This window comes from Lepidochelys kempii, chromosome 11 (assembly GCF_965140265.1).
Source record: "Lepidochelys kempii isolate rLepKem1 chromosome 11, rLepKem1.hap2, whole genome shotgun sequence".
Classification (NCBI taxonomy): Eukaryota; Metazoa; Chordata; order Testudines; family Cheloniidae; genus Lepidochelys; species Lepidochelys kempii.
The window spans coordinates 26,838,698-26,910,786 of record NC_133266.1 but is presented as its reverse complement, the minus strand read 5'-3'; the positions used below and the strand labels follow the sequence as shown (position 1 = coordinate 26,910,786).

The 72,089-nt window shown below is 39.7% G+C and overlaps 1 long non-coding RNA gene across 1 annotated transcript; it reads left to right on the top strand.

Moving 5' to 3' along the window:
• Positions 1-24,137: 24,137 nt before the first annotated feature.
• On the top strand, positions 24,138-68,636 carry LOC140895287 (uncharacterized). The gene is made up of 3 exons (XR_012154160.1): positions 24,138-24,299; positions 43,134-43,414; positions 68,536-68,636. It is a non-coding gene; the product is annotated as an uncharacterized lncRNA (long non-coding RNA).
• The last annotated feature ends 3,453 nt before the right edge of the window (positions 68,637-72,089 follow it).

The window sequence follows — 72,089 nt, the reverse complement described above, 5'->3', positions numbered from 1 at the left end:
CCACCCGTTTCCATATCTGTAAAAGGGAGATAATAATACTCAACTGCCTCTGAGGTATGCTGTGAGACTTAATTGCCTAATGTTTGCAAAGTGTTTCGATAGCCTTAATTGGAAGATGCTACAGTTCCTAAGTGTAATGTATTATTATTTATTAGCGTATCTGTTCTAATCCATAATTAAGTCTTTATATATAAATTGGTTGGACCCAGAACACACACCCAGGTGCAAGGTGATACGAGCTCTCCTTATGTCAACATTAGAGCTGTGTGGAGAAAGGTAATTCCATTTTGTGGAGGATTTCAATATTTTGAAATGTGGTGGTGTTTTGATTTGGAATGAAACCCAAAGAATGTGAAATTCCCTGAGAAAGGAATGACACACTGGTTGTGGAGTAGTCTCTGTGTTGGGCTGCCTCACAGCAGGGGACCCCTGAAGCCTGGGCTGCTGAAGAGCAAGGAGCTAAGGAACCTGGGAGCTGAGACTCCTCGGGCTTTCCAGATCCCTGTCAGCCCACCAGGCAGGTTGCTGAGGAGCTGGGAGCCTATAAGCCTGGACTCTCCAGCAGCCTGCCATGAAATCCGTTAGGAAACTGCCAAAAAGTGAATCATATCCACAAAACACTCAGAGTTCAGTGAATCAGCTTTCAATCACGGATATTTCCAACTAGCTTTAGTCAACATAGTACACATATAAATATTTTATTCCATATCCCAGTATTTAGGACAAATCCTGCAGCTCTTATTCAGATATATGGAATTTTTGCTTGAGTAATTTGGTCAGTTGGCATTGTCCATGGCAGACAGTGATTATTTGTATACTTGTGAATCTCAAATGCTAACTATATGAACGCCTATGTATCTATGCTTCTAGTATGAATCTACACAGGAATGAAAAAACAGAGGTGCCCAAAATGTTAGCAATGAAACCTAAAGCAACACAAAACACATCTGGTTTCAGATTTCATTGGAAATATTAGGACCAATTTAAATTCAGAAATTAGTTAAAATTTTGTGGGTTATCGCTCTATCAAGGTGTTGCCAAGTTTTAGCTGCTATTTTTAGCCATTGTTTATGTAGAGTTTTTTTTATGTCAGCCAGTCAAATCAACAGAGTTTCCAAGTTAAATTATAAACTCTATTCCCAGAGCTGCAGTGAGATCCTAGCTGATGGTGGCAATACACAAACAAGAAAACATGCAACAAAAAGAGCCTGGTTAATTTCGGCTGAAACGAAGTCTGGGGTACATGAAAATAGTCAGTTTAGGTTCCAAAATCCAGAAGTTTAATTCTGATCTGACCCAAATATTCTGGTAAAATCAGAGCCAAGGATGCTGATTTCTACTTGCTATCAGGTCAAACCTATCAAGTTTCACATGGCTTCCTCTCAACATCATAATTCAACACTTCCATATGTAACAAACCACATTAGCTTGAAACTCAGCTCAGACTGATCAAAACCTTGGTAAAGTTGGCCCACGTTTTCATTTTATAAGACAATGTGAAACTGCACAAAGCTCATATCATGAGCAGATGAAAGTTTTGCAGAGCTTAACTGAAAAAATACAGATGCAGAAAAATAAATGTCAAAAATTCTAAGATAGTCTAACAAATAATGGAAAAGCAAAATTACAACTATGAAAATTACTTGGCAGAGTTCCTTTAAAATAAATTAAGTGTGTGTCTACATGGGGACATCCGGGAAAATTAATCCAAATCCACTACAAGTGTGAATTTGAAGTAGATTAGTTAAACTGCATTAAATCCTTATGTAGCTGCAGTTAGTCAGGGCTTGTCTACACTTGAAATCCTACAGTGGCACAACTGTAGCTCTGGAGCTGCACCACTATAGCACTTCAATATAGACCTATACCGACAGGAGAGTTTCTCCCATCAGTGCAGGCAATCCACCATCCCATGTAGGTGGTAGCTAGGTCAACAGAAGAATTCTTCATCAACCTAGCACTGTCTACAACAGGGGTTAGGTTGGCTCAGCTATGCCACTTAGTGGTATGGATTTTTCATACCCGAATGACATAGCTGGGTCAACCTAACTTTTTAGCATAGACCAGGCCTCTGAATTAAAGTAGCCTTAATATAGTTTAGTTTAATTCACTTTAGAACTGAACAAAGGTAAACCAAATTAAGATGATTTTAATTCTGAATGAAGAAGTTTATGTGAGTGAAATGTAGTTTAACACATTTCAACTTTGCACCTTCAGTTAATTCATATTAACTTTCTTGGAGGTCCCCATGCAGACAAATTTAAGGCACAATTGATGCTATAGATGACAACAATCTCATCTTTACAGATTTGTAAGTGATCTTTATTCTGTCCTCCAAAGTACTCTGTGGGGTACTTTCCTTTAGAAAAGCACTAAAATACTTCAGTCTTTATAACCTCCTGAGTTGACATCTACTATAGAAATGTGGTAAATGTTTTTCATACAATAATCTTTTTTACTACTTATCAGCTTATAAAACTGTGTGTTTTCCTGAATGAGTGTTAAACTTTAATCCCTCAAATAAATGCAGATGTTATTATGGTCATTTAACTTGGCATACAGTTACCTCCTGTGGTATGGTATGCAGATGTCTGTGTGTTTGGAGGAACAATGTCCACATTGTGATAATAAAATTCCAAGGAGACCAATCATGCATTTAACTCAGTTTTACGACATACCTGTAGCTCAAAAGAAACAAAATGCTATTATAGGGGAGAATCAGCTATAATTCATGCAGATTTTATAGGACAGGAGTTACAGATGTGCTGCATTTAGGATATCTTTCTTTCTATTGCACACGACTTTTTTTTCTTTAGAGTGGAAAAATTGTAATGAATTGACTGAAAACATGCAAAAGCATTCAACCACTGAAGCTAAACTTTTTCACACTGGTGCTAAACTGCTATAATCTCATCTTCCAGGTGCTCTTGTGCTTAGCTAAAAAAAATAGAATTTGAGTAATTAACAATGCTATTTTCCTGTAGGCTGCTAACAAAAAAAATGAAGAATAAAAGGTAATTAATGTGTATTTATGAAAGCTGCCTGCTTCTAAAATGTGTCTGCATGTAATATGCAAAGACCTACCCATAACAATAAGATTCTGGGCATGTTACTAAAATTTTATTTCAAGTAAACAAAAGCAAGTCTGACTTTTCAAGTGCCATTTTTATCGGTAATAACTTGTAAAAGTTGGACCATAGCTCACAAAGTTTCATGCCATTTTGCTTGTGGTCTTTCCTAATAAGACCCATACCTCAGAAGTTTCTTACTGTGGATAAGTCTGGAGCTAAAGTACATGTTCTGCATTAGAGCAAATACCGTGCATATTTGTGCTGAGAGGATTAACATTCCTGCCAACTGTAAATTGTGCTTTGTTTTAGTTTTAAAGATTATTTTTTGCTTTAGGGACTAACAGTGAGCCACATTATACAGAAGAACATCACAGACTCTTACAACTTCAGGCCAAATTCATCTCTAGCACTGGATGCCACTCTGCTGATGCCAAAAGAGTTACGTGAGCACTGAATTTGGGTCCTTTGTCTCTAATACTGCTGTTTGCATTACCCATTGAGCTACACTGATTTACACCAGCTGAGACTTGGGCTCTCCTTCTATCCTACCTAAAAATAAAAGTTAGGATGACATGCCTTCCAGTTCAAGGGAGACACCTAATCCATAAGGTAAATCCAGCCTCCAACTCCAAGACTATACAGGGACCCCATTAGCAAAGCCAGTGTGGTCACACTGTGGAAGGGAGCTGGATTGGAGGGAGCTAAGGGAGCTCACTACCTGCACAGCATGGAGTCCAGCCCTATAGGGACTTCTTACATGGAAGCACATAGCAGCATATAGCAGAAGGCCAGAGGAAAGAATGGAGATTCTGCTGTGTGGATTTTCTTGACCCCTTTACCAGACATTCCTATGATATAGGCATGTTGGGAGTCCAGAGATCTACTACAGCTGTTGGGTTGAAGAAGCCTTCATGAAATGTCTCTACAGCTATTCCACAGACTTCCTAGAATTCCTTCCTGCCCAGCCCTCAGAGAAGATACCCTGAGCCTTGGCCAGCTACTTGTGCTGGGCAATGGGGAAATGGATTTTGTCCTCAGCCCTGCTGGGACTCAGAGCTGCTCACAATGTACTATCTGGAGACTGCTGCTGCAAGTAAAATATTATATCAGTAATTTACAGGAGGGCAGCTGAGCATTGATAAGGAGGAGCCCAGAGCAGTGAACTCTTAAGAGTCTGACAAAAAAAAATTGGTAAGTGCCTATAAAACCGCAGGGAGGGGTACATGAGAAACTGCTTTATTGTACATGTTTGTATGTTTCTGTTATGTACCTAATATGGGTATTTAAAGCCATTTACCAAAGTGTCTTTTAAACCGCTGTGTATTTTAATCTGCACCAAGCTTTCATTGCCAATGGTAGGTATCCTGTGTTGTACTTCCAGGTTCTGCTTTGAGTCTGCCTGTTCTTCTGAACTATAAAAGCTCTTCTCCACAGTCCAGTAATAGGTGCATTTTGACAGTTTCAGCTTTAATGTGCCCAGGATAAAGTCTGAAAGGTTAAGTGCTATTTGAGTGTGCACTTTTATGGTGGCAAATGTGTACTCCAGGCAAAAGTATGTTGGTGTCCACTATAGGAAGAGAAGAAATAGAAGGATCACATTGCTAGAAGAAAGAGTGGTAACAGAACCAGAGGTGACAGCTTGGGACATGAGACTTTAAGGATCCCTTAGAAAACAAATACCAGTTAGAGTAAGAAAAGGTTGTGGGAGCCAAGAGGACAAAACTGGGTGATGGATTGGAGCGCAATTCGCAAATGTCGTTGAACAGAAATGTGTTGTTTGCAGTGCTGCTGTAGCTGTGTTTGTTCCAGGATACTAGAGAGACAAGGTGGGTGAGAATGTCTTTTATTGAACCTACTTCTTTTGGTGAGAGAGACAAGCTTTTGAACTTACACAGAGCTCTACTTGAGGGCTGAAAAGCACATATTCTCAATTCTCTTTGCCAAATTCTTCCCTCAGATAAGGATGTGCAGTTATTGGTGAAGTTAATTTGAAGATGGGTGTTTGTATCAAAAGCCAGAATTTGGCCCAAATACTATTAAAAAGAGACATATATGAAGAGTAACTCCACTTAAATCAGCTTTGCCCTTAGTCTGATTGATTTTGTTTTACATTCACCAACCTCTGATTTCAGTGGTGTTACTACAGATCTCCCTAGCTACCTACAGGTCCCTTTTTAATTAGTTAACTCTCTCTATATATATAGTTTACTAGGAAGTCTTGAAAATGAAGGGATTTGTGAAATGTAAAACAAAATGGAAAAGGTTGAAAAATTGAAGAGGATGCAGCAAAAAGCTACAAAATTGATTCATTCCTCTTCCAGTAAGAGAGCTGAAAAGCTCTGTCTGTTCATTTTATGACAAAGATCAAAAGGTGACTTGATCACTGCATATAGTATCTCCACAGGTAGAAAATACTAGGTACTAAAGGGTTCTTTAATCTAGCAGAGAAAGACATAACAAGAACCAAATTCAAAACTGGGAATGAGGCAGAAATTTTTAACAGTGAATGTGATTAACTATTAGAACAAATTACCAAGGAAAGTGATGGAATTTTCACCTTCTAATGTCTCCAAATCAAGACCGAATGCCTCTCTGGAAAATATACTTTAGTCAAGCACTAGTTATTGGGTTCAGTACAGGGATAACTGGTAAAAATCTATGACCTGTATTATACAACAGGTCAGATAGTGTAATGGTCCCTTCTAGCCTTAAAATCTGTGAAAATAAATCAGACTAAGGACCAAACTGAGTTCAGTGGAGATACTCTGGATTCATACTGGTGAAAATGAGCACAGTGCCTGAGTCCAATGGGGAATAATTATAGATTTTTACCACATTTCCCTATACTTAGCTCAAGTGGGTATTTGCTAGTTTTAAAAAGTAGGAGCCAGATTTCATTGAGCTCAGAGGGCAGAACATCCCCTAGATACCCCTTACAGAAATCCCTACAAAATGTTCCCTTAAAGAAATACTGGAACTCTGCAAAGTTCACAGGTGGGACTTTTGTGTTTTCCCAAGCTCATGGATCCCACTAATGAATCTCATGCCAGCAATGGGATCTAGGCCTGCTTTGCAGCCTATTGAAGTAGTAGAGAAACTCCTATTGACTTCCATGGATCAGGCACTAAATAGCTCATTGAAAAGTTTAAAAAATTCCAAGGAAAAACTGTAGTATGCAGAGGGATTTGGATTATCCAAAGCTAAATGTGTGTTCTGGACATGAGAGCAGGAACCATGCCTCTTTGCCTTACTCCATCTCTCAGTCAAGTATGTGCAAGGGTGAGGGTGGGATGACTTGGCTACAGAAGAAAATCATCTAATAAAATTATGGCAACAGATTATATTTGGAAACTATGCAAATTGCAATCCCAGAGTGTTAAATTGTTATAGATTAGATCTGAATTAGGTGAATGTGAAGTGGGTGTTACAAACATAACATAACATATATTTACAGTAAATATAAGACTGGAGGAACCAACGTCCCTACTTTATTTAGAAATGAACATATGGCACCTGACAGAGGGGCCAATGCTGTCTCCAGACTTCGCCCCAATTCAATACTCCAGCGGCACATAGATGCTATAAAAATTCCATAACAGTCTGGGAAAAAGTTTACCTACTGCACTGTGTAGAGCTAGTGCACCGGCCCTACTGTAGTGGGCATCTCAAAGGTGGGAGGTGGCATCTCCATAGTACCATAGTACCACAGGGATACCGGTGGACAGTGCAGTCCATAGGCAGCCATAGAGAAGCTGCCATAGAATCATAGAATCATAGAATATCAGGGTTGGAAGGGACCCCTGAAGGTCATCTAGTCCAACCCCCTGCTCGAAGCAGGACCAATTCCCAGTTAAATCATCCCAGCCAGGGCTTTGTCAAGCCTGACCTTAAAAACCTCTAAGGAAGGAGATTCTACCACCTCCCTAGGTAACGCATTCCAGTGTTTCACCACCCTCTTAGTGAAAAAGTTTTTCCTAATATCCAATCTAAGTTGCCCCACTGCAACTTGAGACCATTACTCCTCATTCTGTCATCTGCTACCATTGAGAACAGTCTAGAGCCATCCTCTTTGGAACCCCCTTTCAGGTAGTTGAAAGCAGCTATCAAATCCCCCCTCATTCTTCTCTTCTGCAGGCTAAACAACCCCAGCTCCCTCAGCCTCTCCTCATAAGTCATGTGTTCTAGACCCCTAATCATTTTTGTTGCCCTTCGCTGGACTCTCTCCAATTTATCCACATCCTTCTTGTAGTGTGGGGCCCAAAACTGGACACAGTACTCCAGATGAGGCCTCACCAATGTCGAATAGAGGGGAACGATCACGTCCCTCGATCTGCTCGCTATGCCCCTACTTATACATCCCAAAATGCCATTGGCCTTCTTGGCAACAAGGGCACACTGCTGACTCATATCCAGCTTCTCGTCCACTGTCACCCCTAGGTCCTTTTCCGCAGAACTGCTGCCTAGCCATTCGGTCCCTAGTCTGTAGCGGTGCATTGGATTCTTCCATCCTAAGTGCAGGACCCTGCACTTATCCTTATTGAACCTCATCAGATTAAAGCAGAGCACTCCAAGGATTTCTCTAACTTACCTGAGGGGTTGTTTTGGCTCCTGCAGCAACCCAGAATCCTGCCCGTGCAAGGTAGCTCAGATCCACCTTTGTCCCCTCGCCTTTTTGTGTTGCACCTCTCAGGAAGTGCAGCAAGGAATCTGCTCCAGCCTATGACAGCTTTGTATTATAATTCCATTTTAGAATTTCCAAGTGTTCAGGACTGAATTCTGCCCCCTGGTATCCTATGTGGGCTGCAACCCAGTAAGATCAGTGGGGCTTAACGGTTGAAACTGAGGATGGTATTTTTGGTATTAGAATTGTTTTTATTTCACATTGGTGTTAGGTTAGACTGTGAAATCTAAAATACCGATCTAGGAGAATTGCAAATATGTTGCTTAATAGTAGTGGTTGTTGTTGAACAAAATGGTATCAGAAACTTCAGGAATACTTAAAAATTGCCTCCTTCGAGAAGGGATTACCTATTGCAGGTGATCTTTAGTGCAAGTTCTACAATAGATATTTTGTTCTAGATTATTTGACTAATTAATAGCTTGGGACTCAGATTTATAACAGATAATTTAAAGAAGCACTTATTTTTGAAGTAGCTACTTTTGAAGTTGCCACTTAATTTAGCATAACCAAAAGTCATAGCACACATGAAAAATCTCAGACAATGACTCTATCCCTTTAACATCATTCTTCTTACATCTGGGAGACAAAAGGAAAGAAAGTTGCTAATACTGCATTCAACAAGTATAAATGCATCTGTCTCTGGAAGTGGCATTTAGCATTATGAAAGAAGAGTTATATTCTCAACAACAACAAGAAAAAAATCATCCATTAAGATATCTTTCATAAAGATTTCCAGCAACTGACGTCAATCATTCCTCTGAGGCATTGATTAAAGTAATTAGAAAAAGTACCGTGATACACTGAAAAATATTGAGAATCTTCAGACACTGTGCATTTTTGAACCTCTTTGTCTGCTTTTCAATCAGACTTAACCTTCACATTCAAATGTCAAAAAATCTGTCATCATTTTACTGACTTTTCAGAGAACACAATAATAGGTAATGCCATCTACTTAGTGTACAATTTTATATTCATTTTGGAAGATATTGCAGTTCTCCAATCTTGGTTCGGTTTCAATACTTCAATCACAGATGGAATTAGGACAACTTTTTCCTTTCACAAAGGTTCATGTAAAGTGACAGATTACCTGCATTTTGAAGGCTTAGTAATGTGATATATTAGTCTTACTTCTTCAATCCTATTCATAATAAATTAGAAACAGGGGACAACTAAACTGAACTCTGTCCATATGATCCTACTTTAAAATGAAGTGATCATCTGAAAATTTTATACTTTTTAAAAAATTACGTATTTGACTGGCTTTTTAACAAAAGTGCACAAGGACAGAAAAGGTGGAGAAGTATCGTTTACAACACTGAATGCACATGGAAACATAAAAGAATCAGACTAAATAAATTGTGTACTTTCAGATTATCTCTAATTGCATAGAGACACCAGCCATATGTACCCAAAGTGAAGATCATATTTGATCAGTGGGTTTTTTTCTGTTCTGATGTTATAGGCCAAACTCAGAGTTACAAGTGGCATAATTAACTAAGGAAATATCCTTTACTTCAAACCATATTGTTTGATTATTAATTCATTCAGAAGGTAAAATTAACAGGACAGAACTGTTAAATGATGAGGGCAGGAAATACACTACCCCTCTTTACCCAGGGAACAAGAAAAATATCCAGTTCATTAGGCAAATCCCAAATCTGAAGCAAGGAAACTTAATGTATACATTACAATATCTTAAAATATTGTAAAAGACACACTATATTAGACTGAATAACTCTCCAGGGCACTTAGTGCCATGTTCTTTAAAGAGAAAAGTTCAGAAACTGCTTTAAGTTCTGACAATGCCAAAAACTCTCCTAACCTACTTAAAATATCTTAAAACCAAGTTACAAACTATGCCTTTTTAAGGCACAATTACAGCTAGAGCTGGGGCTCTTTGCAGCTGGAATTCAGCCAGAATTTGTCCTGGAACCCCCAGAGGAGTATATGCAGCTCAGACAGTCTTTCAGCAAATGCAGCATGTGCCCTCTTCCATCACCAGCTGCAACCTTTCCTGCCCCTATTAAATGTCTGAGTTCCCTGTTGCTTGTGCTCATCTCACGTGGAGGTGTGAAAGAAATCTCATGATGGCTACCCCCATCTGTACCAAGCTTCCAACAATTAAGCACTACAGGAACTGTAGATAAAACCTCTGACTAAATCTAACTGAGCCATAATAACCAATAAAATGTGACATATCCCAGTAGGCTTCATATCACAGGGCTGGATTCTACCCCCTTTAGTCAAAGTGGCCTCAATTCAGCAAAAGACACATTCTTAAATCACACTCAAGGCAATGGAACTTAAGTGCTTTGCTGAGCAGGGATGCACTTAAGGCAAGTGATTAAAGTTTGGCATTTACTTAAATGATTTGCTGAAGTGGGGCCTGAATGCAGAATGGCACTTGTCTCCAGAAGTAGTTGAAATCAGTGGAGCCATAGATACTAAAGTGATAAGCACAGTACAAGAACCTATATAGAATAAAATAGCACTAAGTTACCATTCAATGTGAGTAGAAGTGGAAGAATTAGATCCTTAAAGATGGCAGGTTTCAGAGTAGCAGCCGTGTTAGTCTGTATCCGCAAAAAGAAAAGGAGTACTTGTGGCACCTTAGAGACTAACAAATTTATTTGAGCATAAGCTTTCGGGAGCTACAGCTCACTTCATCAGATGCATGCAGTGGAAAATACAGTGGGGAGATTTATATACACAGAGACCATGAAACAATGGGTGTTACCATACACACTGTAACAAGAGTGATCAGGTAAGGTGAGCTATTACCAGCAGGAGAGCGGGTGGGGAGAGGGAACCTTTTGTAGTGATAATCAAGGTGGGCCATTTCCAGCAGTTGACAAGAACGTCTGAGGAACAGTGGGGGTAGGGGAGGGGAATAAACATGGGGAAATAGTTTTACTTTGTGTAATGACCCATCCGCTCCCAGTCTTTATTCAAGCCTAAGTTAACTGTATCCAGTTTGCAAATTAATTCCAATTCAGCAGTCTCTCATTGGAGTCTGTTTTTGAAATTTTTTTGTTGAAGAATTGCCACTTTTAGGTCTGTAATCGAGTGACCAAAGAGATTGAAGTGTTCTCCGACTGGTTTTTGAATGTTATAATTCTTGACGTCTGATTTGTGTCCATTTATTTTTTTACGTAGAGACTGTCCAGTTTGGCGGTGCCCAGTAGCTCACTCACAACGGATCTTTTTCAGAGAATATAAATGGCAGAGTTTACTCAGTGAGACTCCTAGTAAACATCAATAAACATATATTTCAGTGGGAGTTCAGATGCCAAATCAGCATGAATTTGGCAGACTATCTTCCTAGAATATTAAGTATTTTTTACTTTAAAACAAATTTTAGCTACAAAGAAAAGAATAGCCAAGAAGCCCAATTTCAAATGCTATCATTTTTGGAGCTGCAGTTTTAGATATTGCAGGAAATAGACTCCATGTGGTTTTTCCTGCTGAGCGAGAGAGAAAATCTCCTTTCATGTTGAGTCAAGAGAAATGTTGTTGTTGGGTTTGTTTTTTTTTTGCTTTAGTTTACAATGATATCCAGAAATATAAATGTGTATTTAACTATTAATATGTGACTATAGACTGAGCCTGTGCACATTCTTGATTGATACTTGATTGTTGCTTACTGGTTATTTTCTCTTCATGTCTACCAAAAATAAAACAGGATAATAAATAAATTTATAATCTTACTTGGAATCATAAATAATCTCACCAGAGGTCTACAGCTTCAGGAAAGTAGGTTTCTCAGTTCAAATGTCATTGCCACAAAAGGACAAAATACTTATATTAATGCAAAATATTGGTTCAAGCTTATCAGAAACCACAAGAAAGTTTCTAGCTGGAAACTGCCCAAAAAGCAGTAACAGCAGCAATATGTAGAGTCAAGCTGGGAAAATATCTGAAGGTCACATAGGAATAAATGTGGCTACAAGGTCAGTGGGTTTGTAGTGGGGCGCCCACCTCCCGGGTTTTCCAATACGACTCCTGAAGAACAGGGGTTAAAAGCAACCCTGGAGTGGGCTGAGGCTGTGAAAGGCTAGGGTGATTGGGGAAGCAGCCACAGCTGGGGCCACACCCCAATCAGGCCACAGCTGGCCCTACAAAAGGGCTGTGAGCCAGGAGCTGAGAGAGTCTTATTCTAGCCCTAGAGTGAGAAGGGCTAGCTACCTGGGAGCAAGGTTACCTGAGGTGGAGCAGTGCTGGGGAAGGGCAAAGGGAGCTGGGGAGCTCCAGCCTGGTAAACCCCCAGGCTACAGGCCTTGGTAAAGGCCCAGAAAGGTATTGGGGCTGCAGAGGGGCAGCCTGGGAATAGGCAGAGGCACCTGGTTCTACCCCTTGGCAGTGATGAGTGGCCACTACAGACTTCAGTCTGCCCCAGTGAGCGGGGGCTAGATGATGACTGAGGCAAGGTGGGGTTAGAGGGTTGGGGTTCCCCTGGGAGGGGAGACCCAGAGTGGGGCTACTGCTGGGGCAGAGCCCTGAGGAAAAGGGCACCAGGGTCTGTGAGGGACATGGGGCCAGCAGCAGGTGAGATACTGGCCTGCAGATGGCGCTCTGAAGGCTGGAAAGAGCTAATTCCCAAGAAGACCAGGAGGAGGCACTGCACCAGTGCCGCCTCACCTCGCTACAGGGTCAAAGTCACTAGCATCTGAAGGCACTGGAGTTTGTGTGTATCAAATGTGAGTGGTCTCAGTCCCTCTCTTAATGGACTGGTGTCACAATTATCTCCATGATCAGAACAGATTGGAAAGAGTCTCAATGGAGAAGCCAAAGCATGAACATGGTATGGGTAGTGGGTATAGAGGACCTGATCCAAAGCCCTGGCATCAGTGGAAAGACTGCTATTGAATTCAATGGACCTTGAATGAGACACATGAGGTAGTTCCTGCAGGTCAGAATTGAGGCCCAGAGGGAGGACATTGTGGGGGGAAGACTTCACACCACTGGCTGTTATTAGTAGAGCTGGTTGAAATTTTTCACACAAATATTTCCTGCTGAAAAATACTGGTTTATTGAAACCAAATTTTTTCACAGGAAAATGTCATTTCTGATGAAAATTTGATTTCCACATGGGAAATATCAAATGTAAAGTTTTTGTTTTAACTCAAGATGTCTCACTTCAGATTTTTGGTTTGAATAAATTGAAACAATGATATTACAAATTGAAGTGTTGATCGGAAATAAGAGATTTCATTTCAACTTAAAATGTCATTTTCTTTTGACTTTTATTCCCACTAAAAGAAAAACAAAATGACATTTTAACTTGGTGTTGAAATGTCAAAAATGTTAATTTTAAATTGGTTTAAAACGTCCTGCATGAAAATTAAAAATTTTTTACCAAAACTTGAGTGCATATTTTTCATTCCAAATTTCTCATGGGGAAATAATTTTGTTTTCTGACCAGCTCTAGTAGCTACTGTAATATAGAGAAGGATGGTACTAACCTAGGACTTGGGAAAACTGAAGTTAGAGTCTTGACTCTGTCAGACTTCCTGTGTGACCCTAGTCACTTGGGAAGGTAGCCCCTGCAGTAAAAGAGGGAAGTGAATAGATAGAAGGGCTGGAAAATGAGGACCAGGGGAAGTGTGGGATGGTATTGGAGGACTATCAAAACCCAGTTAACAGCTGTATCCACATGACAACTTAGGTGAGCCTGAGCCTGCCTTACTGTGGAATCTGGGCTCTACCTACACCCTGAGCTGGGCAAATAGGCCTAAATTCAAAGCACATAAAAGCCTTGGTTTGGGGGATTAGGTTTAAACCTGGATAAAAGCCCAGGTTAAGTTTTCAGTGAGGATTGGCCAACTATTTAGGCATTTAAAAATAAAAGTAAGTGCCTAGTGACCGTTTGAAAAGCACATAGATATCTAATTCCCATTAGACACCTAGGCACTTTTGAAAATCCTGGTAGGAACCTATCTGCATTTTTAAGCACTTAAATACCTTTACAAATCTGACCCTTAGTCTCTCTGTCTGTAAAATGGGGACAACTGAAACTTTCCACTAACTCACTTGGAACATTCAGCACACTTGTTTAACACACATGGTATTAAAAGGAGGCAAGTATAAGTGTACTAGCTATTGATAAGGGACCCAGTCCTGAAAAATATTTGCCTAGTCCCATGTAATTCAATAGAATTACTCGTGTGCTGGGGCCTATTATGTAAAGACATACACACATTACCCACCTTACTACTCAGAGCTTTTGTTTTATATTTTTTTAGCTTTTATTACACTGTTGCATTTATATAAAGAAAGTTTGAATAGCAGGAACTTTCCAGTTGTTATAGCTTTCCTGCGGGGTTATTTCTGAAATAAGTGAGGTAAGAACTATTTCAGAAAGGATTTTGCAGTAACAATGACTTTGTTCCAGATTTGCGTATTATGAATTCTAGCTTGGAGGAATAAAGGGTGCTATAAAGGCATAGCCATTCATGCAGAAATCTAAGCGGATAATCCTAATCAAGAGACACTCATTAAGCCCCATTTAATATTATTCATTCTATAGATAATTAATAACCCAATCAGCTTTAAAAACCCTATGCAATACTGAAAAGAGTATAATATATATTTGAAAAACTCATAGGAGATACCAAAATTTTTAGCTCTAGAGACTGGTGGTTTTACAGAGCCACGGCATAGGTACAGCATAGTCCTAGTCCTTAAAACTCACCTCTGCAGCGAATGGCTAGAAGTGCTTGTCTGCTGGTTATGGGTAGGCAGGTGATTAGTTGTGAGTCTTCTGCTTCCTCTTCATTTATTTTCCTACTTTCTTACCAATACTAACTTCCTCTTTCCTGCTATTCCCCCTCACCCTTCCCCTAATTCCTGTTAAAAAACAACAAAACATGAGTGAAACAAGGTAGGTGAGGTAATATCTTTAACTGGATCAACTCCTGTTGATGGAAGGTACAAGATTTCAAGCTACACAGAGCTCTTCTTAAGGACTAGGGAAGGAAGTGGTGTCAGTTCTTTGCCAGATTCATTCCCTTGTACAATATATGCTTGATCCCTTCTTTCATCTGTTTTGTGTCTTTTAGATTGTGAACGCTTTAGGGCTGGGATTATCTCTCATCTATATTTGTACAGCACAATGGAACTCAACCCGTATTGGGGCCTTTGACAGTATCATGGTATAAATGCTTATTACTTCTTATATGGCCTCCATTTCCATAGTGTCCAAGGACCTCAGAATCTTTAAGGGGATAATTATGGAAACCCATACTCATACCACTTCTTACTCACTTGAGTCCCATTGGCTTACATGGGACTACTCAAGTGAGTATCTAATGGATAGGGGAATGCTGAGCAATATTTATTTATAACTATTACACTCTTCTTCCTGTACCTCAGTGCCACTTTTTGCTGAAGCAGAGGCCCCACAGTTCTGTCTTTTCAGGAAGCATTACACAGAGTTATACCTCAGGGCTATTGCATGTAAAACAGTGAAAGCAGGTGTTAACAGCATGCCCCAGATAGCTTCAAAGAGAGACTATCACATGATTTCTGAGTAAGCAAACATTTAATACACCGATTCTCAGAGTTTTTCACAATGTGGCTCTTAATAAAGATGTTATGTGGACCAGCTCCTCTCCCACTCACAAGCATATGAATGACTTCCTCTCCCCTGTAGCTCTTTTCTGTCCTTAGGAAAGGAGAAAGGAAGAAGCTGAAGTATATGTGGGTCTGATTCTTCCCTCACATTGGTGTAAATCAGGAGTAATTCCACTCACTTCAGCGCAGTTACCATGGTAAAACGGGTGGTAGTGAGAGGAGACTCAGGCCACATCTATACATACAGTGCCGCAGCTGTACCAATACAGCTGTGCTGCTAAAGTGCGTCTGGTGAAGACGCTCTGTGCAATAGGAGAGAGCTCTCCTGTTGCATAAAAAAAAAGGGAGCATAAGTTTACCATGCGAGCAGCATAAGTTTACTATATCACTGAGAGAAGCTCTCCCGCCAGCGTAGTGCTGTGCAAACGAACACTTATGTCGGTGTATGTCGCTCAGGGGGGAGGAATATTCGCACCCTGAATGCATAAATTTTGATGACGTAGGCTATAGTGTAGACATAGCCTAAGGCTCACTTGGGTTTCATTCTCAATTACTGCCCATTTAATTCACTCTGTCATTGGAAAGGTGTCTTAAAGTTGAGGATAATTAAGTGGGTGCAAATATAATTGACCCACTTTAAGGTATTTTTATCCTGCCAGAATGCTGTAAAAGGGCTCAAGAGTAAGTGAGCATTGTGCCTACCTGTCTAATGACTTAAGAGTAAAAAAGTAACATCATTCTTAAAGGACATTTTAAAATTCAGCAAGAGATTTGGAAAGAGTGCTTTTCCAGAGGAGAGCAATTGTCAGTGGTACTCTAACCAAGCAGTTTATACTTTCTAATGGGTTACTATTCTTCTGACATGTTTGGACATCGCTGTTCAAATTTATTAAACAAGACAAAATGCACCAAAAGTGTATGTCATTAAAGGGAACAAGACAAAAATGAAATGGACATTTCAGCACACTGTTTCTGGGACCACATTCGTTGGGTGTCTTTAATGGACCACAGTGTGAAGACCCCTGACTGAGGATACAGCTTCGAATCACACACAGCTCATTATAGTGACTTTAGTCAGCCAAGTGTAAGACAGCTGTATCCACTTCCCATATGCACCCTTCATCTCATTAAATACGCTATATGTGCTGGCTAATTCCAGTCAATTTAAAAATAAGATTCATTATGCTTTTTAATATTTCTCGTATGCATAAGCCAGCCTGTGGCCTTGATCCATCTCCTGTTAAACTCAGTGACAAAACTTGCACTCAGATCAATGGGGGAAGCTATAGGCATGTGACATCAGTAGCCACTAGTCCAATATTTCTGTACTGGTTCATCCATATCCCACAGCAAGTTAACAAATCCTGCAGACACCCATTTGGTGGCATGCTCTGCTCAGTACTCTGTCTATTTACTCTCTATTCTTTTTGGATACCTAACATGATTCAGTAGAAATTAATGTTTAAATATTCTTGCTTTTCTTTTACCCCCAGTAACAAAAGGCCACAACACTAAGCTCCAGCTCATGGCCATGCTAATTTCTGATGGATACTCCTATGATATGCCAAAATATTGAAAGAAAAAACATTACATAAAAATTAAACAATAAATTGAAAGATTATAGTGCATCTTAATACATATTTTATACAAGAGATTTCATGACTATTAAATATTACATTTATTTGAACTGTTCACTTGATGCATACCCACAGCTCTGCACCCTTCTGTAAATCTCTATTTGGTAGTAGCTGTTATAAGGTGAGACACTTATCATTCACAGTACATAACAGAGGATAGCTACTTAGAATTCACAGTCAATGTATTTTAATTGTTAACAAGAAGAAAATCCAGATCACAGGCTACAGGGTCTGAAATCATATTGCAAACAAAGGGCCAAATTCCATAGTGAGAACTATGCAGGTAGACTTGTGGACCCACACTGGGGCCATTGAAGTCAAAGTCATTCTACATGATACAAGGATGCAGACTGGGGCCTAGGAACAGAAGCAGCAAACATTACCAAATGTAGGGCTGGTTACCATAAGCAGTTTTATTGATTTCCCATAAGCATATATTTTTAATTAAGCATTGGCCTGCTAAACCCAGGGTTGTGAGTTCAATCCTTGAGGGGGGCATTTAGGGATCTGGGGCAAAAATTGGGGACTGGTCCTGCTTTGAGCAGGGGGTTGGACTAGATGACCTCCTGAGGTCCCTTCCAACCCTGATATTCTATGATTAATTAATAGCCAAATCTGGCTCCGCTGAAATTGTGGACGCTGCTGTTTAACAGCACACGGCCACATTGCACAGCAGCTTATGAAAGTTAAAAAAGGGGACTGTGCCATATCTATTGAAACTGTGGGACTATAGGTATACACAACATAACCACCCCTACTGGAATTTGGCTAGGACACCTTTACCCTTGCAACCAGTGACATGGGTTCATTAATAATTCCAGGTGATCAGGATCTGTCTTTTTGCTTCTTCTAAACAACACAACTCTGTGCCACAACATAATTCCCTGCTAATACCATGGTGCAGTTGGATCAATACTGATTCACAGGCAGAAGTGCCATACACTGAATTACCACCACCCTCCCTGCAGAAACTGGCTGTTTCATGACAAATTCTCATCCAAATATGGAACCAGCCTGAGCTGCTCAGCTTATACAATCTGATTACCTCACCACCGCCTGGGGTGTAAATTTGGTTTGAGGCTGTGACACCTCAGTGATTGTTTAACTGGAAGAACAATATCTGCAGATATAATTTCCATTGCTGTTCTAGCACATATTTCTTGGATACTAAGCAGAGAACCATTAAAAACTACACTTGGGAGTCTAGTTGTTCTCACTGTACATCTGTAACTCTCGTTAACAGTAACTGGACTGTGTGAACACCAGTGGGAGAATAAAGTTGCAAATAAGCCATGCTGGGGGGAAAACGAAGCGTTGCTTATTTACTTTTGCTTTTTTTTAAAAGGCTTGTCCCCATTTCCCCTTGAGTCTAATGGGGGAAAAAGAGTTATTTAATGATTGCAGCTTTTTTAGCTCCCATGAGCGGTATAGTTTCAGGGGGAAATGACAAGCATTCATAATAAGTTGTCTCTGAAAGGATGAAGCTTCTTTTTAAAACAAAAAACCAGAGAGTTTGTAATTTCCTTCATTTTTCAAATTGTTTGTCCCATTATTCACTCATCATTCACTCAGTAGTCCACAATTGATCTCCCAGTCCTCTGTGGGTATGAGCAATGGTTTGCTACACGTCAGTGAATGGCTGTTCTAGTCTGGAATCACAAAGGACCCTAACAATGTATGTGGTACATAACATTTTAATTTTACATGCCATTTTATAGTAGTGGCCTCGAATGGAAGTCATTGGGCCTAATCCTGTTCAGCCCTACACCAGTGTAAATCATCAGTAACTACAGTGAAGTCAGTGTAGTACAATGGTGTAAAATTGGTGTCAGAGTAGAATATGGCCTATGAAACTAATTGATGGTTGCCCTATGTCTACTGTGCACAACCTAGAGGCCACAAAGTAGATCTGTGACAGTTCACCTCTACTTTTCCCTTTCAGGACAATGCCCATGGTACAGGGGGCCTCTGTTGGACTCACAGAAGCTCTCTTTGTGGGAGGTGGGTAGGAGTTGGGCAAGGGAGGACAGGAAGAGGTAGGCACCCTTGCATCCCTGACCTTTCCTAGTGGCTACAAGATCAATAGGGGCTATGGCAGCTGCAGCCTAACAGAACTAGTGGGCCACATGACCCTAAAAGCCTTAGGATTGATGGGATTCATGCGCACTCCTCCCCCACCTCTATACCTGCACCAGTCTCAACAATGGTGCAAGGATGGATTCCCTCCTAAATCCTTACCTGACCTAGGAGCACTGTAGCATAAAGCTTGGAAGAAAAATAAAACATACAGTATAAAGACTTGCATAGACTATGCAACCAGACATAAAAAATAGAGTAAATTTTTTGCCAGCCAATCTGGATAGTGACTCAGGACTTAATGGTACATTTCCAGTACTATTTTACATAATACAGAAGTGACTTGTCAAGCTTATTGCTACAATACATCACTAAGGCTAAGCACCTAGTATGATTCAAAAGAGGATTGGATACTGCTATGGATAACGGGAACATTCATGGTTATAGTCGAAGAACAGAAACAGCTGTGTATGTTCGTTTAGAAGGGATAGAAGCCTTCATGGGTCAAGACATAACTCAACTACAGAGTACTTAGGTAAAATCTTCTCATAAGAGCAAGTTATTCCATAAGTTTCCACTATGATATTTTTTGCACCTTCCTTTGAAGGATCTGTTCCTGGCCACTGTCAGAGACAAGATACAGGACTTGATAAACAATCACTGTGATTCAACATGGCAATTCCTATGTTTGGTTTAATTAAAACAGAGGGTTCTTTCCTATCTTTAGCTCTTGTCCCAATGTGTCTCACCTCCTTTAAACAAAAAAAAATTGCAGAGTAACATAAAGCATGCAATATGGTTACAGACATTCTCAGTGGCTGTCTGCTACTGGTTTTTAATATGGAACACTGGAAAGTATCATTCAGAAAGAAATAAAATAAACCTTACTACATCTGAACCAAACAAGCACACTGGACCTCTACAAGTCCCTGTGAATTCACTGAAAGCAACCAGCTTTCTTGACATGGTGTATCAATATAACTTACAAAAATTTCTGTCACAGGAGTCAAATACAGTCTAATATATACTATGTGAATGGTCTGAATAAAAAACTTAGCTTGCTATTATCACTCCATTTCACTGGAAGATAAAATAAAGGTGGAGAGTAAAGATTTAGTCCACACCTTAAATCTTAGAATTCAGGTATGCAAGATACCTCTTGGCAGATGTTCATCAGCCTTTACTCTTTCTGGCTTCACTGGGATCAGAGAATGCTCAGCCCCCAATTATCGTTGGATTTACATTTGTGCACAGGTGCTTACAGATATATGGGGTCTTAGTCCTATTTCCACTGAGGTCAATATGAATTCTCACTGGTTTCCATAGAAGCAGGCTCGGGCTCTAAATCCCCATTAAACGGTATCTGTGTTTAACTGGGTTTCTTCCTTTCTATTATCTCTAGGTATTTTTTCTCCCTCATTTCTTTCTCTAACCTATTGTCTTGTCATATGGTCTGTCTCTTTCCCTTCATTTGTCATCTCTCTAACATGGCTATTTCCCATTTACCTTTCATTGCCTTTTCAATTCCCCAAATAATGTTATTTTCCTTTACAATGTCTCTTGGTTCCCTTAGTAACCTCCCCCAAGTATATTGCCAGGTTCCCTTCTTTAATCGGCACTTTCCTTCACATTGTCTTCTGTGCAGTTAAAACAACTCTGACATCAAATCTGCACAAGGCTGATTGTGTATTTATTTCTTTTTGATCTTGACATTCATAGGTCATAATAGAATCAAGTATCAAAACACATGAGAATTTGGCATCATAAGGCCTTGAAAGAACTACTTAAAAGGAAAAGATTTTCAGGATTTTTTTAAAAATCAGAATGAGGAAAAAACCTGCTTTTAAATGTTGTCTTGTATGCAAACCTGGCATGTCCTGTGATTCCCAATATCTTGTAGTAAGAAGACTGTGCACCAGACAGTTGCACTGAAAACCCTGAGCCTTATTCAGCATGACATTGATAAGTAGCTGGGCATATTACCAAAATAGCCTTTCAGTACATTTTGTTTGCTACTTGAATATTGAATTCTTTTGGTGATTGTCTTTCGGGTTCTATGGTTTAACTTTTTTAGGTTATTGCAAAAAACTATTCATTAGCTGGCTGGATGTAATTTCTTGACACATCACTCCTTTTCATTTTTTTTATTTTGGCTATGTCTTTACTGCCTCACTCATTTCTTTCATCCTCCTGGTTTTCATTTACAACAATAAAACCAATTGTAGACCATGCTAGTAGGGAGGGGATTTTTATTTTTGCTTTATTTTCATTTTAGTTATTTTAACCAATGTTCCGATTGCATTTCACAATGACTCTACGCACTGTCTCAGTAATGGAGTCATTCTTTGTTTCACTTTTAGTGTCTCTAATGAGGCTTCCCTTGGCACAGTTGATATGAATGATTTTCATTCCTTGCGGTCTATTAAATTACGCAGTCTCCTTGCTCTTTACCATCTGTGTCCAAAGATATTTTTTTGGACTAATCACCAGCAGTTATTCACATTTTGATTTATGCATGTACACAGCTGGGAAGGGCAAATATCAGACATTACAGAGCTTGGTTTGGCTGCAGATATGAAATACCTGAACCTCCGAGTGTCTGACATATTAAACTGGTAATTTTATGCGAACTGGCTTCTTCACAAGATTTTTGGCACTTCTGTTTCTAGTCATGGGTGGAAAGACAATGACAAGGCCCTTTCTTGTAGTATTTCAACATTTCCTTATTTAAATTGTAAGCTCTTTGGGTCAGGGACCATTTTTGTGTTCCGTGCTAGGACAGCACCTAGCCCAATGGGGTTCTGGTCCAATACTGGGGCTCCTAGGTGCTACCTCACTACAAATTATTATTTGTTATTATTTAGAATCATAGAAGATTAGGGTTGGAAGGGACCTCAGGAGGTCATCTAGTCCAACCCCCTGCTCAAAGTAGGACCAACTCCAACTAAATCCTTAGAGGTTTTGTCAAGCTGGACCTTCAGAACCTCTAAGGATGAAGATTCCACCAGCTCCCTAGGTAACCCATTCCATTCCAGGCTTCACCACCCTCCTAGTGAAATAGTTTTTCCTAATATCCAACCTAGACCTCCCCCACTGCAACTTGAAACCATTGCTCCTTGTTTTGTCATCTGTCACTACTGAGAACAGCTGAGCTCCATCCTCTTTGGAACCTCCTTCAGGTAGTTTTTTGTTATTATTTAATAAATCTTTTTGATTCTGTGCTGGAAACCAGATGTTAAAGGAAATTTATCCACAGAATCTTAAAATAAGGTTTAGTTCAAGCCTGAATCATTAAATGGGAGGAGCACACAAGGGTGGGGATTTTGAAATTTTCCATACCAGTTCACCTATGTCTAATGCACACTCCATGCAAGTTATTTTGCTGCCATCTGAAGCAGCCAGTATATGTGACAGAGTTCATGGTCAGTATTTTCTCATTATTTATGCTTGCAATATTTAAATATTATTATCACTTAGATCCTGCTCTCACCAGAGCCTCTTAAAGGTACAGTTACCCACAGACTGCTGCTCATTTGGGTGAACTACCGTATGTTAGGTTTCAGAGTGCTAGTGTATTTTTAGTTAAAATGTGTCACTTTATAATACAGAGAGGAAGGTCAAAAGCACCCTTCTGCCCCTGTGAGTACTAGAGCTGTGTCATTTATATCAGCACAAAAATATTTCATCTTTTTACCAGTGATACTTGCAGAACCCACATCACATGACAGCAGTTTTCACAAGCAGACGTGTCTTGTTCTATTTTACAAAAATATCCTACTACTATTAGAAAGGAAGGAAAGAAGACTAGCTACAAACAGTATCATCCCCACAGGAAAAAATCCTAGAATAGGGTTCCATTCCATATTCATTTCAACCTGTGCCCTATTTGCACTTCCTTTGTGTTAGTTTCTGATTAAACTCAGAAATATAACGTGAAGCAGAAAACTCAATGACTGTGAAATCCCAATTATGACAAAAGGAGAAATTATGACAGTTCTACAAATGATTTTATTTATTTGTTTATTTTTCAAGATTACCACAGTGGACAAAAGGCAACTAGGAGAAGCACCATCTACCGTGTATATGGCCTTCAGCACTGTAGTCTTTGAGCACCTACTGGTGCAGTGTGCCTGTCTGAAGAATTGGTTGAACAGGAATTGGACACTGTGGAGGGGAATTTGTTTTGAATCTTTTTAAGGGTCAACAGCAAATATGCTTGGGGTAGTTTTAAACATACTTAGCCCCTGATCCAGCAAAGCATTTAAGCACTTGCTTAGATGTAAGCATATGATTGACTTCAATGCTTAAAGGTAAGCACATACTTAAGTACCCTGCAAGATTGGGGTCCTAAACAGTGCTCTTCATGTCAGAAAAATGATTAGATAGAAATTGAAATGTTAACCTAATGTGGGTTTCATATTGAATATACCAATATAATTTTATTCAGGACCTTTTTATTTGTTGACCAGTTGTCTTTTTTTTATGATTAATATAAAACTACCTAGCTCAAGGACACGCACACTCCTAACTATATTGTAGTTCAAAGAAAAAAAGAAGCAATAATTTCACAGGCTGCAGGATTATAGTATTTAGTTATAAAATACAGGAATAAGGAAAGACATTGCAAAGAGTACATGAGATATTATTTGCTCACCTCATTTTACTGCTAATATAAGTTATACATCTAAATCTCTGGAAACAACACTAATTTTTTTCCTGATAATGCAGATTGCAGTTTGGATACACAGAAGCTTAAAAATGTAGGTAAGTCAATTTCCTTTTACCTCTTTACCTAGTACAATCTTCTATAAAATAAAAGTGTCCCATTTTTGAAGGAAAAAAAAAAACTTAGCTAGCATCAAGCAATTTTATAGAGTAGAATTCAGACCTTCCCCTCAACTAAATATATGTCATACCTCTCCGGAATTTTAACAGGTAATGACTGAACTTTTCTGTTAAATATCTGAATCATATAGAATGAATTAATCAAAAATATCTTCAACCCCTGCATCTGTCGGACATTTTCAACTACTACCATTTAAAACTTTCTGCCGTGGCATCCAGCATTTTAAAGTAGTTTTTTATTCCACAGCAAAGAGGTAAACCTTATCGGAATTCCTTTGTTAAAGGTTCACATTCCTCATGTTGACACAATACATTTCTGTACTCAAATGCAACTGGAAAGAAAATGGTGTCTAGGGAAGGCAAGGCAACCCAGACAGCTCATCAGCCGCTCATCATGTGACAGAGCCAATGTCTAAGGTCAGTGCCAAAAAGGGACTGAGACATATAGCTTCTGGAAAATATCCTCAGCAGCTTGCCACCTGTGTCCTGTCATTGCTCTCCAAAGAGAAAGGAAGGGAGAATACAGCAAGGCCTTGTGAACAATACTCCACCCCATACTTTTCTCATTATTTATGCTTGCAATATTTAAATATTATGCAGTGAAAAAGCACCTTTTTCGATGGCTGGGGGCAGAGGAGGTTATTACTTCAGAAACATTTAATACTGTGTGTTCTCACATTTAACCCCTCCACTGCTGCTGGCTGCCCAGACACCACACCTCCTGTCTGACAGTGGTGTTTGTCTGTGTTGTCTGAAGTGATGTTTTGCATGCATTTGCCCAGTGGAATGGGCAAGAAAGTGAGCCCAGATCCTTCCAGTTGCTGTAAATGGGTGTTACAGCATTGGAGTGAATGCTGCTAACCTGAATTACCCACTCAGTATCTGGCCCTGATTTTTATTTCTGGCTCTTCCATTTACTTGCTGTGTGACCCTGGGAGACTCACTTAACACCTGTTTTCCTCAGTTTCCCTGTGAAATGGAAATGAAAAAAAATCCTATTTATTAGAGCTCTTTGAGACTTTTAGATGACATTTGTAATGTAGAACTATGTACTTATTCCTTGTTATTATTAACCCTTGTGTTGAACTCATTCATCCCTGGGAGCTGAAACCCTCTGTTTATCTAGAACATGAGAACAGCACAAGCAGCAGCAAACCAGGTTTCTCACAATGCTCCACCAATCCACCCCAACCCCTTACCTAGAATTGGAGTGAATGAGTGGCTTCATTTCTATGCCAGCACTGGCCTCTCTGCCAGCACTATGTCAAGTGTGATCTGCCCACCCGCACCCAGATTCTGAACCCGGATCCATATTTTCTGCTTGCCTACAATGAGCCAAACCCAAAGCCCTGGGCCCTAACAGCACACGAACTCTGCAGTATTTAGAATCCCGTTCTAGATCTGATTTTTGCAGTTTGGAACATTGTGTGCTTCACTTGCCCCTCTTGCCTTCTGTATCGAGTTCAGGATTCCTGTCCTTGATTCAAAGCTCTGCACTGTCCTGAACCTCCCCACATTTCTGCTTGCATTTCTTCCCATTTCCCCCTAACCTCATCACTGGCATCCTCTTTCATGTCATTTTCTCTTTCTTGTCTCGATGACTCACTCCATTCTGCCTTCCCATGCCTAGAATTATCGCACTACTCCTGCACTAGCTACACACCCCATATTCTTTCAAATGCATCTTCCAATCTCACTCCTTCCATGAAGCTAAGAAGCACTAACCATATCTGTTAAAAATACTCTTGCTCACTCATTATATACAAAAAGCAAACCCCCAAACCTCACGCAGGTAGAGCCTTCCTCCCAGTGGAGTGGGTGCTGTTCCTCTATTAAGTTTGTAGGCTGCTTGGGACAGGAATTGTGACTTCTGTGTCCTGTTCAATGCAGAGCACACCCAAGGCATGGCTACACTGGAAACTTCAAAGTGGGAAGTTGTGGGAACACCCTCGCAGCAGCACTTCGAAGTGTGTGTGTGGTCGCATGCCAGCTCTCGGAGTCTGTCCACGCTAGCGCTTTAAAGCGCTCAGACTTGCTGCGCTCGGGGGGGTGATTTCCCCCCCCCCTTGAGCCAGCAAGTTAGAGTGCTATAAAATGTAAGTGTAGACAAGCCCTCAAATAATAAAATAATAATCTCTAGCTTCCATCCAATGATGGATTGTGTCTTTTGAGTGATCACTTAGATCCTGCTCTCACCAGAGCCTCTTAAAAGTACAGTTCCCCACAGACTGCTACTCATTTTGGTGAACTACCCTGTATTAGGTTTCAGAGCACTAGTGTTAGACTGCTCGCAATATAGCTTCTAAGCTGGGATGCTGAGTTACATCAGTGAAGTCTTTCAACCTTTACCAGTGACATAAACAAACACTACTAAGGTGTTCTGTATCCCTTCACTGAATGAACTGAGATCAAGAGCTATTGTATAGTAAACAAGAACTAATGAACTTTGTAGCAGAGGCTGCCTTGTGTTTCCAGACAAACTAATTATCTCATCACAGTCCCCAGTTGTGGATCCACTATGGATACTGTTTTCATATTTACAGGTGCCTGACTGACAGCCCATAAAATGAAGTCCTGTCTTTTATTCACAGAACAGGTAGAAAATGGAGAGTATGAAAGTACTGTATATGAAATAAAGAACAGTATAGAGAAGGTAGAGAAAGAACTGCTGTTCACCCTTTCTCATAATACAGGAACCCAGGGCCTTCCAATGATGTTGAAAGGTGGCTATTCTGAATGGTTAAAAGAAAACACTTTTTCACACAGTTCTTAATCAGCCTGTGAAATGTATGGCCACAAGATATCATTCAGGCCAGGAGGCTGGTGGCAGACCTACTCAAAAAATGTCAAATTCTGAAATGTTTAAAAGAAAAATAAATAAATGAATGCACAACAATTCCTAGTTCTTATATAGCACTGTTCATCAGTAGCTCTCAAAGTGAGGTCTGTATCATGATCCCCATTTTACAGAAGGAGAAACTGAGGCACAGAGAGGGCCATGTGATTTGCCCAATGTCACCTTACAGAGCCAGAGGCAGCGCTGGGAATAGAATGCAGGACTCCTGAGTCTTAGTCCTGCATTCTATCCACTAGGCCACATTATGCACCCTCCTCTGTCGTTCCCTCCCACCCCCGCGTAGGAAGACTTTTTTGTGATTTTTTTTTTTTACTGGTTCTATTTAGCAGGATTTTTAGTAACACTGGCACTGATATGGAAGAAAAATATCCATTGAATGGACAGTAAATATTAAAATAAACAAAACAAACAAATAAGAGTTTGGAAGGGATGTAAAACCTCATGCTTCAGAGCATAAACCAACCTCTAATTATTGAGGATTAAGAAGAAATTTCCCTGGAGGGTAGGGTTGTTGGTTTTTTTGCTTTTTCCTGGAAAGCATCTGGTCCCATCCACTGCTGGAGGCAGGATACTGGATTAGATGGACTACTGATCTGATGCTGCATGGCAAGCTCTGTGGTCCTATATAGTAGTACAATCCTCCTGCATACTACTTCCTGCCATAAAGGAACTGCCTCTAAATTGACTGTCATAAAGAAGTCAGTGAATATCAATCTTATCATCATGTGGACATGGATCCATGGGAATTAGATTGCACCACCAAATATATTACACATAGGCCATCAAACAGAATCAGCTATTTCACTGAGGATCTTAGAAAATATCAGCTGAGATGGAGAAGATGATACTGTATATAATAGAAATTTTTCTGTCAATGGAAAATACTTTTCAGACCAAAATGAAATTTTTTCACAAAAGTATGTTTTGTTTTGTGATTAAAGAGTTCTTTAAAAAAATGGCTCTTGTGAAAGGACGACTGTGGCAGATACTGACAAATTGAGGCTGACTTTAGCTGAACTTATATAACCAGTTTGCACTTTTCCTGAGAACCAATGAATAGACTATAACCCTATTAATAACAGGTATGTGGTGCTGCATGGTAAATGCAATGTATCTTGGTGGGCATGACAGACATATTTTGGACATAGTCAAAGGTAAGAGCAGAAAAGGCAGACCATTTATCTCCTAACTGTTTCAGATTCTCAGTCATTAACACAGATGGTGTTAGCATAATGAGGCATGACTCAGAACTTGAAAATACTCTCTAGCAGTGGCCAGATGGGCAGAAGAGCAACAGAGCTAGTTTGTATACATTTCCCTTGAAGGTGCATCTGAAATCCCTTGCCCTTGCGCTAATGTGTATTTGGGTCAGTGTGTGCCATCTCCTCCAGACAAGTAATTTCTTGCTCTGGATTCATCCAAAGCAAAGTAGCCAAAGGGAATAGTGCACTGAGCATTATGAGTCCTAGTTCTGTGTCTGAGAGTCCATGACATAAGAACCATGTAAGTGCTGCAGAAGATCCATGGCCTGAACTGTGGTGATTGATTTTTCCCTTACTCTAAAATCCTTGCATATTAACCAGTTCAGAAATACCAGAGAGAGTCAATTTCCTACTTATGTATTGTAACAAAATTGTAAGTCTATATTTTTAAATACTCCAGCTTTTTTTATACGCTGACATGGTCTGAGAGGTGCTGTGAACTGTTTGCGTGAGTGACTGGCTCTTCATCACATGCCTGAGTGCACTGATTAGACCTGCACAGAAGAAGGAGCCTAAAAAAAGCATTAAAATGGTGTTGCTGAGTGAGCCAGCAGACAATTCAAATTACTACAGACACAGGATCCAGCAGACTTGATCTGCAAAAAGAACTAACATTCCAAACATTGCAACCATGCATCTGTCTCAATGGAATTTTTAAGGGGGAGGTGAGCCATGGCCTAAGTTGGACTAGTGGTAAGAGAGAGATGAGAGACTGAATGAATGAATTTAAATTCTGTAGCTGCAATTTTCAACACAGTTGGTGCAGAGCAGCAATTATAATAATATATAAGCACAAATGTGCCTGCAATGTTCAAATCAAGCAATTAGGCTTCTAAATGAGTTCAGGTATGGATGGAGGCAGTTAATGGTGCTTGCAGTTTTAAGCCCACATTAAACAGTTGTCACAATTTTTCACCAGCTGTATTGGAGGCCATGTTGTGATCAAACAAACAAACAGGGCTCATAACCAAACCTCCGTAGTTTGTATGTGGGGTTTTTTATCCCTTCAGTCTTTAGTTAAATTGACCATCTACATTCAAAAGCCGAGCACATTTCACCGTTTTGTGAAAAAGCAAGCATGTCCCCTAAGCGGTTCTCCAGATTTGTTTTAGTTATTGAGATTAATAACAGACCATCTCTAGTCCTGATGGGCACCATGACAATAAGGTTTTTGTGGGGAAAATATTCAAGTAACCTGGAATTAGCTTTACATTTTACCAATTAATAATTTTATTAATGTTCTATATGTTCAATTTTAATAACGTTCTATAGCTCATGCAAATAATAATGGTTGTTTTATCTTTATTAGGAAATACCATGACCAGAGTCATGGAGAGAGAGAAAGAGAGGCTGCATAGTGCTAACTAATTAGACCACTGTTGTCTGATTAAATGCATTCCCAGTTGTAGCAGTGTATCAGGGTAGTTGGTTCATTGGAAAATGAGTTTCCAAAGCTTTAGTCACACATTCATATTCCACCACTTCCACAGAAGCAAATCTTCCTTCTGAACACCTTGATAGTTGGTGACAGAGTTAAACACTCTCTGAAATACAAATTAAATGCAGAAAACATGACAGGTTTTTTTCTCACCCACAGACCCAGAATTATCTCCCAACTACAGATTCTTTAATATTCTTATTGAATAAGAATTGGCAACATGGAATTGGTACACTGAGTTTACACATTCCTCCATACTCCATGGGTCAGATTCCTAACTGGTGTAAATCAGCATAGCTCAACTAAAGTCAATGGGTGCTAAACGAATTTTCTAGCTGAGAATGTCCCCATTTTTCAGTTTCAGACAGTCTTGCTCTTACTCACTCTCCTCCTTCCCACCATCAGAAAAAACAACACTAAAAATAGGAAGCGTTTCACTCCTGTATGTATTTTAACCTGTTCTAAATTTGTCATTTGTTGTCGTATTCAAGTTAAAAATTCACAGAAATTTGATTGCCTGAGGTAGCAAATGATCAGTTATGCTGCTAAACAATACATACTCACTGTGTCCTATTTGTCACGTATTCATTGGTAAAGGAACAGTGCACACAGAAATCAACATCATGCATAAAATAACATACAATGATTATCTTTTCACTGTAATACTCTCTTGCATACCAAAGTGATGCTGACTGATTAAAAATTGACTCCGTTGGTGCTGCTGTCACTTTCAAAAAAGCACTCTGCCAATTCTGATTATTGATCCTACATCATGTGCCAGGTTAGCTTTCAAGGCTGTTCGAGGTGTCTCTTTTTGTTTTCTGCTTCACTTGGCTGGCAGGCACCCATGGAAGTAACTATGTGTCTGATAGTATTAAGATCTAAAACTGCACTGCTTACTCTGGTGCTTGGGATTGCAAATCGTATCAGTGGTGCACAGGACTGGAAGCTTAATCTCTCAAAATTTAATTTTACAAGCAAATGCGGCATCTCAGTTTATTCAGTCTTCACTTTCAGACAGTGCTTTAGGAGTTATAATAGTTCTTAAACTCTCCAGCTTGTGGAAACTTCTCCAGAGAGAATTCCTGGGGAATCCACAGGATGGTATCCATTCAATCCCTCACTGCCAACATTCTCAGTTCCATTACTTCGCTGTGCCAATTACTTAATATTTGGTGATGTAAAAATAGGATTATGAGATACAATTAAATGAAACTTGGATACTGTAAGGCATGTAGTTCATTGGTTACTAGCCTCCCTTATTATTTGTATTATCTGAGTTGTGTTTCCTCTTCCTGAGTAGAAGACTTCATGTTCACTTGGTCTTATTCTCCTTTGAGTTAAACTGGTATAAACCAAGAGTAACTTCTCTAAGGCAGTGGTACTACCTCAGTGTAAGTAAGATCAGGCACATTTTTTGACCCAGAGGCTCAGTTCGTGTAAAGTAGCGTCGCTCCATTGACTTCAATGAAGATACACCAGCAGACCTTGAATATTTCAGGCAACGATACGGGAAAAGTCCAATGTTATGAAGAGTCTTGGTAAATTAGACTGGTAAATTCTTGGTAAATTCTTGGTAAATTAGACTTGGTAAATTCTTCAGAGCAGGGGCTGTCTCTTACACTGTGAGATTGATTCACCACTGTATTGTTCTAGTTTTATGCAACTGTAACTGACATACACAGAAATCACAAAACTAGACTCACATAGTGGTGGTGAATCAGGCACTACGTCTGTACAGCACCTATCAATTGGGCCTCTGATCCTGATCAGGACTTCCAAGAGCTGCAGTAATACAAATTAATACATTATTAATTATTATTATTATTATATTTTTCCTTTGGGGCATGAGGTTCTGAAAGCTAGGCAAACACTTCTAGTACACTGTAGAGCTGAATGGGAGTAATCTTCTAATAGTTTTATTCTCTGCTGTTCTTTCGTAGAAAAAGTCTTCAAAGCAGGAGTATATATTTGGCTTTTCAGATCCCCAGGCCTGATGGCAGGTGGCCTAGGATGTAAGTTTGGTCTGCTATCATAATGGGTTTAATCTGGTTGCAATACTTTCCTCCTGGTGTTTACCACGTGCTGCAACAAATGAATGAGTCCTGCATGAATAAGATTTGCTCAAAGCTCAGTACCTAATGCTCAATCAGGCCTCTAAAATGCGATGATGGAACTGCCTTATATGAGTATTGATTTTACGAATGGCAGTTTTACACTTACAGATCATATCCAGACAGTCCTCTTCAAGTACCTAGGAAAGAGCTTCATTGGGTACAGTTAAGAATGGTACACAGCCAGGCAATAGTATAACCCATTTACCAGATGGAAGGGGATGTTTTTAGCATTTCAAGAACTATGGTCCAGTGTCCAGTACACAAAAATATATTCTATAGATTGTATTGTATAACTATATAGAAAATTTGAATTGCAAAGTGAAGGACTTTCTTTCACATACTAGACACAGATGGCCTGCCGTGATCTGAAAACAATCTATTTTAGGTGATTGATGGCCTGTAAATTCTTTAGTTAGATATTTAATTAATGTAAAACCAATTTTTATTTAGGCATGTTGGGCCAGATTTTTAAAGGTACTGAGGCACCTGAAAGATGCGTATAAGTGCCTAGTGTGATTTTCAAAAGCATCTCAGTGTCCAATTCCCATTTTAATGCATCCATAGGCATCGAAATACCTTTTAATATCTGGCCCTTTGTTCCTACATCTTAATCTGAGAAATTTTAGCTCTCCTTTATTTCCCATTGCAGTGGTTCTGTGCTGCTTCAGTACAGATGAGAACAGAAAGGTTTTCATATATTCAGCTTTCCCAGGCCTGATTATACAGTCTGACATACCAATTATGGTGACCGGTGTCAGCAATGGTTCAGTGGAGTTTGGGAGGATCTCTTCATTAAGATTGTCTGATCATTTATCATATTTATTGTTTTTTTCTTCATGCTGTTGTCCCAGAAGTACCAGTATGTGTCTGCTGAGCGCTGCTTTGAAATGAGAGGATCTTTCTCAGCTGCAATACAATAGAAAATATCTTCCTTTCAGAAGGAAGGCAAGAACCTCAGCTGATGCAGAAAAACAATGGCTATGCTGATTTATATCAGCTGAGAATCTGGCCCCTAGAGCTTTGTTCAAAGCACTAAAGAGAAGACGAGAAGGAGCGGAAAAGGAACATATCAATTATTGTTCCACATTTAGTCAGAGACTCAAAATGATGTTCATTCTATTGTGGAGATTCTTAGTCAGAATGATTTAGTGTTACAACTACTAGGTGTAACCATCAAGATAAAAATATATTTTAGGATCAGGAAATGAAGAACATTTCTTTGATGGCTTATTTGGCTGAAATTGTAACAAAAAAGTAGAATGTTTGGAAAGAAGCCAGGCAACCATTGACTTTACATGGAGTGAAGTAGGATTTAAAATGTTAAGACTTTATTTTTTTGAATGCCGGAAACTGAAGAAATTAGAATATTTTTTTTTCTCAGAGTGAATTTGGTGCTAGTAAAAGCCATTGGATCAAAAGCACTAAAGACTGAAGTACTGTTTCTAGCCACAGAACAGACATATTACATAGACTAGCAATGTATTCTTCCTCATGCAAATGGAAGCCAGTGTACCTCAGCCTTTACAACCTGACATATAATGACCACCTGTAAGGTAAATAAAAGAGGATAGTTTAGCTTTCACAGTCATTCAGTCCTGGGCCTCTGTGCAAGTCTGTGAACAAAGGCACTAATTAGTGCCCCTGAACAGCCATCTGATTGTAACACCTTTTTGTCACGGCTGACCTAGGCTGGATTTGAATTAGTAGGATAAAGGGGGAGTCTACAACCTATTATTAATTCCCTGAGCCATATAGGGAGGGTTTAATGTCTGCTTGTAGTTCATAAGTCAGTGAAGGGAGAAACCTTATGCAGTTTGAGGATCGTTGTCGTTGTGTGGCCATCGCCATAACCATATGTGAAAGTCTTTGCCATCTACAGAAAGAAGTAAAATTAGCTGAATTTTGCCCCGAATGCTACATTTGTAGTTACTAGTATCTTCATATTTATATATAGATGGAGAATTTTCCTGTTACACTATACTGTGCATGGAGAGGAACATTATGTAAGTAATATAAAACCTTGACTTGTATAGTGTCTTCTATACAAGGATCTCAAAGCACTTCACAAATATTTTATATATTGTCAACCCACAGAAAAGGATAGCTACTACTTTCATACAGTTTGAGAAGTTGGGAAGTACAACTGGTTCCTACAGTTTTGTTCAGATTCTAAAAAGAAGAGAAGTACAAAGAAAGATTAAATGACTTCCTCAGGACATAGAGGAAGTTCTTGGCTGGGCTGACAAAATATTGACTTCCATTCTTAAGATCTAAACCACAAGGATATCCTTCTTTGATGATCTGGTCCCCTTATGCCACCATGGCAACAAAACAGGGCAGGAAAGATAGTGAATCTCCACATCTCATGTTGAACTGGCATAGCTGGTGCAAAACTGAGAAATCTGACTCTTAAGTTGCTCACTCTGCAATCCTCAGCTTCTGCCTTCCAGCTATTCTCCATTGACTAAATAGCTCTTGGGGGGCAAAAAAAGCCAGTATGCTTAGTAGCACTGAGCCTGCTCTGAAGTATACTGAGGCCATGGCCAGCATAGAACCATCGGTAGAATAAGACAGCAGCAAACAGCTCCTTTCTGAAACCTCCCCTCCCACCAGTCACAACTGGTGGATAGTGCAGCAGAGAATCTAGCCCTTTGACACCTATGTTTGTACACCATTATGTACGCTGTTGGCATTCAATAAATAATAACTTTTGATTCTATCCTTATACCAGTCCAGGTGAGTGATATGTGAGAACTGTTCTCTACTTGTGTGACATTTCAATAGGGGGCAGTTTTTCCTGAATAATGATATTTTCTACAGTTGTGGGCTTCAACCAGACACAACGAAAATCAGTGTTCATGTGTCCCTTTATGTATGTACATCCTAAGGTGTAAAATGCACTCTTAACATTTTGAATAGTTCATCATCAGCTTCTGCCACCTGCTCAAATCTGACCCATTATTACTTGATGGCTCTTTGATATCCTGTGTGCAATGACCTGATGTTGAAAAGATCTCAAGATGATTTAAACCCTGGGCATAGATAAACTGGAAAGCTGCTGCAAGAAGCCATTTAGAGCTCCCTGATCTTAGGTCTGGTTCTACCCCATCCCTGATGTAGCTTACAGCAGCCTCGGGATTGCTATGGCACCAGGAGAGTTGATACACAAATCAAGGATCATCAAAGCACAGCAGCACTCCAACCACACCGCCTTCCATCTGGCCATCTGCCAAAATATCCCTTGTGCTGGAGGATATGAAGGTGATGTAGAAACCAGCCATGGTGCGTCTGTGCTGCTTAGGGGTCCCCCGCTGCTGGGAGAATCCCGAGCTGACAGGTTGTGCCAGCTTTCCACTGGAGTAACACAACAAGGCCAGAGCAAGGCTGAAGATCTGGCCCTAAGTCTCCACAGTGCAAGAACAAGCATCACAACTGTCACTAATTGCCATGTTTATTGATAGACTCAGCCAGAGGACAAACAATTAACAAGCCTAAAGTGTGAATGATCCTCTTACCCCGAACAGCAACCTGTTGCATACTGGTGGTGCAGTATAAAGAAATGCGAAGCATTGCCCATGTGATGCCTGTTCTGCAGAAAAAAGAGGGTTTCAGCCTCCAGGGTTGACAGTCTACAAGTTAAATTCACTTTTAGGGTTAAAAAATTCATCCCCCCGATTTCACAGATGGCATTATCTTGGGTGACCATATTTAATCCAGGCTTTCACTTCACTGTAATTCAAGCATCACTGTAAAAAATTACAAGGTAGGTTTTTAAGCATGGTTTATTTTTAGATTAAAACTTAATCAAGAAACTGGAAGAAAGAGGCAAAAGCCACCAAGGGAAATATACAAACATATTTTTAAGGCATGACTGAATCTGCTGAACCTCTTAATAAGATTTACACAGATCAATAAGTGGATAGAAATATTCTCTGGCCTTGCCTGGAACAAATATTCAGGAGTGGAAAAGTGGGACAAGGACAGCTGCAGGCTTTTCTTTCCTTTAGATTGCCACTGTAGAATTAGAAGAAATTTACATTCTAAAAAGCCATGTGTATGCTTTCATTTGAGGAAAATTGGGCACACATCAGTATCTTAAAACCCTTGACAGGATAATAAACATGTGAAGTTCTATCTCTTATGGAGCATTTGCTCTTTCAAAAGGGATTTTCTAATGTATATGGTGTTTACGCACACTTCTGGAGCGATGTGTGCCTGAAGAATCAAGCCTATTGGTGTGCACCCATGATGTCCACTCAAGAAAGGAGCTGAAAAAAAAACAAAACACGTTGGAATTGCACATGAGAAATGTTGAAAAATGTGTTTTGTTTCATACAAACTGTTGAGATGACCACAGATAAGAACCAGGAGGTTTGCGCTGGAGAGCGAGCCTGCTACACTCACTCTCAAAAGGTCAAAGCACACTAGAGAACTTTTAGTGTGTATCAGTAGGTTAGTGCACAGCATGTTGGAGCACTGTAGATTTTCACCCCAGCTTGCCATGCAGTAAGTGCTGGTGAAGACCTGCCCCATCTGTAAAATCATAACTAGTACCCTTTGAGTGGGAGACTCAGTTTGACCCTGTCAGTGGATGCCTCTCCCTTCTGTTTGATGGTGTTTCTACCATATACTGTTCTCCATTCCTAAATATGGGTGGCTCTAAAAATCTCCTATCTGCTTGTGTTTCCTATGGGTAGGGCAGGCAGATAGCTATATTAAAACAAGTGAAGAAAGACACTGAAGTCAAGTTGTTTTACTGCAGATGGTATTTTTAGATACATTTTATGTAATGCAACATCCTTTTTAATATATGGACTTGACACTTCAACAGAATAATGTGTTACACTAAGGGCTTGTCTCCACTTACTGGGGGATAGACATGCAGCAATCGATCCAGCGGGGTCAATTTAGTGGGTGAAGACCCGCTCAATTGTTCGCTGATCATTCTCCGTCAATTCCGGTACTCCACCAGAACAAGAAGCATAAGGTAAGTTGACAGGAGAGTTTCTCCCATCAACCCAGCCCGGTATAGACACAGCAAAAGTTTGATCTAAACTGTGTCGACTCCAGCTACATTATTCACGTAGCTGGAGTTGCGTAACTTAGGTCGACTGAGCCCCATGGTATAGACCTGCCCTTAGTTACACTGGTACTTCACATACAATCAATAAAAGGACGCATGATGATCTCACTTGCACCAGTGAGAATCAGGAGTCACTCCACTGGATGTCAAAGGAGTTATGCTGATGTAAAACTGGTGTGAGATCATCAGAATCAGGCATCCTCCATTTGATTCCTCTCTATATAATCTGCCGGTAGTCTAACATATTATCAGCATGAAGTGTTAAACATGAAATTAAGCCAAAAAGTGTCTAAAATATTTGCTTTTATAACTAAATCTGTTCTGGGATTATTAAAATAATTGTAATCAGTTTTTTTAAGGAGATTAACATGATCCAAATTAGTAGCAATATTTTTGGATCGGTAGCAATGCAGTTTGATCAACAGGTAAACACACATACTAGGAAAACTCCTTCCACAGCACTCACATCTTTACCCCAACTTGTCTCTCCTAATTATGATTGTGTTTTAGTGTGTGCTGATTCTGACTCTGCATGTGCAAGCCATGTTATAGTCTTTTGCTTTTAAGGGTGACTTTTAGCTTCTCTCATACTGTTTAAGGTGGAGATGTTATTAATTTCTGAAAGCAAACATATTTTTCAATTTTATTTTATTATAAAGGTATCTGAAATAGAATGAGAGGATAATTAAGATGGATATTCAGCTAAGAAGCCATCATTTTAATAGTCTGGTGTAAAGCAAGACTGAGAAAATTCAGCTCCATCTGAATGCATGTGATAGCCCACACCTATGCTATTTAAAGTTTTGTTTTTTCACTTTTACATTCCGGGAGTGGATTTTAAAAGAACGATCTTGAATCTATCAGACACACTTCACTAAAGCAACTCTGTTCCCCACAACCACTATGAATCATAGGTAGCCTCTCTTTTTGCAAGGGAATTCACTACTTGTCTATGTAGGCTTCTTAACCTCCTTCCCACTGCCTAAGTGAGTAATAGAAATAATTGTCCTGTTATTTATAAAGCTCCATCAGTTTACTCAGCTCAGTGGAAAGCCTAGAAGTGGAGATTCTAGGAAAAACTTTTTTTTCTCTAATACTAGCTTTCACATAGAGTGATTGACAAAATTAGCATAAATCTCCTTCCAGCAGTTACTTCAGTTAATCAAGCTAATAACAATACTCATGAAATATAGCTATCATTTTCTCTGTCAAATACAGTATACCCTGAATAATAAAGGAGGTCAAAGAAGGAGAACACAGTAACAAGTGGGTGCAAAAGTATGTACCCTCTACTAATAATAGCAAGGATCTGATATATTGAACAAAGGGTGGAAGACTCATTTACTGAGATTTAAAATTAGATTAAACAGAACACTAGAGTATATACCATGGGGAATAATCCAGCACTGCTTTCTGTGAACTCACATTTTACCAAACACTCTTGTGATGCTAGGGTAAGGTTTTGGGTCAAGTTACCAGAGGCAGGAAAGCAATAAAAAAAAGATGCTGGAAAGGTCTGATAATTTCATTAAGTATTTAAGTTTAAAGATAGGAATGTTATTAATTATAATTATTATATTTTATTTTATTATTGCACAATTCAGAAATAAAAGTTAATTAATGGTAGCTTAGGTACATGTGATCATGACTTGATCACATCTATAATGTGCAAGTAGAATAAAGTCCAGACCAGTAATATATAAACTTGGTATTCAATGAGGCCAATTTCACAAAGCTAAAAACAATTATGAGCTAAATCAGCTGAACAGAAGAATGCAATCAGAAAAATTTGAATGATAATTTGAAATAATTTAAGAACACTTTACTAGATGCCCCCAAAAGCTCCAATCGCACAATCCAGGAAGAAGACTGTACTGGTTAAAAAAAATGACCTGACTTAGAGGAGAAGTGAAGATATCCATTAAAAAGTACATATATAACAAATGGAAGAAAGGACAAGTTGATAGTAATGAATATAAATCAGAAGTTAGGAATTGTAGAAAATTGATAAGGGAAACTAAGAGACATAACAAGAAATCTATGGCCAGAAGAGTTAAGGACAATAAGAAGGAGTGTTTTAAAATATATTAGAAACAAAAATAATCCTGATAATGCTATTGGTCCATTACTAGATGAAGATGGTACAATTATTAATAATAATGCAGAAAAAGCAGAAGTGTTCAATAAGTATTTTGTTCTGTATCTGAGGAAAAACAGATGACATAGTGTCATCATATGGTAATGACACTCTTTCCATTCCACTAGTAGCTCTGGAGGATGTTAAACTGAAGCTACTAAAGTGGACATTTTAAAATCAGCAGGTCCAGATAACTTGCATTAGAGAGCTGGCTGAGGAGCTTGCTGTAGTGTTAATGCTGATTTTTCAATAAGTCTTGGAGCACTAGGGAAGTTCCAGCAGACGGGAAGAAAGCTAATGTTGGGCCTATTTTTAACAGGGAAAATGGGATGATCCAGGTAGTTATAAGCCTGTCAGCCTGACATTGATCCTGGGCAAGATAATGAAGTGGCTGATACAGGACTCAATTAACAAAGAATTAAAGGAAGGTAATATAATTCATACAAATCAACACACTTATTTATGGTAAATAGATTCTGTCAACCTAATTTGATATCTTTTTTTAAAATAAGAGTACAAGTTTGGATGACAAAGGTAATGGTGTTGATGTAATATACTTAGCCTTCTGTAAGGGTTTTGACTTAGTACTGTATGATGACATTTTGATTAAAAAACTAAAATGTTATAAACTTAACATGACATACATTAGCAGATTAAAAACTGGCTAAATGATAGACCTCAAAATGTAATTGTAAACAGGGAATCATTGTTGAGCGGGTGTGCTCCTAGTGGGGTCCTGAAGGGACTGGTACTCGGCCCTACACTATTTAATATTTTTGTCAATGACCTGGAAGAAAACCTTGAACCATCACTGATAAAGTTTGAAAATGATACAAAAATTGAGGAATGATAAATAATGAAGAGGACAGGTCACTGATTCAGGATGATCTGGATCACTTTGTAAACTGGGCAAAAGGAAACAATACACACTTAAATATGGCTAAATGGAAATGTATATATCAAGGAACAAAGAATGTAGGCCATACTTACAGGATGCAGGGGGAAGCAGTGACTATGAAAAAGATTTGAGGGTCCTGGTGGATAATCATTCAACATGAGATGCTTTGGCCAAACAAACTTATGTGATCCTGGGATGCATAAACAAGGGAATCTCAAGTAGGAGGAGAGAGGTTATTTTACCTCTATATTTGGCACTGGTGTGATCACTGTTGGACTACTGTGTCCAGTTCTGGTGCCCACAATTCAAATGGAAGGTTGGTAAATTGGAGAGGATTCAGAGAACGGGCACAAGAATGATTAAATGATTTAATGATTATAAAACATGCCTTATAGTGATAGACTCAAAGAGCTCAATCTATTGAGCTAAACAAAGAGAACGTTAAAGGTGACTATAGTCTATAAGTATCTACACAGGGAACAAATATTTAATAATGAGCTCTTCAATCTAGCAGACAAAAGTGTAATACAATCCATTAGCTGGAAGTTGAAGCTTGACAAATTCAGACTGGAAATAAGGCATACATTTTAAACAGTGAAGTTAATTAACCATTCGAACAATTTGCCAAGGGTCATGGTGGATTCTCCATCACTGACAATTTTTAAATCAAGATCAGATGTTTTTTTTTTCTAAAAGATACACCCTAGGAATTATTTTGTGGAAGTTCTGTGTAATACAGGAGGTCAGACTAGATGATCATATTCTCTTCTGGCCTTTGAATCTATGAATCTATAATACCATTTGTCTTATTTGAAACTAAAAATAATACATTTGTAAATGTAGAACTGTCACCTTGTGTAATATGTCTCCTGAGTGCGCATCTTATATTTTCTTTATCAGATATATTGTCCTATCTGTTAAATGAAAAATTTCACTGAGTATTTGTATGGCTGATCTGTAATGAGCTTATAGCATATTGTGTGTGCAGGACATTACTTTTAGTAGCTGTGTTCTTCTAAGAGATGTTCCTAAATTGAAAAGCCAGATGAAATAAAGTCTATTTAAACAAAAAAAAATTGTGCACATTTCTTTCCACTTTGTTGCCTGTGTTTAGTAGCTAAATCACTGTCACAATGCGAAAGTGCTGGGCCCACACCAGAACACCTGATTCTACAGACTACCATAACAGTAGGAAAATATTTTGATTTTGTGATTGGGGGTCTACCTTTGTAATAGGTAGAGCCAGAAAATCAAATATGAACACACGTGAACTATGTGTAAGTTTGGATTTGGATCTGAATTCAGATCTGAATTTTGTGGCTTGGGTCCTTCTCTATTTGTGGTTATAAAACTATTTGAAAAGAAGAACAAATAAGCATGCTAAAAGAGATGTTTCGGGTCAGTGCACAAAGCTGTCATTCTGAGTTGGCTCCAACATGTTAGTAAAAGTTGTATTTATAGTCCAGCATAAATCAATCAAGAGTTTTAGTACAAGGTACTTTACAGTGAGTGACGGAATGATGGATGTCATCATGTTTCTCTTTGGCTTTGTGTCTAAGTACAGAATGTGCTCATTATGAACTGAAGAAAATGACAACTTACAAAGGAAGAATTGGATTCAGGACCCATTCAGAATAAATATTTAATAACAACCTGTACAAATTTGTTCCATAAATATTTTTTCTTCAGAAACCCATATAATGCATTATTGTTATAGACAGTCTTATCTTAGCTACTGTGACAAAGTTCCTCCTCTACCTTGGTGGGTCTTGCACTTATTGGTGGATTTGCTCGCCTTGCAGCTTCACGGCAGCCCTCAGTTTGGCCGTTTTCGTGAACCCACAGTCCAGGTCAACTCCTCCTGTGTCTGACCAGGAGTTGGGAGGTTTGTGGGGAACCCGGGCCTGCCCTCTACTCCGGGTTCCAGCCCAGGGCCCTGTGGAATGCAGCTGTCTAGAGTGCCTCCTGGAACAGCTGTGCGACTGCTACAACTCCCTGAGCTACTTCCCCATGGCCTCCTCCCAACACCTTCTTTATCCTCACCATAGGACCTTCCTCCTGGTGTCTGATAATGCTTGTACACCTCAGTCCTCCAACAGTCCGTGTTCTCACTCTCAGCTCCTAGTGCCTCTTGCTCCCAGCTCCTCACACGCACACCACAAACCGAAGTGAGCTCCTTTTTAAACCTACGTGCCCTGATTAGCCTGCCTTAATTGATTCTAGCAGCTTCTTGATTGGCTGCAGGTGTTCTAATCAGCCTGTCTGTCTTAATTGTCTCCAGAAGGTTCCTGATTGTTCTGGAACCTTCCCTGTTACCTTACCCAGGGAAAAGGGACCTACGTAACCTAGGGCTAATATATCTTCCTTCTATTACTCTCCTGTAGCCATCTGGCCTGACCCTGTCACACTTCATATTTTAAAAGAAAAGAATTACCATGAGAAACATCTACTGTAACCTTTATAGAGGAAGTCTAAAGAAAAAATCATGCTCTCAGTTAACAATGGTGTAAATCAGGACTAACTTCACAGAGGTAGGCTAGTGTGAAGTTGGTTGAAGTGAGACAAGATTCTAATCTGCCATCTCTACTAGTCTCAAATTAAATCAACTTTTATTTAGGTTTTTCATACTGCAGCATTCTTTTTCTTCTTGCCCTCATCTTGACTAATTTGTGTCCTAGTACTCTTCCTGCCTCCATTACCATCTGTGAGCAATCTGTATTCCAGGCCTCACCATTAATTTGTGTCATATCTTGAAAACTGTGCAATCCCACACCAGTTGCAAAAATTTCATTTGTGTTCAGGAGAAGTTTTCAAGCTGTTTATGTGTGTGGTGTGTTTGTGACTAACTAAACTACTCATCCCCTCCTTCATACAGCTTTATGAAATTTACACAGACATGTGCATATAGAGTATATCTTTGGTTCTGAAGATAGAGAATAAACACAAGCTTTTCCACCTGCTGATGGGACTAACCAAACTGTTACTTAAAATTTATGCTAACAGAGCTGTATTCTGCTCACAGATATACATTGAAAACGTATGACTCCTTAAGCAAGTGCACAAGACCTCAGGTACAGCAGGGATGAAATATTTCAAATTGTTCCAAGCAGTGGAGAATACATACAAATCTGAAACCCCCACCCACCACAGAACAGAGCTCTGCAGTGACTCGCTGCACTGGAATGTGGAATAGGGTATTAATAATATGGTGGGACAGACATGGTCAAACCCCACATTAGGGAGATTCAGAGGGCCTTAATCACAACTCTTCTCCCAAGCCTGGAGTAGAGGCTGCGACCTTGTGCAGATTTCTGAGTTAATTGGAGTTAAGGATTCTGTCCCACAGCCCTTGACTGTGCTCCGCTACTTGGCCTTAAGCACATAGCTCAAAATAAAAACAAACGAGCTAACAAAACCAGCTCATAGACTGACTTCTCCTCCTTTTCTTGCTCTGTACAGCCCTACTGATTTGGAGGTTCTCAGAAGAGTGGGGAAATGCCACTCTGTAGAACTGTCAGCAAGAGTCAATGAAACACTTTCAATGGAAAATGAAAACCGTCCTTTGACAACCTCTTTGGATCTAAGAACATAGAATTTGCCACGCCAGATCAAACCATTTCTCCATCAAATATGGTATCCTGGCTCTGTCAGTACTTCAGAGGAAAGTGAAAACTACTGCAATCCTCCTCGTCCATTGGGAAATAAAGCAGGAGAAAAAAATCCTTCCTGGTTCATGTATGGTAAGCATATGCCCTGAAAAATTAGATTTTATTATGGTTTCACAGGAGGCTTGACTCAGTGGTGGAATTTTAGATTCCTCGTATGTTGTGGCACATCTAGTAATTTATGTGGCCAGACACACATCTAACTAATCCAAAATAAAATGTACACTGCCCTCCTTCCCTCCTCTCCTGATTATGCCTGGAGAGACGAAGAAACTATCCCTCAGATTTAAGAAATTTGTATCACCAAAGGAAAAGGGGGGTTACTGCTATCTGCTGCTCACATCCAGAAATGCCACACTCCCCTTCCACCACGGCAATTAACTTAATTTGACAAACTACACCAAGAACCAGGCACAGTCTCACATTCTATTCATTCTGTACAGTGAATACTCTTAAAAACCATCAACATGACAGAAGAACTGTGTCTAATTAACACTCCCCTAATATCTCAGCAAATAACAAACCTGCTGTTGAGAAAAATACTTTCACACTTCCTTATCAAATTAGGGCAAAAGCGCTCCTAATGAGCTAAAATCAATTAAGGCGACATTAAAATGAATTGATTTTTGCTGTCAGCAAAAGATACTTGCCTTGTAGTTTGCAATGTGAAAAGGAGATGCTAAAGCTTTTTAGTGCAGTTAATGAGGGGCTGGTGCTTGAAGGTGTTACCAGTGAGAAAATTACATCTGACTGAGATTTATGCTGGTATAGCAGCAGCTCACATGCAATGCTGGACACATCAAAGGGGTATTGTTTGGAATTTTTGAATTTTAATGTCGCTCTTATTCAAAACAAAGTAAATAACAGAGGCCCATATGTTTCCCTGCTGCATGAATGCAGGTGGAGAGGAACAATGCAGTGTGAAAACTCTGCAGCTCCAGTGGAGATATAGAGTCCAGGCATCCTCCTCTTGGTCCACCAGGCCAGCAGGTGGGCCAAGTGCGTAGATGGAGGGACCTGAAAAGATAGTGGAGTCCAGGGGATCCTGGACCCACTGAAGTCAGTGAAAGTTTTGACATCAGCTTCAGTGGGGCCAGGATTCCACCTCAGAGATCTATGTCTTCCACCTACCAATGTTCAGCTGCTGTATTCCAACTGCACTTTCCCAAGTCTTCCTGAATGTTTTATGTATCCCACAATCCCAAATTCCAACTGACACCTCTGAACTTAAGATTTGAAGAGACGAAGTGGGTGAGGTAATCTCTTTTATTGGACCAACTTCTGTTGGTGAGTGAGACAAGATTTGAAGGCCATAGTCAGCCAGCAGATTTTAAAATCTGAATGAGGCTTGGGATCTATTCCAAATTTGGGTGAAGTTCATGCTGTTTTTTGTCTTTGCCCAAACCAGTCTGTATGCCATTGCCAGGCTCTTCATTGCTCAGGGAGGTTGAGTTAAACACTCAGAGGGATATATATTCAGTCCACATGTGGTATTATTGAGCAAGAGCACTGTAGAGCCCACAATTTAAACCAGAAAATCTTGTGATCCATTTTGGAATCAAACATTACTAACGCTATATTCAGCTATCTGGAATGTTATGAACATCTCAGGCTGCATTACATTTCTTCTGTGCTTAGTCAGAATCGATATAAACTAGACTAGACTATGAAGAGGGATGACAGCTCTCTGAATAATGGTGGAGTTTGAGCCAAATTGGAGAAGAGACACTTTATTGCACCATTGTCCACACTGGGTGAGCAAAATGCTGACATTAGCAATGTACCTGATTCTCCTCTCACTTAGACTGATATAAATTAGGAGTAAGTCAATGAAGTTACATGGTTTCAGAGCCAATGTGAGAGAAGGATAAAGTTCAATTTGTGTAAGAGATGCAAAGATGAGAACTGACAAGGACTAGGGTCTTTTCTCATTCAGAAATTCAAAGTACAGGGGGCGTTATTTACCATTTGGCCAGGTGTTTGTATGTTCTCAAAACTGTAGGCATGGCATCTGTTTCTATCTGTTTGGATTTTCACAGCTAGGTATAATGGATTATTGATAATGATAAACAAACATATATTTGATCAGAGTTAAAAAATAGTGATATTCAATATTTAAGGCATTTTTACTCAATTTGCTATGTCCCACAAAAAAGAAGAAGATTGAAAATGATCATTAACTACAAGACAAAAACAAATTGTGAAAATCAATCTTACTCAAGTTTTTTGATTTAAAACATTTAATCAAATTAGAGGACAACATCACTAAAAACACAAAACAGAGCTAAATGGTAATTGGTTTTAATCATATTCATTGTTTATGGCTACCTTAAATCATCATGCTGTAATGCTAGCATATACCAAACCTGTTCTTGACCTTGGAGTTAATTGCTCAGAAGCTTTATTTATTGCTAATGTGCTGATATATTTATGTGTGTGTGTGTGTGTGTATTATATGTACACTCAAACACACACACACACATATATGTATAAATACAAAAATAAGAGGGAAATAGATGTAACATGAATGGAAATAACAACATAGAATCCGATTACATTTAAAGCCCTTAGTGATGATGAGGGAATCTAAAGAATCATGATAAGAGACTTCCATGGTTATTTCATGAAGAAAGTATTTTTATGGTTAAAATAAATCAGCTCTTCAATAATGCAATACCCTTTTAATCTATTTATGCCATGCTACTCAGTATAAACTACTGAAATTGTGTAAAAGCCATTTAGCCTTCTCTTGACAGATTAATGAAATGGGACTCTTAGACCAAGTTACCCAGCTTATGCATTAAGGCCAAATCCTCAGCCCCAGACGTAGATGAGCAATTGAACTGGGCAGATGTGGAAGGTGGCAGAATTTTCCACCCCAAGCTGTATAGTAACCCCAGATCCACAACAAGGAAGCTACTTGAGCCATGGTCCCAATGCACCTTTTCAGCCCAGTTTCTGTCCCCTCTTTTCTTAGTGGAATAGCCCAATTCCCTAAGAGGGGCCTGGGGGACCTGTGGTAGCATGGTATGCCCACTTACACTCACTTTGCACAGGTGTAAATGACTACACTAAATGTAACACAGTGCAGAATCACTTCCAGTGTGCCTGCAAGGCATGCTGGGGTTCGGCCTTTAAATTGCTTCACTGTCCAGCCAATGAACCAATTTATCTTTGCTATTAGATAAGGAAAGCTATTTCCTACAGCGTAGTTCTCCATGGAAGTTAAATACTTCTCCAGAATCTCTTGATCTTTATGATTTGCAGCAGGAACTGGCTTTGCACTTTGAAACAGCAGCTCTACATTAGAGGGGTTGCATTCCCTGGAGAGGGAGTCATGGTATCTGGGTTCTAAAACTGGCTCTGTCACTGTCTTAGACTATGTCTGTATTTTTGTCGGTATAACTTATGTCGCTCAAGGGTGTGAAAAAACACACCCCTGAGTGACATAAGTTACACCGACAGAAGGGCCGATGGGTTCAGCGCTATGTCAGCAGGAGATGCTCTCCTGCTGACCTAGCTATGGCCGCTCATTGGAGGTGTTTTAATTATGCTGGCAGGAGAGCTCTCTCCCATCATCTTAAAGCAGCTACACAGGAGATCGTACAGCGGTGCAGCTGCATCAGTACAGCTGTGCCACTGTAAGGTCTCGTGTGTGGACATGGCCTTACTGTAAGACTAAGGCAAATCACATAAACTCACTCTACATTACAGGGGTTGCATTGTTTGGGGAGGGAGTCAAGGTACCCGGGTTCTAAAACTGGCTCTGTCACTGACTTACTGTAAGACTGGGGCAAATCACATAAACCCACTGTGCTTCAATTTCCCCAAGCTCTAAAATGGGGATAATTCCTATTTCACAAGGCTACTGGTGTTCGTTATTGCTTGTAAAGCATTGTCTGATCTCTGATAAAAGGCTGTGTAGAAGAGTACAGGCTCTTCTGAGCATGTCCCAGGAGAATGGGCCCATAGAATGTCTAATATAGTGTTCCATGTCCACCAATAGAACGAAGAGTTTGTTCACCTTGAACACTTCTTCGAATATGTGGAGAAATGCTAGCAGCCATGAGCACTATTTCTTTTTTTAAAAGAAGATTCCCCTTTAAAATAAAAACAAACCATTATGTAGCTTTGGATAATGTATCCAATAGAAGATAGGGCTTTTTCCCTCTGAAATAACAAAACAGAAATAGAAAAGGAGTACTTGTGGCACCTTAGAGACTAACCAATTTATTTGAGCATGAGCTTTCGTGAGCTACAGCTCACTTCATCAGATGTTTACCGTGGAAACTGCAGCAGACTTTATATACACACAGAAATCATGAAACAATACCTCCTCCTGTCCTGCTGGTAATACCCTAACCCTAAAACAGAAATATTTGGCTACTGCAGTAATGAGTTGAGTAAATGCTTTTAACAACATGTTTGTTTTCAAATACCTTAAGCATTTCAGATCCCAGAACATATCTTTGTAAGCTAAAGTTGGTTTTATGTACAACTTGTTATTTACTTCAATTATCAAATATTTCTTGCACATCTCTTTATATCCATGTGTTTGTTGCTGGGTTTCTGACATATTTAATGTTATTAGACTGTACAAGAAAATTGTGTGCTTTGATTTATTTAGAAAAACTGAACATTGTTTACGTGTATATCTTCACTGCAAGACAGCTACAGAAACAGTGAAAACAAAGCAAGCTTGAACAGCAGAAGACATATCTGTATATATATTTTTACAAAAGCACAGAGATTCAGCAACTTTTGTAGAATCTATATCAAAAAAATAAATACCAGCTAGGTAGTGTTTTATTCATTTTGCGGCTTCATGTTCCTGATACTTTATATCCATGCAGAATGAATTTGATATACTGCTGGATATGTCAGGTGCAACCTAATACATTCTGTTGATTCAAATGGAATGAAGATAGACCATTGGGCTGACTCTCCCTTCACTTTGGGCCTGATTCAAAACCGATTGAAGTCAATTGCAAGGTTCCTATTGATTCAGTGGGCTTTGTAACAGCAGAGGCAGATTAAGGTTTTCCGGGGCCCTGAGCCAGAGCAAGTGGGGACCCCCTCCCCACTCCTTCGACCTGAGGATCCGCCCCCATTATGCCCCTTCCGCCTGTGGCCCTGCCCACAGCCCCACCCCTTTCTGCCCTTTCCCGCAACCCTGCCCCTGTTCCACACAGGTTCCCCCCGATTCCACCTGCCCCACAACCCATTTGCTCCTTTCTGCCCCTCCCAACCCACCCTCACAGCCCCAAGACCAGAGAAGCTCTGTCTCCATGCCATGGCCCTGGGGCTGTAGCAGAGAGTGGGAGCTCCTGCAGTTCCAGGGCTGCAGCGGGGGTCCGGGTGCTGGGGCTTCCTCGCCACGCCCACCTGGTGCTTCTGCCAGAGAGCGGGGTTGGACACGGGGGCTTCCCCTGCCTCCCTGCGGCTTTTGCAGGGAGGGGGTCGGGACACTGGAGGCTTTCTCTGCTGGGAATGGGGTTGAGGGGCTTCCATCGTCCTGTGGCTTCTGTGGGGGATGGGGTTGGGGGTTCTTTTGGGGAAACTTCACTTGTCCCATGGCTTCTGCAGGGGATAGGGTCGGGTGGGGGCACTGTGGGAGATATCCCCTGTCCTGCAGCTTCTGCCAGGGATCAGAGGGGTGCTGGGGGGGGGGCTTCCCTCGCCCCACTCAGCAGCCAGTGGAAGCCTGGGGCTCCCCAGTTGGCCAGGGCCCTGGGCCCGGGCTCCATGGACCCAGGGGCTAATCTGCTACTGGTAACAGGCCCTTACACCAGTTTCATACAGGTATAAGTCCACTGACGTCCAAGGTGTTGCTCTTGGTTTACACAAAGAGGAAATGAGACATAACAGCAACACAGCAGAATCAGCAGGGAAAGAGCTAAAGCTAATATTTTCATAAATGTTCACTAATTTGGTGTACCTTAAATTTTGAGTGCCCCAAGTGAGGCACCTGAGGTTTCAAAGGAGCAACCACGTAAGTCAATTGAAGCACACAAAATCTGAGAATGCCTCCAAAAACTAGGCTGTAAAAGCACATGACAAAAGACTTTAATTGAAGTCAAGTTCATGGGAATTGTCATATTTCATAATTAACTTAAACTGCAGTCTCTGAGGAGCCACTGCAAAGGGTATAATATAATTACTGTTTTTAGAACTTTGGACAAAACCAGGCTAAAGATTAAAAGAAGCAACTCACACAACTGCTAAGCCAATGGATTGTGTGATGCTTGTAGCAGCATCAGTGAGTTGTATGCTCAGGTTCAACCTGAAAGGCTAATTGGTGAATTCAAGGGAGCTGAAAACAAAACAAAGAAAGTTTAAAATCAGTTATCTGCTAAATTCCCCTCCCCTTGGCATTCAGTACATAACCCTACCTGTATCTCTCCACTTCATCAACTCTCCCATCTCATCTTAAATTTCACCCAAGAACACCCCTTTTCACCCTTCACTGGGCCTATTTACTTCATACTCCCTCTGGAAATATTTATTCATTAACTCCACAAATAGTATTTGAGGGCATGATTTGTGTGATGCCATTAAAACCTGTGTGTATTCATAATATTTTATAAATAAATATATTGGCAGGTCATCTTTAAGGACAGGTTGTCAACGACACCTTTAAAGGGCTCATGGACTTTTAAGGTCAGAAGGAACCATTAGCTGACCACAACCCAGACTGTTTTCATCCAGTAGGCTGCATCGAGCCCAGTAACTTGTGTCTGAAACTTTTTCAACACACAAACATCCACAGCGGGCCATTCTCGGAGTTCCCCTTTGCTCTCCAGCTAGCAAACTTGCCACTTCTCAGGCAGTTTTCACATTTTACACGACTGAGTCCACACAAGATCTCCACTCCCCAGAGGGGGTTAATTCATCCCATCGCAAGCGATCCTATGCAAAGCAGTAGCACTACAGTAGCCTCACCTAAACAAAAAATATAATGTTTGTACCCAGCATGATTTCGTGGATCGCCATTGGTTTTAGTGGCCTGAGCAACATGAGAGGCCATATTGGATGAACTGTTCTATGTGAGGTACAGAAATGTTCTGCTTTATCACTGGATTGTTCTCCATTTTCTATATTTTTCATCTACACTTTATTTTGCCTGGTACTTGAAATTAGATTTTCCTTGTATTGTTTGATGTGTCTGCTCTTGTGAGATTTTGCAGATTGTTCAAACTTTCACTATGTGCTTAGACTGCATATAATCAATTTACAAACATCCTCATGTATTCTCTGTGCATCAGACATCATTCTTTCTCACCACCAGCAATTTAAAATGCCTTGTGGGACTTGGTTGTTGAAAATAATAAAACTCTTCTACATCCAGTGAACACATTAGCCATTAAGGAAGCCCGTAGACAATGGATGGTGTATCAGAAGATAAAAGCTAACATGTTTATAAAGTGACTTTACAACCACAAAACTACAAAATAAAAGCAATAATGTCTTAACTTTCCGTCTAATTATTCTTACACTTTGTCTAGTTTCAAGCGTATTGATCAACAGTGCATGGCTTTTTATCCCAAGAACATATTTCATAGATGCAGCCAACCTATAGAAAGAATAACAAAAACAAACTGACAATGAAGAAACTGGAGAAAGCTTTTGTGGGTATGTGTATGTATATTTATAAATAAAATCTGGTCAAGAAATTGTTTTCACCACAAAAAAAATGTTGACTGAATAGGATTTTTGTTTGTTCTGTTTCATCAAAAAATTTTCAGGTTTTCTCAAGAAAGAAAATAAAATGTTGATGAAAACAATTTTTTCACCAAACTTTCCATTTTGTCAAAAAGCTATTATTTCAACAGCAAATTTTGACCAGTTCTAGTGTATAATATACATCATAGTTTGGACCTCTGAGAAACCAGTTGCTATAAATCCTCCATGTAATGAGGAAGAGATTGATGCTTGCAGATAAATGAATAGCATAGATTACAGTTTAACAACAATAAGTCAAACAACTACAAAGTTAGCAATGAATGGGAAGAAAACAAATGATTGCTGCAGGGTTTGAAGCATATATAGACTGTGTACTAAATGGGGCCGAAAACAAACACTGGAGCAATGAGTTCAATGTTTTTACACCTGATTTTAAACTTTTAGTACAGGCTTTGTTTAGAATATCTGAGTGGAAGTTGGTAGAACAGCTAAACATTTTTTAAGTGATTGCAAATGAGAAGGCAGGTTAGTTAGGTATAGGTATTAGCCAGCACACTTCGGCTCTGGGTCAATGCCTATTAAATTCAATATGAGCCTGTCCATTGACTTCAGTGGGCATATTAATTTTAGAATGCCTACGAGACCCTGACAGGTGCAATAAAAAGGAGAGGACATCACCTAAAATAATAAGGATCAAATTGGGCTCTCCAGTGCAAAATATGTGCAACAGCCCTGTTTCTGTGTGAAGTCTAAGGGGGCTGGACAAATGCTGGTTTTCTATCTTGAGAAGAACTTGGAAAAATTCAAATGGCAGCAGCTGAAGTTACTGAGAAAAAATGGAGGAAACAAAATAGATCACAAAGAGAAGGACAAAGCAATTTGAAAGGATCACTGTCAGCAGAGAGCACAGCAGGATAAAACTAAGGATTTATTTCAACAGGCGTTAGGTACCTACGCACTTTAGAAGATCCCACTAAGGGCCTATTTGCATCTTCAGGTCCATACATACTTTTCAAAATATGGCCTTTAACCTCAAAGGATGAAAAAGTCAAATGGAGGCAGATCTTCAGATAGTTTAAATCATGTAGTTCCAGTGAAGTTAATGGAACTATGGTGATTTACCCCAGCTCAGGTTCCGGCCATACTGTGACTAATTGGAGAGAATATAATGCTGCATCATGCAGTGTTATATTAATGGGCCATAAGACTTATGGTGGAGAGGCATTACTTTCCAGGGTAACTAATGCAGGGCAAAGATATCGTGTTCATATAGATGTAGCTGCTATTCAGATGAGGAATTTCATTTGGGCAGGCTGAAGCATAATGCTTGTAATTTCTCACCTGTTCCAATATAAAGGCAGGATGTTCAACTTGTTTATGACTTAGTGTTATCCAGATAGCACAAGGTGGATTATTAGGATTTGTAATCATTAAAATAATTCTAAAATGTAACATTAAAAGTAGCCACAAAAAGTGAAACCTACAGATGTATTCATTTCCCATGATAATGGAGACATAACACTGGTATTTAAGAGACGTTTGACATATGGTGTTGTTTAAAAACAGGTTTAATACATTTTATTAGGTGCTTACATGACTTTGAACTCAGATTTTCTAAAACATATGCAAGCTGCCACTTGATCTCACTGATACGCCACAATTAGCCTCAGGGAGATATTTATAATGCTGTCACTTCCTATTTTATTTTTCTTTTAACATTCTAAATGACAACATATTAAGAGATATTCAAAATCTTACATTACAACGTACGGAGCTTGATCTGGTCCCATTTGAAGTCAATGGGAGTTTTGTCATTGACTTAAACAGGAGCAGGAATCAGCCCTAGAAGCAGATGGGAGGAAATATTGCTATCTTGCTTCATAGTGATCATGTTCTGAGGTGCTAAGCACATGCAACTCCCATTGACTACCATGAGATCTGACACATTGTTCAGCTAAAGCCAAATATTTTTTCAAAATGCATGGGATTTTTTGATTATATTTAATCACTGTAGTTTCAATGGTAAAGACCAGGAAATTCTACAAATATTAACATTTGCAAATAGAGTTTGTAAGCAAATTAGTTTTGAATTTGGATTGGTTTTCTGATTGTCTAAACTTTGTAAATTATTTCTAATTAATTCAATTTAGTTATAAAATACGGACTATATTTGTATACATTCAACTAAATTTAACTGACTTTACACATATTTTAAAGAAGCTTTTGGGCCCTTGTTTAGATAAAAGTTGGGTGCTAGATTGTATGGGCTCATAAAGCTTGCCATATGAAGTACAGTAGGAAACAGAACTTAAAGAAGCAGCAGTAAAACCTAAGACAACTTATACTTTGAAGAGGAGGCTCAATCAACACATCTGCAAAGGGAGGAATGGGGAAGGTGACATAATTTAGTTATGTAACTTGGTACATGGAAGTGGAAGAAAGATCCTATTACAGAGAGATACAGGTAAAGGGCCTGAGCATAGAAGTTAGTGAGTTTTGTTCTTGCAAATTTGAAACATCCTACTTACACGTATAGCCCTTCTTAAAGTGAGCATGCAACCTTGACTTGCATTTGTCACACATGTGTGCATGCACCCAGTTAAAAAACTGTGTCTTACTGCATTAGATCATGCATATTTGCAGTGTTGTTGTAGCTGTGTTGGGCCCAGAATATGAGAGCACCAAGGTTCATGAGGTAATATCTTTTACTGGACCAACTTCTGTTGAAGAGAGAGAAGCTTTTGAGCTTACACAGAGCTCTTCTTCAGATTCTTCTTAGATCATGCAGTCAATTTTTTGTAACCACAGGATATAGTCACAGAGTCAACTTTTGGTCCCATTGATGACAAAACTCCCATTGATTTCAATGGATCAGTCCCCCTGTAACATCTGGTTTATATTTAAGCAGAAAGATGGAGCATCTATAACATAATTTCTAGGAATTTCCACTTGTCTGAACAAATACCAAATACTTCTGCAGTTGAGCAAACACAGATGTTAGGTGTTACATTCTTCCCAAACTTCACCTGATTATCAACCAAGCACAAACAAGTACTTGCAAACTACCATCTAATTGATACAATGAAGCATGCAGAGGAGATGAGGCCACATATTTCTGATGGAGGATGACTGCTATATATGTTCATAGAGAGTAAAGCTTTTTACAACATGCCGAGGGGCCCTCTCCTAATGGGCCTGCAATGACTCGTTCTCATTTCATGGCAATGAAATCATTTTGGCACTTTTCAAAGTGAAAGGGGTATGAGAACAAGAGGAAGTCAGGCTGACAACTCCACCTCGGCCCATGTCACCTATCACCACCATCTTCTCTGTAAATTCATCAAGCTGCTCCAGCTTGTCAACCTTTGGTTAACTTAACCAGCAGCTTAAACCAGTACATGGTGTTCTCTTTCCCACATCCTCCCGCCACTGCCCAGGAGGTCAGGCATTCATCACCTGTCCCCTCTCTTTATCCAGGCCAGGGTCTTAATTATTTTTTCTATCACTCCTCCTAATGGTGAGTTGGTTCCCCAAACAGGGATGCCCTGTCTTTCTCCCATTCACTCCATGATAAGGGTAAAGGCAGTTAGTAGGAAGGGGCTGGTTTCCTCTCTGCTTGACTGGAGACCAGGAGAAGTAGGAGCACCCAGCCAACTAGGTTGCCTGCTTGCTGGGCCTGACCAGGATATTAAGGGTACTGTATAGTGCTCCTAGCTTATGTCTGCTCTGGTCAGCAGCAGAAGACAAGCAGGTGGGGTAGACTTGAATCTCTAATAATCAAATCTCTGCTGAAATATTTGGCCATTTTTGGATGCGGAATATTGTGTAGCCAATACTTGAGCTCTCCTGATTAGCTTATTTGTTTATTCCTAGGAGGAGGTGAAGGAGCTACCCTCCTCTGTGGCCTCCTCCTGCTTACCAAAAAGGAGAGAAATGTAGGACTCCCCCTCCCCGGGAAACATATGAAGACAGAGGGGGAAGTCTTTGGAGCAGACAGTGAACCTGCCATCTGCCCTCAAAATTATGGAAGGTAGGAGGTTTGCAGGCCATTGGACCTCAGCCAGAAGGAAAACCCTTGTAATGAGCAAGGTGGTTTGTCAGGAATGTGGTTCTGTCAAGAGGCCTGTTATGTAGGGCCATGGGGCCTGCTGAGAGCCTCTATAGGCCTAGCTAGCTCAGATTAGATTCTGCACTTTTTGGAGGTTTATTCACATCAAGCTCTAAAACCTCTGAAGTTTGTCCTTGTTTTGATAAGCAGCGTTGCAATGCTGAGTAATGCTCCTACAAGCATATTTGTAGGGGTGAGGATCGTTTACTGCATATTTAACAGGTTGTTTGGAGTTTTAAGTGCCTAGTTGCACATTTGTTTTATTTCTTCTCATATTCTGAGACGCAGAACAGGAATTACTGATAGACGGAAAGGAAATTATTATTTCGGTCTGACAGTCAGAAGTGAGTCAGGGAAACTTGAGAAGTGTACAATACTCCCTATTCCTGTAGAGTGTGAATCCCATACCATAACACTATGAATAATACTTTACAAAATAAAAAACAAACAAACCCACCCTGCATTTGTCTTATCTCAACTTACCAGGGTTATTCAGTCATCCCATGCCTCTTCTTATCTTTCCTAAACCTTACACCCTTTTTGAATGCAGAGCAGTGACAAAGAACACACTGTTTTGTGTCAAACCATGCTCTCTCTTCTTCCGCTTCTCTGACTTTGTCAGCAATCCAACCTGGCCCTTACTTCAGACACCCATAAAAATAAAATTAATCATGTTCAGCACAGTGAATTTTATATTCTGTTGCTTCAACTCCACACATTTCCATGGTTGCTAAAAATCTAAATTTCTGGCATAAGGTGTAACTTTTGCTGCTATTTTCATCTCACTGTCATTGTGAGCCTACATGGTGCAGTGGGAATAAGGAACGCAGTGGGAGGGGAACATGAACTCAAGAAGAAATGCCTAAAATAAACATTATATAGCTAGTGCTAGATAGGAGGGAGAGAAAGAAGAACCAGATCAACTCCATCCACACACTGCACTGAAAATCATGAGAGCTTTTACTTACTCAACTTCTAAAGAACAACGGCAACACAACTGCCATTTATGTATAAAAACATTATGCCAAATCGTCAACTGCCATAATTCCACTGAAGGTGATGGATCTACAGCAATTTAAACTAGCTGGAGATCTGGACCTTCAGTAATGGGACAGAGGTTGTGCATAAGGAAAGAACTGCCCCCAGAAGCCTCCTAAAAAGAACCATGAAATAATGCAGAAAGAACATTTGTTCAGGGTGCAGCAGGTTACCCACATATTGAAGAGAAAGCAGGACATGAAGAATACAGGACCGGCTATGAGTCAGTCAAGGAGAAGTCCTTCCTCTGTGGCTTGGTCTTCTCCTTCTCTCACACACTCCTAGTATTTATCACAAGTAATGTTGCTAAGCCTTATATAAGTACCCTTGCAGGGTCAAGCTACAAAAGTTATCACCAAATAGAGCACTGAAGACATTTTTGAAGAGATAGGAAAATACAACACAAACTATCCTGTACTCTGAGGTCAGTTGGTCTGTATTGCAAAAGTAGCATAATTTAATGCTTTGAATATGTTATATGGTATTATTCTCATTTATCTTCCCTGTGGCATCTTGAATATAAGGCATTCCTTCTGCACACCCATATTCTCTTGTCCTTAGTTCCCAGTAGTAACAGTGGTTACCATTAAAAGTCAACATTTACTAAGTTACCACACTATCTGTGATACCAGTGTTGCTTCCTTTTCTAAGACTAGAGAACAACTGCTATCATTGTGCTACAGGATACTCTGAAGGGGCAGACAACCTCCACACTGACAAAGAGAGGGTTAATAAGAGCCTGTGGACCCAACTGACCCCACCCTACTACACCTGGGTAGGTATCAGGCATGGAGAGAGGCATTAAAAGGAGGAGACCTAGGCCAGCTCAGTAGGTTTAGTAAGGAAAACACAGCTCTGCTTTTCCTGATGTGAGAGAAGGTTGGCTGCAGGCCAGAGACTGAGGTACTTTGCCAGTTGGCTGAGCCTCTTGGTGGAAGAGCCAACCAGACTCTGGGAGACTGGCTGGAGTATGGTTTATTTGAAGACAGGGCCTGACTAGAAGGTTGGAATCCTGTCAAAAATTTGATGGAAAACACTGTTTTGAGTTGTGCTGTTTTGAGTTGTGACTTATTTTGGACTTTAACACCCCTGAAAGGGTAAGACTGAAGTGTGCCTTGGCCAGAGCGCTGAAACACTGCTACATCAGACCCCTGAGAGACTGTGCCCTTCCAGTGCAGACCTGTGGCTGAGTGAGTTGTGCCCTGAAGGGCCAAAATGGGGTCTGCATAGGCAAACCCAGTTACAGGTTTTAGCAATATTTTTCCTAAATATTGACTGTGCACTCTCAAGCAAAGCCATGAAAGGGATACTTTTAGCAAATAGTTCATTCAAATGTAAGATGTGTAGAATTGTGTAAATTCTGCAGGGCAACTTTAAAATATGAATGTCTGTGAATTATGGGAATTTTGACTTTCTGTATGTAGTATGATGACATCCCCATAAATATCAGTGGGGCTGAGACCCAGGACCTCTGGATCCAAAATCCTGAGTCTTTAGCATTTGAACTAGAGTTAATGAGCCAGACTGAGCTTTAGCCCAGACATTAGAGGGAGTTATTTCTTGAGCTGAAGTAGCAAAGCCTTGTGCTTTTGGTCTCAAATTCTGTACGTATGGGTTGATAGGTTAATTACAACACAAGCAGACCAGTCATAACATTGGCAGATATAGTAAAGAACATTTAATTACAGTTTTAAGAGAATATGAGACCTACTTTAATTTAGTTTACACTAATATTAGTTAAAAACACAGTCAATGGAATCACCCAAAATTATTCCTTTGATTAAAATGTCTGGTTTTTAACCCTTTGGAAAATATATAATAGTAATAGAGCCTCTTTTAAGAAGTTGTGATCTTAGATCACAATAAAATGTCATGGAGGACCACAAGACAAATATATCTTTGTAATTTAAATGGCAATCAGCAAGCTATTTTTTTCTAATTAATATACAGAAAGTTGGTGGTCACAGCAGGGGACTGATGAAGCTCATCTGTCAATGTCCTGATAGTTCTATGCCTGATTGCTTCAAGCCAGTGGAGCTACATAATCATGAAACAGCCAAAGCTAAGAATTGAAATACACAATCAATTGTGCTCAAGTAATTTGGATGTTTGTACCTCATCTGTGATAGTTGATAGCATCTCAAGAAGGCATCACTAATTAAATTAAAAACAGGGAAAGATACCTACATTCGTAGGAGAACTTCAAGTCAGATGCAATCCAGGAGGTGACATTTAGAATGTTGATATGTCTTCCAATTTTGCCTCTCTAATCATAGGTTGACCCAAAAAAACTGGACAGATAGGAGTATCTGTCTGGAGAGGATTGGCACTTTACCACTTGTGTACCATGTACATACCACTGACAAATAATCTTAACTACTTCCTGAGGTAAATGACAACACAAATCTCCATACTATCTTTGTCAAATAATCTGTACATTTCAGTTTGAGTAGAATGTTGAGCCTTGAAATGTGGCCACATGACTCATAGGTATTTCTTCTATTTTATGCTATATAGTTGCAGGAGTTCATTTGATGAAAACAGGCAACACTGGGATGGGTGTTCGTAAGATTTTGCAGCTTACTGGCAATGCAATTGTACAGTGATATATGCACCCACGATAAACACTTTAAATAGGGCTTGTACCTTATTTCCCTCATTTGAATATGTCCTGCAACTTTTCTATGGCTCTCTAGGTTCTTATAAGTATGTCAGCAGTAAATGTAGACCAATTTTGCTGCTCTTAGGAATGTTATACACAGAAATGCAGTAGCCAAGTAATATATTGGCATGTAAACAGAGGTACCTTGCAAAAGTCCTTTGAGAGAGGCCAAAACCATGAGAGTAGCTGAAATCACCAGCCATGCTATTGCTGAAAATGAGACACTATATGGGTTACCGAATGCTGCAAATAATCACAGCAGATAAGATTCCGCACAAAACTATTTAATGTGTTTTTGTAATAGTTATACACTGGAAAAAGTCAAACTGTTCAGTAGTCCACAAACTCATACTTCCTCCTCTGAACCTGCAAGCTCAGTACAGCAGGAGATGGCTTAGTGCTCTAAGTTCAGGTTTTAATTAACTAGGGGGTCTCAGACCACAAATTCAAACCTCAGCAGGTTTGACTCAGCCCTTCACCCTTTTAAGGTTTATTTACCCTTTAAAAATCAGCTCTTCTTTGCTTTGAGTGTAAATTAAAAGATCCACTGACATGTTTTGTAACTACAGGGATGAGCTATTGGTCAAAATTTCCCTCTCTTCCAATTTATCCTCCACAGGATAGACTTCTGTGTAGACTTCTCATGCCGGATGTATCTTCATTTTATTGGTGCTCTATATATAGAATGATGGGTCTGATCCTGGGGCCTGCTGCAGCCCCTTTATTCCATTTGGATCTGGCAGGAGAGGATGCCTTGGTACATAAGGCCATTGTAGTAGGCTCCACAACAGTTATGTCACAGCTGTTCTCCTAGAAGGAGGCATGAATGTGATCCTGGCTGGAATAACAGCCCCTTGTGGGGAAAGCAGCAGATAAAGACTCTGAGGCACAAAAATTATGGGCCTAATCCAGCTCCTGTTAAAGTCAATGGAAAATCTCCTACTAATTTCATTAGGAGTTGGATCAGGATCAACAAAAATTAAAAGAAACTCCATGCAACCAATGTGTTCTTGTGTTAAAATTGTAAAGTGAAATTAACAAGATGATAAAGTCTGCAAACTGCCTTTAAAAATAAATAGGATATCCCAGAGGGGTGAAAAATTAACCTTTTTGTTTAAAAATAAAATCTTTTAACTGGTTTATAATTTTGTTCATTCTCCTCTGCTTCTCATTTTTGCTTGAACCATGTGACGGCATTTGCAATGGATTCTGATTTTTAAATTTCCTTACAAATTAATAATAACTCTACCATAGTTCATCACATAATGGTGTAAAGAGTTTCCTATCCTCTGCAGTCACTGAATTTAAGCAAAACAATCACAAGATTTGATGAAGCAGAAAATATGATAGTGCCTCTATCACGGAGTATTTAATGCTAGTGGATGCATGCATCCTCAACCACTTATTTGGCCAGACTTTCCATTGGTGTAAGCCAACACAGCTACCTCAGTTTATAGCAGTGAAGAATTGGCCTATAGATTCTTTAAGGTAGCAGACTGTTGTAGATATTTGTAATATATTTTAAGAGTTACACTTCTGTAAGGTTGAAGAATGGGAAATAATTCCATTTTAGTTGCAGTTGTATAATTTATAACTAATTTTGAACTCTTATAAATTTTAAATGAATGTTTTTATCTCCCCTCCTTATTCTTGGTACTAAAATTTAGTTCAGGTACATGTACCTTATAATCTTATTTAGTGGACTGAGCAACAGACTGGGAAGGGAGCCAATAAACTGAGTTATATGCTGATTTTTGACATTACCTAATTCTGCTGTTTTGGCCATGGCCCTTCATCTTTCCTTGATTCAGTTCCTTCATCTAAAAATACATATCTTATCTACCTCACAGGGGTTCTTGTTCCTCCTTGATTTTTTTTTTTTTAAAGTAGAAGTTAAAACCATTCAAGTGGCATTTTGGACTGGGCTACTCTAATGACATTTTGATATAAAATTGGTGGGGTGGCTTGCAGAAATAACGGGAAGCAGTAAAAAGTGGAGGGAAAGGATGTAGAAGGGCAGAGAACAAAACACAATGGCAGGAAAGAGGAGGTATAAAACCCTAAAGTTAAATCCATGTATTACTCTCCTACATTCAAATCATCCTTGATGAACAAGACTCTGATGGCACCTTGGGCTCTCTGGTTTATTACTTTATCAGTCCCCACTAGTAGTCACGGTCTTGTAAACAATTCTTAGCTGTTAGCCATTTGCCCTATTTAAAATGTGTTCTTTGCATTAGCAAAACTACTTGTTTTAGCAGGTAGTATTATAAAAGTTCAATTAAGTTATGTTTTTAGTGAAATTTAGACTTGATCATGACACAATATTTAAGCACTGGTGAAATAGTGCTAAAATTTTAAAATGCATACACTCTTCTAAATGTTGGGACCACACACAGACTGATATCTGAGCCCAGCTTATGGAGGATCAATCACGATCCAGTTAGTTGCTAACCTTGAATAATTCAAGAGTAGTCACAAATTCTTAATGACCTGAATATTTCAGTGCCAGTACACTTTTAATTAGTTTGGGCTAATTTGCTTTCATATTTTTCTCCTGTAAGGCTCAGCCTGCTTTTCAAAAAAATTATCTTTATTATTAAACACATTTGTTGCTTATGGATTGCAAAAGAGTCAACCCTAAGACTCAAACTCTAGCAGATTACAACCCTGCCACCTTAAGATCACTTTGGGAAATTGCAGATTCATGCTGGCAAATCCTAGCTCCATTGAAACTGTTAATCACAATGACAATATGTATTCCTCAAATGTTGTCCAAGAAAGCTAGAAATGATTATGCCTTGGGAGGTCTCATTAAAAGGTGTGATGCCACATACCCATAATTTGCTTTGCCTGCAATTTATGACATATGGTTTATGGGTTTAACTTTCAATTGTTGGAGTTAAAATGCCACCCAAAAGGCACTTAGCGGAACATGTTAAGGTTTCACACTGTAATAATGCAAAAGCAGAAATGTGATAATTACACATTCCTCAAAACTCACCTCTTCCATAATGCATACAAAAAATACTGATAATGGAGAGACAAGGCATGGAAGGTAGCAACTTTTATTGGACCAACTTCAGTTGGTTAGAGACAAGCTTTCAGGCTTACATAAATCTGTAAACTCGTGTCTCTGACCAACAAAACTTGGTCCAATAAAGAATACTTCCTCACCCATCGTGTTTTCTAATATCCTAGGACCAGTACAGCTACAACACTGCATACACCTGATAATCGTTCGGCAAATGGACAGCTGCAATCTCTACTTCTAACCCACTAAATATTTGAACTTCCCGTTCCATCCCTCCCAAACTCACCAGCTTATGTGTTTTCAAGATAGTTTAGACCAAAGCAGACTGTGAAGAACTTCAAAAAGATCTCACAAAACTAAGTGATTGGGCAACAAAATGGCAAATGAAATTTAATGTGGATAAATGTAAAGTAATGCACTTTGGAAAAAATAACCCCAACTATATGTACAATATGATGGGGGCAAATTTAGCTACAAGTCATCAGGAAAAAGATCTTGGAGTCATCGTGGATAGTTCTCTGAAGATGTCCACACAGTGTGCAGCGGCAGTCAAAAAAGCAAACAGGATGTTCGGAATCATTTAAAAAGGGATAGAGAATAAGATAGAGAATATCTTATTGCCCTTATATAACTCCATGGTACACCCACATCCTGAATACTGCGTACAGATGTGGTCCCCTCATCTCAAAAAAGATATACTTGGCATTAGAAAAGGTTCAGAAAAGGGCAACTAAAATGATTAGGGGTTTGGTATGGGTCCCATATGAGGAGAGATTAAAGAGGCTAGGACTTTTCATCTTGGAAAAGAGGAGACTAAGGGGGGATATGATAGAGGTATATAAAATCATGAGTGGTGTGGAGAAAGTGAATAAGGAAAAGTTATTTACTTGTTCCTATAATATAAGAACTAGGGGCCACTAAATGAAATTAATGGGCAGAAGGTTTAAAACAAATAAAAGGAAAGTTCTTCTTTACACAAAGCACAGTCAACCTGTGGAACTCCTGGCCCGATGAGGTTGTGAAGGCTAGGACTATAACAGGGTTTAAAAGAGAACTGGATAAATTCATGGAGGTTAAGTCCATGAATGGCTATTAGCCAGGACGGGTAAGGAATGGTGTCTCTAGCCTCTGTTTGTCAGAGGGTGGAGATGGATGGCAGGAGAGAGATCACTTGATCATTACCTGTGAGGTTAACTCCCTCTGGGGCACCTGGCATTGGCCACTGTCGGTAGACAGGATACTGGGCTGGATGGACCTTTGTTCTGACCCAGTATGGCCATTCTTACGTTCTTATGTTATGCTCTTTTATTCACCTATTATGGTTTGTCTCTCAAACTGTAAGCAATATGGGCCAGGGACTACCAGAGACACCCCTTCTTGTCAACTGTTGAGAATAGGCCACTTCCACCTTAATTTAATTGGCTCATTAGCACTGACCCCCCACTTGGTAAGGCAACTCCCATCTTTTCATGTGCTGTGTATTTATACCTGCCTACTGTATTTTCCACTCCACGCATCTGATGAAGTGGGTTTTAGCTCATGAAAGCTTATGCCCAAATAAATTTGTTAGTCTCTAAGGTGCCACAAGGACTCCTCAGTGTTTTTTCATTTATTATAAGTTTATAAAGAGTCCAGCACAATGGGGTCTAGCTTGGTTGTGGCCATTAGGTGCTACTCCAATATAAACATTCAATAACAATGATGTTGCCACACTGGAAATTAAAATTGGATGGGACTGAATGTCTCAAACCACATTCTGCTGCTTATGCCAGTATGGGTACAGATCATGAAACAAAAAAATCCTGCGCAACAGGGAAAACTCAATATGGGTTCTGACTTTTATTGGACCGAGGGGTAAATCTTCACCTGGAATAAATCATCATTAGCAATTAGCAATTTGGCCATTTCCAGATGCAGTGGTATCTTCTTACAGTATGGTCTCTTTTTGCAGAACTATTTCTCTTATAAAGTCCTTTTAAAGTTCTTTTGTGGCACTGTTTCAGACCAGCTCAGCATCCTCTTATTCTCAGGAACAACCTACTGTCTAAAAAGTCCAAGTGAGCTGTAGTTCACGAAAGCTTATGCTCAAATAAATTTGTTAGTTTCTAAGGTGCCACAAGTACTCCTTTTCTTTTTGTGAATACAGACTAACACGGCTGCTACTCTGAAACCTGTCATAAATAGGTAGAAAACCCAGGCTTGGATGTGATGGATTTGAGGGAGCAGTGCTTGCTCCCACTTAAAGGCAGTCTCTTTCCATCTCATTGCACTCCAAAAAAGAAAAGAAAAAACTTCAAATCCTTTTAGCCCAAAGATGTATTTTTTGCCTAACTACTGTTGGTCCCATACTTATTACCTTCTGCCTTTTGCTCTTCATTTTTTTCAAATTCTTCAAACTGGTTTTCTTGGTTAAACTTTTAGAGGCTGGGCTTTGCTTGACTCTTGTTTTTAAATTGTTTTGTTATTAAATACAGTAATTTGCCCAAGCACGCTTAACTATACCTAAAAACTCTGCAAGTGGATTCCAATGTCTGGAGTGATGGTGAATGTCACTCATCATAACACTGGAGTATGTGTTATGATTGATCTAAACTGGGTTCTTTTTTTTTTTTTACTTGGAACCCTAGATTGTATACCAAAATCCTTATGTACCTGCAATGACTAATATTTCAACCTATATATGGTGAGATAATTTTGTGTTTGCCCAGAAGGTGAGTTAGAGTCAAGGTACAGAGAACTATTGATGTCAACCACAACTAAAGCTCTAATTCAGACAAGGCCTAATTTTTTTTTACTCATATCACTGAAGACCATTAAATCTCTTGTGTAATTCTACTGCAGTCCATAAAGTTACACCAGGGATAGATTTGATCTACACTCTGGTAAAAGGTACTCATGTGTATTAGTTGGAAATTCTGAGCCAAGCTCCTCTGTCTTTACTCAAGCAAAACTTCCACAGAAATCACAGGTAGTTTTATCAGTCAGGACTGAACAATATGGCCAGTTGTTCTTACAGGTGGCAATGGATATTAGTTTTTAGACTTTTTATCCAAAATAAATACATTGTGGGAAGGGGCCAAATTGTACTCTTGTGTGCTCATTATCCTATTGCTTCCTGCCCACCACTTCTTTGCACAGCTTAAAATCTAAAAATTAAAAAGCTCTGGTTGATAGGCATTGTGGGTTCACTCTTGTAAAAATCCTGTAAAACTTCAATGGATGCTCATGCACCCTGAGTCTTACCTAGCAGACAAGTCCTCTCCTCCCCTACCCTCCGGAGGTTCCTGGTAGCCTTGTGTAGGCATCTATATGGCCAATGGCCACATGAGAGAGTTGACAAAAACTCAACACAGCCAAAGGGGCAGGTTCCAACCCCAGCTAAATTGTAGCCTGCTGCAGTGGCTCTCTGTGAATGGAGGCAGTGAACTCCCTCTCTGGTGCAAACCACTGGAAGACACATCTTTTTCTGTGGAGTTTATGGCTCCAGGGAGAAATGGATTGTAAAGAGGGTCCTAGACTGAGTTTGTACATGAACTCAAACCTTTGTGTTCTTTTGCAGCCACTCAGAAAGCTAGAGGTAAAGGAGCTGCGTACAGCTCTGCAACCTTGAGCCATTTTAAACTACGTGCAAGCAATCTGAGTAGGTCACAAGTGACTGTTTATTCTGCTGTTCAATGAAAAAAAGGTACTAAGTTACTGTATCACAGGAACTGTCAAGTTGTATGTATTTGTGCTACCTCTGAGATCTAAATGTCTTCTCTGAGAGAAAGTATTTATGCCATGTAAGCTACAGTACTGTTCAGCTAAAAAAAATATGTTGTAAGATGAAAATGTGTTGCAGTATGCGGACCCATTTCCGCAAGTGTTAGGTTTTTTTACTCATATGGTTTTAATCAGCATTAGACCTGTCAATGGACCAGATCTTCAACTGTTGTAAATAGACTTTAAAGGTGCTGTGCCAGTTTTCACCAGTTGTGGATCTGGTACATTTTCCTCATTTTTAGAAAAAATGGAGCAAAAGAGTATGCTGAATGAAAGAATAAATGCAAGAAATGGGTAGGGGAAATTGGCATGACTCAAAAAACGGTATTTCCTACAGTAATAATGATACTTAGTATTTGTCTAGCACATTTTATGTTCAGGGTGTTGTGCAGACATGAATTATTAAATCCTCAGTGTACTCCAATAAGGTCAGTGCTATGATCTCTAGATTATGCACTCAAATATTGATGATCAAACTAGCAGTGACATTGTGATGCAAGTATTAAATATAGCTAGAGAAGATCAAAAAAACATGGACACACATTGCTAGATCCTGGGCTGTGGTAGGGCAATTTTGTGTCACTCTGCTTGTGCAAAGGTACCCTAAAACTTACCCAATCCACTGGAGAATTCCCCCCTTCATAGGAAAATCCTTGGGTAACTGTTATAGCTTCTCTACAATTCCTGTCCCTGCAGATGGCTCAGAGGGGATAGCCTGAGGAAAATAAACATACCAGGAGTATTCCTTTGTCCCAATGTTATAGGGGCCTCTTCGAGACATAAGCACCAGGCACAAGTTAGAGCAGAGTCATGGCTGCAGTAACTTGCATTAGGGGACCAAAGCAGTTGGGAGCAGCCACAACCATAGCAAAAAACTTGGCCTATAAATGTTAAGTGGTGAGCTCAAGACTACACAGTGAGTGGCTGAGCTAGCATTAAACCTCAGGAATTCAGAGCTTCCAGCCCTGTGCTTTTTCCTGCCTTCACAATACAGCAAAGAGTGCTATGACCTGATATCTAATTTTGCACTTTCTGTACCCCAGCTTGGGACTCTAACCAGGATTTCAAACCAAAGTGAAAATGGGAGGCCAGACTTCTTCAGTCACTGCTTTGAAAACTGATATCAAACCTGAAGTTGATCTTTTATGATAGGAAACAGAAAACACTCCTCCTGATCCTTTCCCAGGCTTATCATGCACACACCAGCAAACCTGTGCACCAGACGAGGATTGTTTTTCTTTTTTAAACTGAACATATGATCCGAATGCCAAAATTCTATCTGTATTACCAGACCTGTCTTATTCCTTTATCCTCACCAGAATGGGATGCCTACTGTGAGAGATAACCATTACAGGTTGGATCCAGTTCTCAGGATACAGCCTGAGTAACCATGCTGTGCACAACGCAGATTTGCAGGGGTTGGAAATCTCTCCTTCCTCAGGCTGTGGAACAGCAGTGTAGCCATTCCACTGTCTGTTCAGGAGCCTCCACTTGGCCCCCCAACACTCATACTAGGAATGGTCATGTATTCCGAGCACCACCAGACCCACCCACTACCCATGATGCTATGCTTTGTCTTGAGGAGGGGTTGCAGACTTCCACCATCAATTCCATAGCTCTTGCCCCTCACCCAGCAGAAAGTGGTTCCACCCCATTCAGTTCCCTTGCCACTCAGGGAATTTATTACTAGGTGACCCACATCTGGGAAAAGCAAAAACTGAACTAGCTTGTTCATGTACTACTGTGTAGGTAGTGAATTCCTCAACACCATTTTTCCTAAATACACTTAAGCTTTTGTGGTGTTCACAGCTTAAATAATAATAATATTAATACTATCTAACTCTCTTTTATAAAGCAACTTTCAACAGAAGATCTCAAAGTGCTTTACAAAGGAGATCACTATGTAAAAAATGACGATCATATTTAACTGACACTGTGCCCTTGAGGTATATGTCTACCTGTATTGTACATACAATTTTTCCTAGTGCCAAGCCTTATAATGAATTGAGACTCTGAAATGAGGTGTCTCCGTTCTGCAACATGTTGCAATATGCATACATCCCTGATATGTGAGTTGCTTGTCTAAACTATGCAATATAGTCTGTCAAGTCATATTAGATTTATATGAGGGAGTAAACATCAACCTGTGGAATGGCCTGAGGAGAAAAGAGGTGATTTGACCCAAAGATTAAGTTACAACATTTCATCATTCCAAGTATAACTTATTTGTGATCAACTGAGTCCCTAATTTAAAGCTTTAACTTCTGATCCCATGCTCTATAACCCTTAAGAATATAAGAACGAGCTAGTCTAACATTGGAATACTTTTCCCTTTTTTTAAATTGGAAACTCTTTTTATTAAGGACAAAATTGTGTAAAATCAAAGAAATGATATAACCAAATTAAATCAAAGGACTGGGGATTAAAGGCACTATGTCCAGCTAGTAACTATGAGCAGGACACAGCACTATGCTCAGGGCAGTCTCCTTAGCCTTCAACACAAACTGCAGAATTCCTGCAGTTCCTATTTAATGTAATGCAATGGAAGCTGTGAGCAGTAATGGATCACAGCACAGGATGGTGCATCTGTTCTAATGAGAGCCTTGTATCAAGTCCTAAATCACTGTAAAAGGCTAAGAACTTCCTATGAATTATTTCTTTCCGTTCCTCTATTCTTAGGAGCCTGCATAAAGGATATTGCAGCGGTATGTTCAGAACTATATCCTGTACACCAGCTCACTCAGCAGGTGCTAACACAATGTGTATAGCATCTGTAAATAAGTTACTGTTGAATTACTACTGCCTTAAGGCAGCAGTTATGTAACGTCATCTTTTTCTGAGCATTTTCCAAAGCTGCTTTTTCTCCTCTGATATATTTGATGAACTGAACTGTCCACTTATCTTTTCAGAGCTGTTGGATGGAGCTGTGTGAAACTCTTCACTTCTGGGGCACAACTCTCCAAGATCCAAGAATACTGCCGCCTGCCTTACAAGGAATCACTAAAGTCAAGTCTGCCTGGGAGCACTGTGCATCTGTGGCTCCCCTCTTTCACAGTTAGAACTGAACTTAACAGAAAACGGCTGCTGGTTTCTGCAGATGGCAGTGTCCTGAGAGACTCAAAGGTGCAGTACCAGGAAACAGTCAGAACAGTTTCATAGCTATATGCATAAATATGATCCAGCAGAGCCATAATTAAGTATATGACTGATATGTAATGCCTGCCACCGGTTTTTTTTCTCAACTCTGTTAAATAAAAAGATACTGGTGGGAAATTCAATGAAGTTATTCCTGGAGTTCAGCAAGAGGGCTAATGAGATCACAAACAATGTTCCTTTTAGGCCTTTGGCATTGGGAGTCCCAAATTCCCAGCATTAGAGCTAAATTGCATCCTAAGCCCCAGCGCTAAAGAATGTTCACATTCTGGATAGCAGCCAAGAGGTAACTTAATGTTTGTAATAAATACATGCTAAAATATGTCTTTCTACTGCAAATGCCTCAAAGTTTGCACACGGGGGTCCAGTACCATAGGCATAAGCTAACAAAGCTAACCTCTGCTTTTTGGCTACTTGAAAATCATTAGCCCTTTTTTTTCCTCCCCACAACCAACACATGATAGGATCACAGCAAGAGTCCACACTTCAGAATGGAAGGTGCATTCAAAAAAGCTGTAGGGTTTGTTGAATTAGAGTGGGGGGTTATTTGGCAGAAGCAGGGCATGTAAAAATCAAGGAGAAGTTTCTGAAAAGCATTCAAGAGTTGGCCTAAGCCTTCTCTCATTGCAATCAATGTTACATGACTTCCCTGGGAGCTGAGTTCTCTTTCTCAGCTTTCACAATGAGCAAAGGGTACGCTTAAAGAAAAGAATGGCAATGTTCTAATCAGGACAGGCTCAGGAGCAGCATTTCAGCATTATGGCTGGTTTTCACAACAAAATTTAAAATTTTGAAGTTGTTTCTATTTCACAGAAAAACCAGGATATAACCATTAGGAACAGAGGACTGGAAGGGATATCCTGGGTCACCAAGGCCCATCCCCAGCTATTGCAGGCAACGTCTCGTAATCCCGTTCCTAAACTCATCAAGCTCCATCTTAAAACTAAAGGGTTTGAAATGGACCCATTTCCATGTTTAGTGATATTTCAACTAACTTTTTAATGGAAATTTTATCAACTTGTATCAAAATCCTTTTGAAACCCTTACAGAAATGTGTTGTTTACTGAAAACCATGTGTTTTTATTTATAACTAAATATTTGTCAATATTTTTGTGTTTGCCAAAATGTCAATTAAAATATTGACAGACACCTGTGGAAAGGGAAGGTGTCTACAATGTCAACTTTTGCACAAACTACATATTTTAAATTAAAATTTTTTGAACACACAAATAAGCTTTTCATACAAAAAATGTCAAGCAGCTTTAATATCTCAAGGTCCCACATGAGAAATGGTAGCATCTGCAGTGATGATAAAAGCTGTACTTGTTGGTCTTGCAGCTTTTTTTCATCAGCAGAGAGAATTTTCCTTTGATTCTGACCAAGACCATTGTTATTGGCCAAATGTGTCAAAATAGGAGCTAAATGTAGCTACCTAAATCTGATTTTCAGAAGTGTTGAGCACTACTAGTTCCCACCAAGGTCAGTTAGAGTTGTGAGTACTCAGCACCTTTTTCAAATCAGGCCACACTTCGTGGACTCTGACCATGGGCTCCCTTCTGCCCATAATCTTATGTCAGGTAGAATAGAAGTAGCATGTCAAAAAACCTGGTGCAGTGCAGACAATTTTCAAGAGCTGCGTCAGACTGAGAGGAATAATGCAACACGAGGAGTTCAGGAAAATACATAAACATTTGGCAGGTGGATAAAATGAGGCAGACAGCACTTCAGTGACTTGCTCAAGAAAACACAACCAACCGGTGCAGAGCAGGGACAAGAATCTAAGTGCTGACACTTATTTCCATTCTCTATTGTAGCACACTCCTTAAGAAATACTAGTTAAATAGATGAAATTCCTTTTTTGTCTCTCTAAAATTCAGGAAGATATAAGGAGGTAAGAGATTTACTTTGTAAAAGTGGCTCTCCCTATGTATTGGGTATTAGAATTGGTTCTAGCTAATAGAACTCTACAAGGAAGCTCATAAGGCAAATGGAGGAGTGTGATGGGGTGTGCATTGCCCTTTGGCCCCTTGCTGGAGGTCCTGTGGTCCTGCTACACTCCCCACAGGAAGGAGTACCAAAGGTGGGTCCTCCAGGCCTGCCTAGAGAGTCATAGAAACAGCCAATCAGAGCCCAGCAGGCTCCGCTAAAAGTTGCTACAGGGCCTGAACATGTCAGTTCCTGGCTGGGGATAGAGGGGCAAGGAAGGATTGTCCTCTTTAGCTAAAGGGTGCTGGACAGGCTGTATTTGCTAAACCTGGGGATGAGAGGACCTGAAAACGCTAGCACTAAGGTAATGACTGGAGGGAAAGGGAAAAGCTGAGAAGAGGCTCAGCAACTAATTGAAGGAATTAAAGGAAGTAGTACATGGCTGCCTTTTATAGAGTCTCTGGGTTGGAACCTGGAGTAGTGGGAGACTGGGGTTCCCCAACCAGCCACTGATAAAGTGGCCTAAACCATGAGAAGGGGAAGCCCATATGAACAGCTGAATCAATCAGGGCCCAGAGATGGGGCTAAAGACCCTGATAAGGACTGACAGTTGAACTCTTTGTTACCCTGAAAGTAGTTCATCCATTTTGACTAGGTGACTTGGCTGGAGGTCTGAACCACTGAAGACCTGCCTAGTGAGGTTGCCAATCTACAGGAGATGCTCAAGAGGTAAGTGTCCTTCAACACAAGAAGCATCATAACAAAGCCATTAGTAAAATGGAGAATCACCGTTCTCCTATCCAATTACCCAGAGTGTTCCCAACTTATCACTTGCACTGTGGCTGATTATGTGACTCAAAATGATGCATAATTTATGGATGTTTCTATTATGTATTCCATGTTTTCAGAATGACACCCTGACATATGGTATTAAAAACAAAATTGTCAATGCATGGCATAATGAAGGAAACTGATCAAATCTGTGACACTAGATACCATTACATATTCCATCAGGCCTACAGTGTGACAGGGAGCAGAAGATGACAGGCATTGCAATCTCTCTGAGGTTTCACAGGGGGAAGTGTTATGCATTTGAACTAATTTGCTGGTGCATCTAGCCTTTGTCATCTTCTGCTGAACTCAAATAATCCCTGCATGTTCCCATGTCCCCTGGTGATCATTAAAGAGTCTCACACTCTAAGCTCCTTGAGTGGTCCTGGAAGTGAGCTGAAGGTTAATATTTCACACTGCTCATAATCTTCAGGGGATGGGGGAGAGAAATGTCACAATGAGCTACTTTTACGTGTTTGCATTTGGGAATGTCTAGAATGTGACCCCATTACTGTCTGCATGCTTCACATTAAGCAATATTTCTGTCAAACAG